Here is a 72,089-nt window from a genome sequence, read left to right as displayed (position 1 = left end):
AAAAGACGGTCCGGAGCTTCGGGCGCGAGTCTGAACTCAGAGTGCACTTATTTAGTGTTCCGGTTCACCTCACGGAGCCCAGTTAGCGCCGCCGAAACAACGTAATAAAGACACAGCGGTTACCGGGATTTGAAGAGAGCATCGATGGTGTGCATGAAGCTACCCCATGACTGCAGGGCGGAGATGACGCCGTTGTCAATCGTAGAGGAGACGAATTCCTGGCGTACCAAATACCAGAAGCGCCGTGCTACCTCCCCGCCTGCAGCCTCGGCATACCCCCGCTCTTCCGGTCCCGTCGCCGTAGAGGGAGCAGCTGATAGCAGCTAACTAACTAGCCCTACTTGCTAGTGGAGCAGGAGAGGAGGCTCGCTGCTAGAACCACCCCCTGGGTGAGTACACCTGAGCCGGGCAGCCCGCCGGCTGCCACTGAACACATCTCTCCACGAGATAACCACAATCGGAATCTGACACGTTTCAGCTCCCCATAATTAGATGCAATCAGCAGAGGACCACTCTCCCCATACGAAACGACGCGAGCTGAAACGACAACTGACAGCAGCAGAGAACAGAACTTTAAAGTGTTACCAACGACTCTGTGATAGGCTTATCCAACTGGGCTGGCTCTAAATGGTTGGTTCATTCATCGGGCCCGCCCTCAATCAGCTAATGGAGTAATCGCTGCAAGACTTGTGAATGAACCAGCTGTACCCACTGTCTTCCTGTCTGAATTTTCGCTAAGCTACATTAGAGAACCTGTCCTTTAATAGAGAACCTATCCTCCAATAGAGAACCATGTCCTTTAATAGAGAACCGTGTCCTTTAACAGAGAACCTGTCCTCCAATAGAGGACCCTGTCCTCCAATAGAGAACCATGTCCTTTAATAGAGAACCTATCCTCTAATAGAGAACCTGTCCTCCAATAGAGAACCTGTCCTTTAATAGAGAACCGGTCTTCCAATAGAGAACCTGTCCTATAATAGAGAACCTGTCCTCCAATAGAGAACCATGTCCTCCAGTAGAGAACCATGTCCTCCAGTAGAAAACCATGTCCTCCAGTAGAGAACCATGTCCTCCAGTAGAGAACCATGTCCTCCAGTAGAGAACCATGTCCTCCAATAGAGAACCTATCCTCCAATAGAGAACCTGTCCTCCAATAGAGAACCATGTCCTCCAATAGAGAACCTATCCTCCAATAGAGAAGCCTGTCCGCCCCCCAAAAAAAGGTAAAAACTGACTTTTTTTAAAGGTGAATTTAAGAAATTGTGTGAAAGGGAGAAAATGGGCCCAGATCCCACAGGGTTACAACCATCCCTATTGTTTTACAGTGTAAACAGTGATTGAGCCTTTAGGAGTATGAAGACCTTGGAGGTCTGACCTCCACCGGCTCAACTCTCTCCTTCTGGACAATAAAAGTCCATCAGAAATATGGATAACATTAAACTGCCACCACGACTTTAAAGCTCACAAACAGCTGGAGCGGTTTAATGTGGCGTGTTGTCGCGGTTTGAGTGCTATTGACGTGTTGGCAGGGAGAGAAACACTCCATCGACCCCCCCCCCACAGCGTGGTGCCCCACAAGGGGAAAGACTCTGAGAGGGGACTTCCTGTCCACTCAGCAGAGAGCTGATTGGACCATTTTAATGTCAGAACAAGGGTCATCCCTCACTGTCCATTAGCATCCCGAGGGGGCATTGGAGCGTCAACACAACAAGGGCCTCCTGCTGGTTCGGTAGTAGGCGGTCTAATCGATTGACATGGTGGGGTATGAATGTTAGTTTATTCTTTATTACTTTTAAACCGGCCTGATGGAAGCACTGTTACCCTGTGTTTTCGTTTCTATCCATCATACAATATCAGAAGAAAATATAATTTCTTACGACGGGCGGCAACACTCGTTACATGCATACAGTCTTTTCACAATGAACTTCTGTTTCCAAGGAAACTCTGTAAGTTTTAGGTATCAAAAGCACTTGTTTCAAACAACCACCGAAGTTGTGGACAAAAACATCAACATGGACTTCTCATTTCATATGGGAAATGTCTGAAACATCAATGTTGGTTGGTCCCATCCGCCTGGTGTGTGTGTTTTAGTATTAATTATACTTCCTTTGTCAAGTCCATGGACCGTCTCATTGGAAAAGGGAAAACTCCAATGGACAACTCCTCTGGGAGATGAATATAGGAGGGATCCCTCTCCCTGGATGAACAGGAGTGCAATAGATGTCCTTTTTACAGAATACAACATCAAAAAATGATGTCAGACTTGATACATATTTTGAGACGAGTAAAAGACCACGGTCCATTTAAACCTGTGAGGCAAGAAGGCACAAAGACTCCGGGGAAGGAGAGTTTCTAATGTGGATTAATGGGATATTAAATCATCTATAAGGAGAGAGAGAAGAGGAGAGAGGTGCTCAGTGTATCCTAAACATTCATAAGGGGAGAGGAGAGAGGAGCTCAGTGTATCCTAAACGTCCATAAGGAGAGAGAGAAGAGGAGAGAGGTGCTCAGTGTATCCTAAACGTCCATAAGGAGAGAGAGAAGAGGAGAGAGGTGCTCAGTGTATCCTAAACGTTCATAAGGGGAGAGGAGAGGAGAGAGGAGCTCAGTGTATCCTAAATGTCCATAAGGGGAGAGGAGAGGAGAGAGGAGCTCAGTGTATCCTAAACGTCCATAAGGAGAGAGGAGAGGAGAGAGGAGCTCAGTGTATCCTAAACGTCCATAAGGAGAGAGAGGAGAGGAGAGAGGTGCTCAGTGTATCCTAAGCGTCCATAAGGGGAGAGGAGAGAGGAGCTCAGTGTATCCTAAGCGTCCATAAGGAGAGAGGAGAGAGAGGAGCTCAGTGTATCCTAAGCGTCCATAAGGAGAGAGGAGAGGAGAGAGGAGCTCAGTGTATCTTAAACGTCCATAAGGAGAGAGAGGAGAGAGGAGCTCAGTGTATCCTAAACGTCCATAAGGAGAGAGGAGAGAGGAGAGGAGAGAGGAGCTCAGTGTATCCTAAGCGTCCATAAGGAGAGAGGAGCTCAGTGTATCCTAAACGTCCATAAGGAGAGGAGAGGAGAGAGGTGCTCAGTGTATCCTAAACGTCCATAAGGAAAGAGGAGAGGAGAAAGGAGCTCAGTGTATCCTAAACGTCCATAAGGAGAGGAGAGGAGAGAGGTGCTCAGTGTATCCTAAACGTCCATCAGGAGAGAGGAGAGGAGAAAGGAGCTCAGTGTATCCTAAACGTCCATAAGGAGAGGAGAGGAGAGAGGTGCTCAGTGTATCCTAAGCGTCCATCAGGAGAGAGTAGAGGAGAGAGGAGCTCAGTGTATCCTAAACGTCCATCAGGAGAGAGGAGAGGAGAAAGGAGCTCAGTGTATCCTAAACGTCCATAAGGAGAGAGGAGCTCAGTGTATCCTAAGCGTCCATAAGGAGAGAGGAGAGAGGAGCTCAGTGTATCCTAAGCGTCCATCGGGAGAGAGGAGAGGAGAGAGGAGCTCAGTGTATCCTAAACGTCCATAAGGAGAGAGGAGAGAGGAGCTCAGTGTATCCTAAACGTCCATAAGGAGAGAGGAGAGGAGAGAGGAGCTCAGTGTATCCTAAGTGTCCATAAGGAGAGAGGAGCTCAGTGTATCCTAAACGTCCATAAGGAGAGGAGAGGAGAGAGGTGCTCAGTGTATCCTAAACGTCCATAAGGAAAGAGGAGAGGAGAAAGGAGCTCAGTGTATCCTAAACGTCCATAAGGAGAGGAGAGGAGAGAGGTGCTCAGTGTATCCTAAACGTCCATCAGGAGAGAGGAGAGGAGAAAGGAGCTCAGTGTATCCTAAACGTCCATAAGGAGAGGAGAGGAGAGAGGTGCTCAGTGTATCCTAAGCGTCCATCAGGAGAGAGGAGAGGAGAGAGGAGCTCAGTGTATCCTAAACGTCCATCAGGAGAGAGGAGAGGAGAAAGGAGCTCAGTGTATCCTAAGCGTCCATAAGGAGAGGAGAGGAGAGAGGTGCTCAGTGTATCCTAAACGTCCATCAGGAGAGAGGAGAGGAGAGAGGAGCTCAGTGTATCCTAAACGTCCATCAGGAGAGAGGAGAGGAGAAAGGAGCTCAGTGTATCCTAAGCGTCCATAAGGAGAGGAGAGGAGAGAGGTGCTCAGTGTATCCTAAGCGTCCATCAGGAGAGAGGAGAGAGGAGCTCAGTGTATCCTAAACGTCCATTAGGAGAGAGGAGAGAGGAGCTCAGTGTATCCTAAACGTCCATCAGGAGAGAGGAGAGGAGAGAGGAGCTCAGTGTATCCTAAACGTCCATAAGGAGAGAGGAGAGGTGCTCAGTGTATCCTAAACGTCCATCAGGAGAGAGAGAGAGAAAGGAGCTCAGTGTATCCTAAACGTCCATAAGGAGAGGAGAGGAGAGAGGAGCTCAGTGTATCCTAAGCGTCCATAAGGAGAGAGGAGCTCAGTGTATCCTAAACGTCCATCAGGAGAGAGGAGAGGAGAGAGGAGCTCAGTGTATCCTAAACGTCCATAAGGAGAGAGGAGCTCAGTGTATCCTAAGCGTCCATAAGGAGAGAGGAGAGGAGAGAGGAGCTCAGTGTATCCTAAGCGTCCATAAGGAGAGAGGAGAGGAGAGAGGAGCTCAGTGTATCCTAAACGTCCATAAGGAGAGAGGAGAGAGGAGCTCAGTGTATCCTAAACGTCCATAAGGAGAGAGGAGAGAGGAGAGAGGAGCTCAGTGTATCCTAAGTGTCCATAAGGAGAGAGGAGCTCAGTGTATCCTAAACGTCCATAAGGAGAGAGGAGAGAGGTGCTCAGTGTATCCTAAACGTCCATAAGGAGAGAGGAGAGGAGAGAGGAGCTCAGTGTATCCTAAACGTCCATAAGGAGAGGAGAGGAGAGAGGTGCTCAGTGTATCCTAAACGTCCATCAGGAGAGAGGAGAGGAGAAAGGAGCTCAGTGTATCCTAAACGTCCATAAGGAGAGAGGAGAGAGGAGGTCAGTGTATCCTAAGCGTCCATAAGGAGAGAGGAGAGGTGCTCAGTGTATCCTAAGCGTCCATCAGGAGAGAGGAGAGAGGAGCTCAGTGTATCCTAAACGTCCATCAGGAGAGAGGAGAGGAGAAAGGAGCTCAGTGTATCCTAAACGTCCATAAGGAGAGGAGAGGAGAGAGGTGCTCAGTGTATCCTAAGCGTCCATCGGGAGAGAGGAGAGGAGAGAGGAGCTCAGTGTATCCTAAATGTCCATAAGGAGAGAGGAGCTCAGTGTATCCTAAGCGTCCATAAGGAGAGAGGAGAGAGGAGCTCAGTGTATCCTAAGCGTCCATCAGGAGAGAGGAGAGAGGAGCTCAGTGTATCCTAAATGTCCATAAGGAGAGAGGAGAGGAAAGAGGTGCTCAGTGTATCCTAATCGTCCATAAGGAGAGAGGAGAGGAGAGAGGAGCTCAGTGTATCCTAAGCGTCCATCAGGAGAGAGGAGAGGAGAGAGGTGCTCAGTGTATCCTAAATGTCCATAAGGAGAGAGGAGCTCAGTGTATCCTAAGCGTCCATAAGGAGAGAGGAGAGAGGAGCTCAGTGTATCCTAAGCGTCCATAAGGAGAGAGGAGAGGAGAGAGGTGCTCAGTGTATCCTAAGTGTCCATAAGGAGAGAGGAGAGAGGAGCTCAGTGTATCCTAAGCGTCCATAAGGAGAGAGGAGAGAGGAGCTCAGTGTATCCTAAGTGTCCATAAGGAGAGAGGAGCTCAGTGTATCCTAAGCGTCCATAAGGAGAGAGGAGAGGAGAGAGGAGCTCAGTGTATCCTAAGCGTCCATCAGGAGAGAGGAGAGGAGAGAGGAGCTCAGTGTATCCTAAATGTCCATAAGGAGAGAGGAGCTCAGTGTATCCTAAGCATCCATAAGGAGAGAGGAGAGGAGAGAGGTGCTCAGTGTATCCTAAGCGTCCATAAGGAGAGAGGAGAGAGGAGCTCAGTGTATCCTAAGCGTCCTTAAGGAGAGAGGAGAGAGGAGCTCAGTGTATCCTAGCGTCCCCCTCAGCCTCTCAGCCTCTAGCAGCATCTCTAGGTCTCTCCAGGTGAACCTAGTTCAGGTCTAACTATCAGACCATCAAGAGGAAAGTCTTCAGTCTCCATGAGGGGGCGGAGTCTCCTCCAGGACTGAAGGTGGAGCTTGTTCATAAAAGAGGAGGAGCTTGATAACTGAAGGCTCTGGTCCCCTTTCTACTTTGTGAGACTCCAGGAACTACAAGTGGGACAATCTGGTTCTTTTAGATGTGCTGCTGCCCATTTACAGCTTTAGATGATGCCATCCTGGATACACTGGATTGGATTCAATCTATTGTCATTGCACAGAGTACAGAGGCAACACAATGTATCCTCTGCATTGAACCCCTCCTTAGTTATTAAGGAGCAGTGGGCTGCAGTGAAGCGCCCGGGGAGCAACTGGGGGTTCAGTGCCTTGCTCAAGGACACTTCGACTTGCAACTAATGGGGAGAGCGGGGATCGAACCGACGACCTTGGGGTTGCAGGATGACCCCCTGACCCCATTGAGCTACAGCCGCCCCCATCACTGTCGAGACTTCTCTGTTTGCGGTTGCCTTTAATTGAACCATATTCAAGGATATTAATCAATTTCTGCAACGCACTCCTGCATTTGATATTTTTATGTATGTTCTTACTTGTTTTTAAATCTTGTTTTCATTTGCATGATGTTCTGATTATTCTTTTCATGGTTTGTAGGGGAAACACTTATGCTATAAGATAGTTATTAGAGCAACCTGAAGATAATGAATTGCAATAATCTCGTCTATAAGTAATGAAAGCATGGACACATTGTTCTGCATCATTTTGAGACAGAATGTGTCACGTCGCTATTAGAGTGGACCCAATAGCACGACTCGGAGAGGAGTAACAAAGATTACTGTCTTTGGTTGGAAACAGGCTGGGTCAAAACCGGGAGATCAGGAATATACTCTAACGCTAGCACTGCAAAAATTCTGCCTCAAAAAACAAGAACAAAAAATTAATAAAATGAGGGAATATTGCTTGAAATAAGCCGAATTATCTGCCAACAGAACAGGAAAATTTGACTTGCCAAGATGTCTTAAAACTAGTGAAATGCTCTAACCCTGCATTGTAATAAGAAATATATTGTCAGTCAAAAGACAAGCATAGATTGCCTTAATTTGAGATATTTCATCTTACTTAGATTTTAGGAGAACTTGGCACGAAAACACAAGACAATCTGGCAGAGGACAAGTGGAAGTGAGGGAGCTAAATAGTGAGGGACTAATGAGGGGAGGGGCTGCAGGTGAGAAGGGCGTGAGGACCAGGTGAAGGGAATGAGGGACTAACGAGGTGATCAGAGGCAGGTGAGGGGAGTTGGACTGACGAGATGGTGTGACAGGATGAAAACAACTATGACAAAAAGGAAGGCGTGGAGCTAAACTGTTCCAGAATGTTCCTGAACATTACGTGAGTGAACAAACTCATTGAAGTTTGTTTGCTTAATAAATCCGGTGTTTGCCGTTCTACAATTAGCTCCTTTGTGAACTCAACACAGCACATAGTGTTTGCATTGCACACCCACAATGGCATCAATGGGCTCTGAGACATGGTGTGTCCGTTGGTGGGAAGCAGATCCTGATAAGATGGACATGTTGCTCAAAGCAAACTGATGCCCACATCCCTCATTCAGGAAATCAAGGAGGAGCAGCTCTCCTGACACATTCACAGTGAAGCCCCAGGCACTTTGTATGGAACCCAGACAACAACCCTTTCCTGCATCACTCTCCTTTTTAAATGGCTGTATCGTCTGAACTGAACACATTTCTATTCCATTTCCCTTTATTGCGTCTTTAACAGGGAGAAGGCCATACCAGCCGTCCCCACGGTGTTCTGCATGATAGATATATATATATATACGGGGGATGCAAAGAGGCGTTTTGAGGAACACTTGTTCACACACTTGTGTGGCTTCAATGGATGCTTTAAGCCACATAGTGTACGCCTCAAAATAAAAGAAGAGTATAGCATTGAGAGATATAAAATATTGAGCGAGAGAAAGGCTCTGAGAGAAAGTCCAGAGTGTGGAAATGAGATGCTGATGCTGCTCATTTGTCACGGTTCCCCTTCACAGGGAATGTAAAGTATTGATGGGCTGTCTTTGACTTTATGTTTTCCTCTCTGCATTAGATCACTGTTGACTCTCGCTGAGCTCTCCACAGCAAAGAGTCTTTGAGATGATGTGCCAATGTGAGGCATACCAACAACTCCCTCACCGGTTAAACACGGTTGTTAGATACAAGTGGGAAACAAGGTGGAATGTATATAGATGTGATTATAAATGAGGTCCGGAACAGATTTATACCATAAATAATGCAACAGATGAAGCTCAGATTGAACATGACTAAAGAAAGGATTGCGTGTTGGTTTTGTTCATCGGGTGGTGACGGATGATCGTTCCTTCTCTCTTGAAATGAGCCAGTTGAGGTTGTTTGAAGCGATTGGATCAGGACTGATTTGAGTCATACAACTTGCCCATTTGTAACACATTCCTGAATATCTCCCTCCATGTTTCCCTCATAGATGGTTCAAAAACAACTTCCCAGTTCACCATCTCTACTTCCTGTTCCCTGTTTCCTGGTCGATCAGTCTTTTGTCGTAGCGCCAATTTCTGACCAAACGAACTAAAAATCCATCCCTACCTGAGCCCAACACACAGCAGCAGTTTTAGACCCACGTCCAATTATATATCCACATATTTTAACACGCTGTTAAAAATCATAACAAATATATGGAAAATGTTTTACAAGCTAAAGTCAACAAAAGTTATTTCAATGCGGGAACAGACATCTGTGACACTATCTGACTAAGTTCTACTTGTCAGCACATTTGTCATGTATTGAATAGTCTATATGTATCCTCATGAAGAGAGAGAAGTCAGGAATGTAAAATAATAAGATTATCTTAGAGTATCCTAAAATGTCTTCCAGCAGCTTATAAGTCGATAGCATCATCTCAAGGGGCGGAACCAGGGCCATGGTAAGAGGAGAGAGGTGCTCAGTGTATCCTAAAACGTCCTCCAGCAGCCTATAAGCCATAGCAGCATCTCTAGGGGCTGGACCAGGGCAAACCTGAGCCATCCCTAACTATACTTTATATGTTTTCTATATGTATACATGTAAATATATTTTGTGGATGAACGCAAGTTGTCTGTGTTGTGAGGCCTCATCACATTCACTGTCATGGTGCAGTGAGTTGTTATGAACAGCGTAGATGATAACTTCATGGCCTCTCTTGTTCACCTCCGAGCTTCTCCTGAAGGTCAGAATGGATTGTAATCGACACACGCTGGTTTCTAAGAGACAGCAGCTGGAAATCAAGATGTTTGACCAAGAGGTGAACACCAAGAGAAGCTGATCAGATCTTCTGGGTGTTTCTTACATTAATCTTCCGCCCAGTTCACGACAATCGATACCTCATGGATGGTTTCCTGTTGTTACAGTGTAACATCAACCGGCACGTCCATGTTCCTCGTTGACCTATTGCATGACTCTCTATTCAGTTAGAAATAGATACCAACACAGTTCAATACGCTTTTATCTTCTATTGACTATGGGTATTCTTATGAGTTACACTACCGTACAAAAGTTTGGCATCACCCAGACCATTTTGCATTTTCCATGAACACTCACACTTTTATTTACCAAATAAATTGCAAAATGAATAGAAAATAAAGTCAAGACATTGACAAGGTTAGAAATAATGATTTTTATTGTAAATATCAATGTTTTTCTTCAATCTTGTGGCTTAATGGAAGGCCAGTTGTATAGCTTCTCTCACCAGCATAACTGTTTTCAGCTGTGCTCACATAAAAAGGATTTCAAGGGTTTTCTACCCCTCCGTTAGTCTTCTAAGGCGATAACACAATGTACCATGAGAGCACTGGAGATGGGCCTCTATACACCTCTGTAGAGACTTCATTAACACCAGAGAATAGTCATGTACCACATTTACTATGTAGTGAGTGTATTTAATTTTATTCAATGTGACCCCAACATTTTGAAAGGTAATGTAAGTTATAGTCTTTAATAATACATCACGGTGTAAACGGACCATCTGCGCGACGAGGACAGAAGACAAAGCTGCGTGGCTCTCTCAAACCAAAGTAGTGGGAATTTGGCATTTGCAGTCTTGATATTTGGAATGATGGTTGTTGGCGGATGAACACACTTGGCAGTGAGAGTCGTGGAACGCCTCCACCGCCACGCCGTCTTTGTCTGAGCTGCCGGGGGATTTGGGATAGCTGGGTATTTATTTTTTGCCATTTGTGGAGCCGTTACATGAGTATTCTCTTTTTCATATTTTAACATTTAAAAAACACAAAGATGAACTGTGTATATATATATACACAGTGTGGAGTTTTGTTGCTATTATTTCCTGATTTTCTTTTTTATATATACAAAAAGAAATTAAACGTAGGCAGAGTGTCATGGATTTTTAACATATTTTACTTGTTTAAGCATTTTTTATTAAAAAAAGGCCTTAACTAAGTTGTGTCTGCAGTGTCTATTAATTGAGGTTCAAATACAAGTATTTTACCTTGTTAACTACTTTCCAACAAATGATATTAGATTGAGATGGACAAACATATAATTTATTTGATGCTATTTTTCTTATATTTGATGAAAATGACTCGGATTAACTCTAATAATTAATATTGCTAAGATGTTCTTAGTATGATTTGGTTTACATTCTATTTTTTGGATGTAAAAGTTGCCCACCGCGTAATTGAGTTCATCCAATGAGTTATTGTCTTGAGTGAAACCCAAATAATATGTGTTGATGTCATTTATTATCATGCTGCAGCACACACACACATACTCATGCACACTCACACACAGACACACACGCACACACACAGACATACACACAGACAGACACACACACACACAGCCACACACAAAGACACGTGCACACACACACACACACACACACACACACACACAGCCACACACAAAGACACGCACACACACACAGACACACACAAAGACACATACACACACACACACACAGACACACACACACACGGGGGACAGGAGGTCTGTAATCTTCGTTCTTCATAAACTCAGAAGTAATATTTTTTTCATTCACATTTAACTTGCTGCTCTAGAAACAATATTTAGATATATTTTAAATATCAATTTCTAATCCTTCTGAATTCTTTTTTAAAATTCCGTTCATATTTTTTTAAATATTGATTATTGAGTCATGTAGAAAGTAGAATATTGAGAAGAGCAGCTCTAAGTTAAAATACAAACCTAAAGATATAACCCTCTTTGAGAAGGCCACCGTCGTTCAGGGGTCTTTGGTTGCAATCTGCAACTCACCACTAGAGGCCACCACTGCCCACCGCCAGTTTAACTCTTATTCTGAATCTGAAGAGTTCCGTTAGTTATCGTGATTTGATGGTAACAGACATTATACAGACTATAAATTGTGTGTTTTTGTTTTGTTAAACAGGAAATTTGGAGCGAACCCAACATGGCTGAAGCCCGGAGGATTGTTCAGAAACCCAGACCGGACCCGGTTAGGGTTGGGCCAGACTCCCAGCTCCACTAATGAGCCGGGACACATCCCACGCGTCTGATTGGTTCCCTCCTCATCGCTTTAACTGGAAGTGGTTTCTGTGTCTCAAAGCTCTTATTTCTGCTTTGAGGAGCGAGGAGGATCTCTGAGGAGCCACGAGGACAGGAAGTGATTTACTGATCGACACGCCCCCTTATTGTCCATCAGGTATGTGATTGGACGGGGGAAGACGGATCACAGATAAGACTCAAGTTATATTTGATTTGTTTTCTCGTTAAAATGTATGTTCATTGTCGGTCTGAAAAACAAAAGGGACACAAACAACTTTATTTATAAAAATAATTGTCTTTTCTTGTTCTGTTATTTACCTCAATAACTTTTGTCATGGATATAATTTAAGCCAAAGTGAGCTTGAGACACTTTTCACATAGTTTATCATAATTTCCATTCTTGAGTGTCGTGTTTGATGGGTTATATCGTCTAACATTCAGCCTAATATATGAATTCCAGTGTTCAAGAGAAACCCTCATCATATGTGGGTTATTTTATAATGACGGTACAATCAGAAATGCATTACATACAAATACAAATAATTCCTAAATAAGACAAACGTATAGAAATTGTCTCAGAACACAGTAGCCCACTGTGGTCAATACATCATGTCGACACTGTGTCACAACTCATTCTTCCTTCATTAAACACGTGCATCATACACATCGATCCAAGACGTCTTCCTGCCTCTAAAAAAAATGTTTTGAACACGACAATCCCGGGTGGGAGGGGCTAAGATGCAAGGAGAAGACGCAAGTGAGGGAATAGGGATGCCTTAAGTCTCTTAAGGGATGGATTAAGGTATGCCTTAAGTCTCTTTAGCCTCTTAAGTCTCTTAAGGGATCCCTGAAGAGTCTCTTATGGTATCAATTGAGTCTCTAAGTCTCTTAAGGGATGCCTTAAGTCTCTTTAGTATCTTAAGTATTTTAAGAGATGCCTTAAGTCTCTTAAGGCATCATTTAAGTCTTTAAAAGGATGCCTTAAGTCTCTTTAGTCTCTTAAGTCTCCTAATGGCTACCTTAAGTCTCTTAAGTGGATGCATTTTCATCTCTCAATCACACATTACTAACTCTGCTTTCTGCCCGAAATTCTTTTGACTTCATGTCTCATAGGGTCCGATGACCCAATGAGACGGCATAGATCCTATCTGCCTGATGGATCATCGACGTTTGGATCGTGGAATGCCTGCTACCAACTACTACACCACTGCCCTGTTGAAACTCCGCCCACTCCTCCTCTCTACCTCTATCTGCCTGATGGATCGTGGAGGTCTCCATCGTGGAATATGCCTACTATGAACTATTCATACACTCATGTCATATTCATTGAATGTATTTTAACTCTAAATCTGTCCTTCTGGTCACATGACATCTATTGTTCATCTGGTCACATGACATCTATTGTTCTGTCCATCCTGGAGAGGGATCCTCCTCTGTTCTCTCCTGAAGGTTTCTTCACTTTTTTCCCCCTGAAGGGTTATTTGGGAGTTGTTCCTGATGCGATGTGAGGTCAAAAGTCAGGGATGTCTATGTGTACAGATTGTAAAGCACTCTGAGACAAATTTGTAATTTGTGAAATTGAGCGATACAAATAAACTGAATTGCATTGAATTGAAAATTACGTCTCTAAATGGATGCATTTAGTCTCTTAAGTCTCCTAATGGATGCACTAAGTCTCTTAAGTCTCCTACGGGATGCTTCAAGTCTCTAAAGTCTCCTAAGGGATGCTTTAAGTCTCTTAAGTCTCCTACGGGATGCTTCAAGTCTCTAAAGTCTCCTACGGGATGCCTTAAGACTCCTCCGGGATGACTTAAGTCTCTTAAGTCTCCTCCGGGATGCCTTAAGTCTCCTACGGGATTCCTTATGTCTCTTCCAGAATGCCTTAAGTCATCTTCGGGATGCTATAAGTCTCTTAAGTCTCCTACGGGATGCTTTAAGTCTCTTAAGGGATGCCTTACATCTCTTTAGTCTCCTAATGGATGCCTTAAGTCACTTAATTCACTTAAGGGATGCTCTAAGTCTCTTAAGTCTCCTACAGGATGCCTTAAGTCTCTTAAGTCTCCTACGGGATGCCTTAAGTCTCCTACAGGATGCCTTAAGTCTCTTAAGTCTCCTACGGGATGCCTTTAGTCTCTTAAGTCTCCTACGGGATGCCTTAAGTCTCTTAAGTCTCCTACGGGATGCCTTTAGTCTCTTAACGACCAAGATGGCGGCGCGTGAACAACGCGAGGCCCGGCGTCTCTCCAGATTGTGCAATTTTGGAGTATTCTTCCTGCTTATCTCGGGTCTGTTTGTTCAAAACAGTTGTGCCTTCAGTACGTACACCCGACAAGAACTTTTTGACATTGGATTACGTTTGTCGGACAATTTAATTACCAGTATTCCACTCATCCCTGAGATCTCCAAAACACCGGAGACTACGGACTCTTCCCGTCCGGGCGGAAGTGCTCGCCGGCGGCGTCGAGATCGCAAACAAAGACGGGGTAAGCGTGGAGGGCTGAGAGCTAAGCTACGGCTAACACCACATCGGCTGTCTCTACCCAGCATTTTCCTCGCTAACGTGCGATCACTGGTGAATAAAATGGACGAGTTACGTCTCCGCCTCACTCACAGTAAAACTCTTTTGGACTGTAATGTCATGATACTCACCGAAACATGGCTACATGACGGCGTACCGGATAGCGCTATCGAGCTAGCCGGACGCTACACGCATCGAGCGGACAGATCAGCGGACGACTCCGGGAAGACTAGAGGTGGAGGTCTGTGCATCTATGTGAACAAGGCTTGGTGTACGGACTCTGTTACTCTTGGGAGACACTGCTCACCCAACCTAGAGTTCATCACGGTGAAGTGCAGACCATTCTACCTGCCACGGGAGTTCACTTCCACCATCATAACAGCTGCCTATATCCCACCGGATGCGAATGCTAAGCTAGCAATGAAAGAACTTCATGGGACCATTAACAAACAGCAAACTCAATACCCGGAGGCTGCTTTTATTGTTGCGGGTGATTTCAATCACTCAAACCTGAAGACGGTACTCCCAAAATTCCACCAGCATGTCTTCTGCCATACCAGAGGAAACAAAACTCTTGACCATGTTTACACTAACATGGCTGCTGCCTACACAGCGACCGCCCTACCCCATCTTGGACAGTCGGATCATCTTTCTGTGTTCCTCAAACCCAAATATGTACCTCTCATCAACCGGGTTAGACCAACTGTGAGGACCATCAAGGTGTGGCCAGCGGGGACAGACTCAACACTCCAGGAAAAGTTTCTACACACGGACTGGTGTAGGTTTGCCTCTCAAGCCACCTGTGGCTCAGATTGATATTGACCGCTATGCTTCCTCTGTCTTAAACTGCATTACCACCACCATTGACGGCGTCACTACAGGGAAGCAGATCACCACGTACTCCAACCAGAAGCCTTGGATGAACAAGGATGTGCGGCTCCTGCTGAAGGCCCGTAACATTGCCTTCAGATTGGGGGATGCACAGGCCTACAGCACATCCAGAGCAAACCTGAGAAGGGGCATCATAAAGGCCAAGCACTGCCACAAGCTGAAGATAGAGGGTCACTTCTCCAACACTGACCCCAGGCGCATGTGGCAGGGCATCCAGGCCATCACCGACTACAGACCAAGCAACGCCTACTCCACCGCTTCAGACATCTCCTTCCTGAACGAGCTGAATGACTTTGATGCTCGCTTCGAGAGGGACAACAGGGACACTGCCGCCAAGATGCCACTCTCAGCAGACCACCTGCCTCTCACACTCTCCACCACTGAAGTATTCACAGCACTCAGCAGGATCAATGGACGCAAGGCTGCTGGTCCTGACGGTATTCCTGGCCGTGTGCTCAGGGGATGTGCGGAGCAGCTCGCTGGGCCATTTACTGACATGTTCAACCTGTCCCTGGCCCAAGCTGCTGTGCCTACATGTTTCAAGACCTCGTCCATCGTACTGGTGCCAAAACACTCCAAGCCGACGTGCCTCAATGACTACCGCCCTGTTGCACTCACTTCCATTGTCATGAAGTGCTTTGAGCGGCTGGTTCTGGCACACATGAAGGTTTCCTTCCCACCCACCCTGGACCCACACCAGTTTGCCTACCGCAGCAATAGGAGCATAGACGATGCAGTCTCCACAGTACTGCACTCTGTGCTCACACATCTGGAAAATAACAACAGTTATGCACGACTGCTATTTGTGGACTTCAGTTCAGCATTCAACACCGTCATCCCCTCCAAGCTAATCACTAAACTTGGAGAGCTGGGCACCAACACCTCCCTCTGCAACTGGATTATGGACTTCCTGACAAACAGACACAGTATGTAAGGTCAGGCAACATCTGCTCCGCCACTGCCACACTCAACACCGGTGTGCCACAGGGCTGTGTGCTAAGCCCATTCCTGTATTCTCTCTTCACCCATGACTGCCGGCCTGTATGTGGATCCAACTCCATCATCAAATTTGCAGACGACACTACAGTGATTGGTCTCATCAGCAACAACAATGAAACAGCATACAGGGAAGAGGTACAGCACCTGGCCATGTGGTGCGCCGACAATAACCAGCTCCTTAACACAAGCAAAACCAAGGAGCTCATCGTGGACTTCAGGAAGAAGAACAAGAGCACGACCCCATCCACATCAACGGGATGGCCGTCGAGCGCGTTTCCAGCTTCAAGTTCCTGGGGACCCATATCTCGGAGGACCTGTCCTGGAACACCAACACCTCCAGCCTCGTCAAGAAAGCTCACCAGCGCCTCTTCTTTCTGAGGACACTGAAGAAGAATCACCTGTCTTCAGCCATCCTGGTGAATTTCTACCGCTGTGTGATCGAGAGCATCCTTACCAACTGTGTCACAGTCTGGTACGGCAGCTGCTCTGTCGCGGAGCGCAAGAGACTGCAACGGGTGGTGAGAACCGCCCAACGTATCACAGGTACTCCACTCCCAAGCATCGAGGAGGTCCAGAAGAAACGCTGTCTGCATCGAGCTCGCGGCATCCTGAAGGACTCTTCTCACCCTGCTCACGAACTGTTCTCCCTCCTGCCCTCAGGCGCTTCAGGAGCTTACAGTCAAGCACCAGCCGTCTGAGGAACAGCTTCTTCCACAGAGCTGTTACTCTTTTGAACTCTACCCCCCTCTGATCATCATACACCACTCTATCTGCACTGTAGACACTTTATGCCATTTGTTGCACAATTGAGTTAATATACACTGAATATTTGCACTAGTTTAGCAACCCCAGAAATATATATTTATATCTCCGCATAACCTGTACATCATGTATTTATTATGATACTTTTGTTGCACTTCTGGTTAGATGCCAAACTGCATTTCGTTGCTCTGTACTTGTACATGTGTAATGACAATAAAGTTGAATCTAATCTAATCTAATCTTAAATCTCCTACGGGATGCCTTACATCTCTTAAGTCTCCTAAGGGATGCCCTAAGTCTCTTAAGTCTCCTAAGGGATGCCTTAAGTCTCTTAAGGGGTGTACCCACAGTGTCTGTCCATGTGGCTTCAGTAGCTGCCAATGAGACAGTCAGGGTCGCACCCCTCCGCCGGCTGAGACAAAAAGGAGCATTTCTCAAATATTTTGTATTTATTTATTTAATTACAAACACAAGTCACTTATAAAATACGCATTTATATTATTTCTGACCGCAAAAGTGATGGCTTTATTTACGAGGACCGAGGACATGGTGGGGTGCAATACATCCTCCCGGTGAGGCTCTGGCCCAATCGGTGAAGAGGATTCTCTTTCTACAGCATGCACATATCCCAGTGTTATATATATATATATATATATATATATATATATATATATATATATTTATATATAAAATATATATAATATTTTTGTATTTTTATATATAGACCATTATTTAAATTAAATATATATATTTATATACATTTTATTTATCTACAGGATTATATATATATATAGTATATATATATATATATTTATATATATAATTATATATAATATGTTAAAAAAAAGATATATATATACCATTTTTTAAATTAAATATACATATACATTTGATATATTATAGGATTAAATATATATATAAGATTACAGTGTTCAGGGGGGGCGGGCCGCCACCCTGATAGAATGGTGGGGGAAACACTGGGATTATATATATATATGTATATATATATACATACATATACATACAGTATATATATGTCTGTACAAATATGGGTGCAGATACATCCCTGCTTCAAGTCCCATAAATTTGTTTCACCTCATGATTATTTTCCAGTCAACTAAAATCTAGATCCAAAACAAAAGAACCTTCATCAATCCTAATTATTGAATGATATTATACTCCCAAGACTCCAAAAGACAACATTAGAAGTTAGAATTTAATTCCACAAAGTGTTGTTGCCCAACACATTAATCTGATATGGCGTGGCCTTAATCGTGCATTACAGGTCTGTGTGCGTCCTCAGACCTGCCCCCCCCCCCACATCGGCCCTCCATCACCGGCTCCCATAATCACATGTATTTTCTCATCACTGCACGCTGAATAAAACATGAGGTCTATTTGCATCTCTGAGGAGGCATGGCGTCTCTCTGGAGGATGTCCTTCTCTCTGCCATGTCTCCAGCTCCATGAAATCCTCCTGGTTCAATTGGAGGTTGCCGGTGAACCGCTCCGATTGGCTCTCGGAGGGCAGCAGCTTTTTGCTCTTTCGAGGTCTCAAGAATAGAGAAATCTACCTCGAGTTATTTGTTTTTTGAAACTCTTAACCGTTTAAAAAACAGCCTATTTTTGAGGATTCTGCTCGAAATAACAAACGCAAACAAAACAGGGTGAGTATCTCTGCACGCACAACGGCTGTTTGAATAATGTTGGTGTTATAGTAAAGGCAACACATTGAGCTTTTGTTCAGATGTGTACATATTCAGATACATGTTACTGGTTAAGAGTAAATAAAAGATGAAACACAGCAAAAATAGAAGTTGTCAGGTTTGCCTAGAAAATCACAGCCACTAAGAGCCTATCGGTGGTGAGCACAGCCACTAGGAGCCTATCGGTGGTGAGCACAGCCACAAGGAGCCTATCGGTGGTGAGCACAGGCACTAGGAGCCTATCGGTGGTGAGCACAGCCACTAGGAGCCTATCGGTGGTGAGCACAGCCACAAGGAGCCTATCGGTGGTGAGCACAGCCACTAGGAGCCTATCGGTGGTGAGCACAGCCACAAGGAGCCTATCGGTGGTGAGCACAGCCACTAGGAGCCTATCGGTGGTGAGCACAGCCACAAGGAGCCTATCGGTGGTGAGCACAGCCACAAGGAGCCTATCGGTGGTAAGCACAGCCACTAGGAGCCTATCGGTGGTGAGCACAGCCACAAGGAGCCTATCGGTGGTGAGCACAGCCACAAGGAGCCTATCGGTGGTGAGCACAGCCACTAGGAGCCTATCGGTGGTGAGCACAGACAAAGATAGGAGCCGAGGAAACATGACAGGAAGCTATGGCCACTCCCCTTTTCTGTCACGGGAAGAAGTCAAGGCAAACTCTCTCCTCTTCTCTCTCTCCTTATGGATGAATGTTCATCTCTCCATCACACATGACCAACTCTGCTTCCTCCCCGGAGTCCTTGTGACTTCACGTCTCATAGGGTCTATTGGACCTGCTGGGTCTGATGCCATGGCGCTGCTGATGCCCCGCCCACTCCTCCTCTCTACCTCCATCTGCCTGATGGATCATGGAGGTCTGGATCGTGGTCCATGACTACTACCAACTATCATACACTCTGTCATATTCATTGAATGTGTTGTTACTCTGTAATGATTCCTTCTGGTCACATGACATCTATTGTTCCTCTGGTCACATGACATCTATTGTTCCTCTGGTCACATGACATCTATTGTTCATCTGGTCACATGACATCTCTTGTTCATCTGGTCACATGACATCTATTGTTCATCTGGTCACATGACATCTATTGTTCTATCCATCCTGGAGAGGGAACCTCCTCTGTTGCTCTCCTGAAGGTGTCTTACCTTTTTTCCCTGTGAAACGTTTTTTTCTATTTCTGATCCGATGTGAGGTCAAAGGTCAGGGATGTCTACGTGTACAGATTGTAAAGCCCTCTGAGGCAAATTTGTAATTTGTGATAATGAGCTATTCAAAATAAACTGAACTGAATACATATATATATATATATATATATATATATACACATGAGCAGGGGTCCCCAAACTTTTTCCTGTGAGGGCCACATAACGTTTGCCTTGTCTGATGGAGGGCCAGCCGGGGGGGGTGCTAGTGAGAAGTGAGTGTGCTCACCTGTGCGCGCGCATCACGGCTGAGTGCGTCATGCGCATCACCACGTGCTGTGAGCGCTGCAGACAGCATTTAACGGAGCAGCGCGCTCTGATCGCTCTTTTAATGTAGTATCGATACTAAAAATATGGGGGAATTACAGTGACGGTGGAGATTTCACCCTGTTATAATAGTAGGGATAACAATGGAGTTGATAAGCGTGTCTTCTTGTCTGATCAATACGCAACTGTGAGGTGCGAATGGACGACGACCGAGCGGCCAGCTGCTGATCACTCACCAACAGCCCGACTTGCACGAGGCAAAAATTATTTGAGAGCACCAAGACTCATTTTGACCCAGGAAAATCCTGGATGCGCGCCACTTGTGCTGCGGCGTGCAGACAGCATTTAACGGAGAAGCAGCGCTCTGATCGCTCTTTAATTAAGTATCGATTCTAAAATATGCTAAATCACATCGTTTTTAACGTACGGGTACTTTGTTAGTATCGCTACACCGTGCAGCGTGACGGCAGCAGATGTAGTGGGCTAACATCCAAGCTAACCTAACCTAACGCTGTGGACATCTAAACGCTGATTGGCCGAGACGCGACACGTCCCATCAAAGATGTTCTATTGCGAAGAGCAACACTCCACATTTTCTCCGCGTCTCACTGCAATCTCAACGGCAGCGGGCCAGGTGAAAAAAATAATAATATCGGGCCGTAGTTTGGGGACCACTGCACATGAGTATAAAGATATGGGAAACAATACAGAATAGGTGGAGCCTTATGGAGTTTATGCATGGTTGACCCACTATACAGCCAGAAGGCCAGAAGGCCAGAAGGTCTGGAGATAGCAGTTTTAAGTATGACAAAATAAGCCAGGCTTTCGTTTCTTTACCCCCGAGCTGGAAACCATCCTCTTGAAATGAGTCATAGAAATGCACAAATGAGATGAAATATGCTTCTGAAGCTGGATTTCAATTTCAAAGAAAGACACCAGTGTTGTAGAGTGTTGTGCAGTCAGATCCTAGAGAGCATGTTGGAACTGGAGTGAGCGTGACCATAACTCTGAGTCGGACTGGCTCGCATTCTCATAGCCTTTATTTTATACATGCAGTGTTTAGATGTGGCGAGCTAGCAGCATGTACGCTAACCATCCGTCACCAGGGGCCGGTATTTCAAAACTTGTAATCCAGATCAGAATGATCCGGATAACCAGATCCCCCTGTCCTCAGCCACGGATCAACCTGATCTATCCCGGTATTTCAAAACTTCGCCGAATTGGCACGAATCCTTTTCAAACTCCGCGACGATAGCTGGCGCTAAGGAGCGCATCTGTAAACCTGTTCGCTGCATAGACATCCTATTTACCCCAAAGAGTCCCGGAGTTAGCAACAGAAGATTTTCAAACACACACAACGAGCAGAGACTACGGTGTGTTAATGCAGGGCTCTCAAGTGTCACGCATTGAGAGTGACAGTCACGCATGTCGGTCTTACGTCACGCACTCCCGCCACACATCGTATTTCTCACGCTGAAAAAAACTCTCGTCTATTTAATGTTTTAATGTGCCGCGCTGCGCCAACATGAGCTGGCCGCGCTGCCCTCACCGTGGAGGAATCAAGCGCTCCCCTGGAGTTCTGCTGTGAGGAGCCACTTATCAGCCAATCAAAAAAAGGAAATGGGCTACACAATAGCCAATCAGAAAAAAATCTATCTGTTGTATCTGGGTAAGATTTAATCCAGCAACCAATGAAAATAAAGCATCCTGGATAGATATGTCCCTCTTGCCTGTCTTCAAAACTTGAGAGCCCTGTTAATGACATGTGGTTTAACTAAGTACTCACTCTCTTAAACTTTAAATCTTGAAATAAATAATGTGTTGTGTTTGTGCGTGTGATTTTGTGTGGTGATGTAAACTCAGCTGTCATAAGGAGCAGCAGGAGAGCACCTTGTTAACCTCTTGGTATACTGCACGCTCAAAACATCAGAGCATTGTTTGTTAAGGCTGCCCACATAGCATTTATCACTTTATTTGCAGGCCTAGGAAAAGGACCCTCTCAAAAAATGTTCCAAACAGTTCTTTGAACAAGTAAGATGTATAATATAGAATTTAACATAAAGACAGGACATTTGTGCAATATAATTAGGCATGTTTTTGTAAATGAGAGTAGAGTTATTAAAAAACATTTTAATTCTTTAAGGTAGCAAAGATGTCTCGTAAAAGACCTTTGCCAGGCCAGAGTGTACAACATGGATACAACGCCAAATTAAATCAAATTTCCTGATATTTGAGCCACCAACGTTCCCACTGAAGTTTTGAAATACTCAACAGCCGTGTTCAATCCGAATGAAAGGCAGGATTGGATTACCAAATCACAATCTGAATCTTCAGGATCAGATTTGCTTTGAAATAAATGTGAATGGGATCTGATCAGGATTTAATCCAATCCAAGAGGATTAATCCTGGTGGATCATTTTGAAACACCGGCCCCAGGACCTCAGCTTCTTTCTTATAGTTTCTGGATGTTCAAACTAACACAGGACCTGAACCCCAGAGACCTCTGTTCTTGTCCCCTTTGAAGTGAATATTGATTTATGTTATCGTAGTTGTGTTACGTTAGTATCCGTTACCGGTTAGGTAACAAACAAGTCCTATTTATTTGATATATATAACGGACAGTTATTGGACTTATCTCAATGTTATTTGAACTCTCACCAAGTAGTTAGAGGAGACCATGAACCCTTTAGAAGTCATCATAAACATGTTCATATCTGTGGATACAGCTTTAATCTCAAATTGTATTTACCACAAATCCTTTTGGACACAGATGGAATAAGAACCTCAGGTTATTTCTCTTTCATCTCACCCTTTTCTGTCAAATCAGGGTCTTTGATATAGAGCCGTAGAGGCCACTTACATCCCATAATACCGAGCGCACCCCAGCTCTACATGAAAATGTGAAGGAATAAAATAACCCAGAGCCTACTTCGATTTAAAATCAAAATCAAGATGAAAATGAATAATTTGTTTAAAAAAATGCAGAATTATTCCACTCTGGGTTTGTGTTCTGGATTTCTTTATTTTGATCATAAAAGATGATGTCACAGCGTGTGGATGAAGGAAAAAGTCATACACTTTAAAACTACGATCACGATGTGGTCAGACTGAAAGGCAAATAAACCCTGGAGAGGGGGAATGGAACTACACAGGAGGGTGTGGGGGGGGGGGGCTAAAGAGACTACCCCGTCATTGAGAATGAAAGGCCAGGAGGCCGGGGAGGGGAAGTGGAATGGGAGTGCAGTGAAATCCTATTCCACAGCCTGATGAGTCCCAGGCTCCTCCAGCCTGGAGAGAGGACGGGGGTGGGGGGTAGACACTGAGTGTTAAAACATGAGCGCAGATGAAAGGGGGAGGGCGGGATTACATGAGGAGAGTCTTTGGCTTTCAATAAGACCACTCCAACACAATGTGGGACAAAGACAGCCTGAGACAGTGGAAGAGCTTCCTGCTCTGACCACATGTCTCTTGATTGACATCCAACACACAACAATTCATTTTTGCTACTTAGATTAGAAATTGTTCTGAAACCAGTTCTATAGTTAAATATATATAATATATATACATTACATTATTTATATATATATAGATTATATATAATATATTTTATATATATATACATTACATGTATTATAAATTATATTTATATTATGATAAATATATATATATATATAATATATATTATTAATATACATTATATATATATATATTATAAAATTCATAAATATAATACATGTATTATATATATATTATACAACATATATTATTTATATATATATATTATATAATGCATGTAATTTATATATAAAATATATTATATATCTATTATACATAATATATATTATATGTATATTATATAATATATATTATTTATATCTAGATTATATAATATATATATATTAACTATAGAATTGGTCTCCACAGACAGAGACAGAGGTGGATGTGGCTCAGTCGTGTCCAGATGGATGTGGCTCAGTCGAAGGCTGGCAGGCCAAACAGCTGTGGCTCAAAGGCCTCCATGCTCCTGAGCCTCAGTGTGGCCTCCTGGGTGAGGCCGGGGGCCAGGTGGTCGTCGGGGACCATCACCACCTGCATCCCGGCAGCCAGCGCCCCCTTCACGCCGTTGGGAGCGTCTTCAAACACCAAGCACTGAGGACAGAGGAGAAGAGAAGGAGATGAGTGTCTCCTATATGCCTTTTAACCCCTTCAGCTGGGTTTCTCTAGTGGGGTAATATGGTACTACAAGCTCTCTAGTGGGGTAATATGGTACTACAAGCTCTCTAGTGGGGTAACATGGTACTACAAGCTCTCTAGTGGGGCACTATGGTACTACAAGCTCTCTAGTGGGGTACTATGGTACTACAAGGTCTCTAGTGGGGTAATATGGTACTACAAGCTCTCTAGTGGGGTAATATGGTACTACAAGCTCTCTAGTGGGGTAATATGATACTACAAGCTCTCTAGTGGGGCACTATGGTACTACGAGCTCTCTAGTGGGGTAATATGGTACTATGAGCTCTCTAGTGGGGTACTATGGTACTACAAGCTCTCTAGTGGGGTAATATGGTACTACAAGGTCTCTAGTGGGGTAATATGGTACTACAAGCTCTCTAGTGGGGCACTATGGTATTACAAGCTCTCTAGTGGGGCACTATGGTACTACAAGCTCTCTAGTGGGGCACTATGGTACTACAAGCTCTCTAGTGGGGTAATATGGTACTACAAGCTATCTAGTGGGGTAATATGGTACTATGAGTTCTCTAGTGGGGTACTATGGTACTATAAGCTCTCTAGTGGGGTAATATGGTACTACAAGCTCTCTAGTGGGGTAATATGGTACTACAAGCTCTCTAGTGGGGTAATATGGTACTATGAGCTCTCGAGTGGGGCAACACAATAACATATATTATATATTATAATGTTATGACCACTATAACATATATTATATATTATAATGTTATGACCACGATAACATAAATTATAATGTTATGACCACAATAACATATATTATAAATTAGAATGTTATGACCACTATAACAGCGTTTAGACGTTCCACTCTCGTAGTGCTGGAAGCGGAAGTCTTTCAGACGTAACAAATAACTTCATCCGTGAAAGTCACCGAGCTGTGTGAGCCTACGGGTGATGTCATGTATAAATATATAAAGATATATGATATTAATATTATGAACCCAAACACGACGACGTTAGATGTTCCGACGTGTGTGGGATGTCCTCAACAAGTATAAAGCAGAACTAGTGGTTAGTTATTCCGTGGTGGATGAAGAAAATCTGAATGTATTTTACGGAGGCAAGCCACAGAGATAAGCCCCGCCCCTCGCGGAGCGTCGTAACGCTTATGGTGTCAACCCGGCAAATGGTCGAGCGAGTAAACTCACGCGTTTTGGTGTGAACTTAGCTTTAGACATTTCATTTGAAATTACCACAAGATTTTTCAGACAACCCCAACATTATTTATTAAATATATTCCACTATTTCATAATGCAGGACAATGAATATCTGGTAATTTATTGACTACATAGTAGTAGCACAAGTATGAGGACAAAGTATTACGAAATGTATCAATAGATAAAAATGCGGTAGTCTAAAATAGATGATCATGTGCAGTACACTAAATTAAGAAATGGCAATCAAAGGAGGAAAATCTTTTACAATCAATATGTAATACCAAACATAATTGACCTTTGCAGAAGAGCAGTCACACTACAGTTCATTCCACTGGTGTGATCGGCCCTTCAGTCCTCTGGATTCTAGCAGTGAAGAGGACTGACTCAGCGTAAAGACCGTAATGATTCAAGACTCAGAATTCATCGCGCAACCAGCGAGGGAAATATTCATTATTAATCCTGGTGTCACTGTCTGAAGTCCTTCAGTGTGGATTAACTACATTCTACATCTTACCATGACAACCAGAACACAACTGGGAGCATCGGACTCCCCCGTGGCTCAAGAGGGGAGATACACCAGGGCACAAGCAGCTTGAGAAGGCATTACGAGCATCATGAGCGTTACTTCATTTACAGATTGAAAAGGTATCATCACACTACCATTTGTCTCCAGTCGGTTTATGACTAATAGTGCAGTGAGTAACGTTCACTAGTGCGCTCAAAAAAACTCAACAAAACATCTCCTGTGTGGAACATTTATTTAAATATGCTCTTTTCCCTCCACTAGGTCCATACAATATAAATACACACCAAAAACAATCCCTTTCTCAGAACAGAAAAACGTTCTGAAAGGGCCCAGCAGGTTTTCAACCAACGCAGATTAATGCCAGGAATACCCAAACATACGGGAATATGGTGATTATGAATGTGAAGTTACATCATCCTCTAAGAAGTCAAAGGAAACCGTCTTTCTGCGAATGAATTATTGGATTGGATTCAATCTTTTGTCACAGGCAATGAAATGTATCCTCTGCATTGAACCCCTCCTTAGTTATTAAGGAGCAGTGGGCTGCAGTGATGCGCCCGGGGAGCAACAGGGGGTTCAGTGCCTTGCTCATGGACACTTCGACTTGCAACTAATGGGGAGAGCGGGGATCGAACCGACGACCTTGGGGTTGCAGGACGACCCCCTGACCCCACTGGGCTACAGCCGCCCCGAATTATCTTAAACAAGTCACAGCGACATGCCCAGCCAAGTGGAAATATGGAGGAGAAAAAAGGCGACTAATTGCCATTTGAAATACTTATCGGTGGACATATCCGACAAGGACGTTCCAACAGCTGCTGTGAATTATTACCAGGAGGTTAATAATTTGTCAGTGTCCAATAATCACGTAGAGCATGTCAGGAAGCGGGGAGGAGTCGAGGGTCAGGAGGAATATGTAATACTCGACCGTGAGCAGGAGAGAGGATGCAGAGGACTCGGTTGCTTTCATATTTCATATTGTAAGTGTGGTTTTACGGTTAAAAACTGTTGAATCCATAGACGGCCGCTTCTCCTTTTTTTGGGCCTTCTCGGCTTCTGGGCTCCAGTCCCTCATCTTTGAAGTCTCCAGTCTCGCTGACTGAATGGAGTCAAAATTATGAAGAAATATTGCCATCTAAATTTGCCCTGGCATCGTCACGGGGTTGTTTGACGACTACTTTAATATGACTGAGGAAATGTGTTTCTGTTGCGGAATCATTCAATTTTATTGAAGAATACTTTTACTTGGATTTCACGGGGATCCTTAATTTGCAATTAGAGCAGCCCGGATTATTAAAGCATTTTGATTAAAATAGCAGGTTTTTACACTCTACTCCTCGACTAGAACAGAAATAGGTTGTAAGGAAGTTAATGCTAAATTATTTTCTGAACTATGTTATGCAACATTAAAATATTAACAGACAATTCTTGACGGCGAGAATAATGTTTTCCCCGGGCATCTGGAGTGTTTTCTCTAAATGATGTGCAGCTTTTCAGGCATTCTATTTCAGAAGTAAAAGAATATTGCATACAGCTTCCAGAAATGGGAAACAATGAAGGTCATCGGCGTCTTTGAGGGAGGAGCCAATGAAAACGACTGTTCTGGAGGACAATGCCTTCACTGCAGGAGGAAAAGAACACGACATCCGACGTGTGGATGATGAAGGTGTATCGGGTAGTTTATATTATTATTATAACACAAAGACGTTTGAACAGATGTCCGCCGGGTGTGTCTCCACCGCGCCTCCTAAACCGAGAAGAGTTGAATCTCACTCAGGTGTCCCCTCCCAGCTCCCTGAGGGTCAAGATGGCCATGAAGAAACAGAAAAGCTCATTTATTGAATAACTTGTGGATCGACAGCGTTTGGGGGGTCAGGTTAGCTTGAATGTTAGCCCGCTACATCTACTGCTGTCACGCTGCATCGATACTAACAAGTTATCCCTACGTTAAAAACGATATGGAACAGACTCAAGGAACAGACTCATGGAACAGACTCATGGAACAGACTCATGGAACAGACTCATGGAACAGACTCATGGAACAGACTCAAAGAACACACTCAAGGAACAGACTCAAGGAACAGACTCATGGAACAGACTCAAGGAACAGACTCATGGAACAGACTCAAGGAACAGACTCATGGAACAGACTCAAGGAACAGACTCATGGAACAGACTCAAGGAACAGAGTCATGGAACAGACTCAAGGAACAGACTCATGGAACAGACTCATGGAACAGACTCATGGAACAGACTCAAGGAACAGAGTCATGGAACAGAGTCATGGAACAGACTCAAGGAACAGACTCATGGAACAGACTCATGGAACAGACTCATGGAACAGACTCATGGAACAGACTCATGGAACAGACTCAGACTCATGGAACAGACTCATGGAACAGACTCAAGGAACAGACTCATGGAACACACTCAAGGAACAGACTCATGGAACAGACTCATGGAACAGACTCATGGAACAGACTCATGGAACAGACTCATGGAACAGACTCAAGGAACAGACTCAAGGAACAGACTCAAGGAACAGACTCATGGAACAGAGTCATGGAACAGACTCATGGAACAGACTCATGGAACAGACTCATGGAACAGAGTCATGGAACAGAGTCATAGAACAGACTCAAGGAACAGACTCAAAGAACACACTCAAGGAACAGACTCATGGAACAGACTCATGGAACAGACTCATGGAACAGACTCATGGAACAGAGTCATGGAACAGACTCAAGGAACAGACTCATGGAACAGACTCAAGGAACAGAGTCATGGAACAGACTCATGGAACAGACTCATGGAACAGACTCATGGAACAGACTCATGGAACAGACTCATGGAACAGACTCATGGAACAGACTCAAGGAACAGACTCATGGAACACACTCAAGGAACAGACTCAAGGAACAGACTCAAGGAACAGACTCATGGAACAGACTCATGGAACAGACTCAAGGAACAGACTCAAGGAACAGACTCATGGAACAGACTCATGGAACAGACTCAAGGAACAGACTCAAGGAACAGACTCATGGAACAGACTCATGGAACAGACTCATGGAACAGACTCAAGGAACAGAGTCATGGAACAGAGTCATAGAACAGACTCAAGGAACAGACTCAAAGAACACACTCAAGGAACAGACTCATGGAACAGACTCATGGAACAGACTCATGGAACAGACTCAAGGAACAGACTCATGGAACAGACTCATGGAACAGACTCATGGAACAGACTCATGGAACAGACTCATGGAACAGACTCAAGGAACAGAGTCATGGAACAGACTCAAGGAACAGACTCATGGAACAGACTCATGGAACAGACTCAAGGAACAGACTCATGGAACAGACTCATGGAACAGACTCAAGGAACAGACTCGTGGAACAGACTCATGGAACAGACTCATGGAACAGACTCAAGGAACAGACTCATGGAACAGACTCAAGGAACAGAGTCATGGCTCAGCAGAGCACACGAGTCTTTGAAGACTTGTTCAGGCCCAAAAAAAGGAAGTTCATGAATGGCTTTAACCATATTATATATAATGACAATGTATATTTGTTATTACGATTATTATAGGGCTTAGTCAGAGCGGAGGACCTTTTGTTCCTGAACCCCCCCTCCCCCCCATGTCACCTTTTTCACCCCTCATGAGTTTGCAGGTATGCACAAAGCTCTTCAGAAAATAGTCGACTACATTTATTGATGAATAACTTTGAAAAATTCTAAGCAAGTTTTTAAACACTTAAAGAATAACCTCAGTCTTCAAAGGTGCAGTGATTCATGGGTAAATTCAATAATACAAGACAGTAAGTGTGGGATTCTGTTACCATGACTACACTCCACTCGGTTTATGGATATGATATTCCTTTATTTGTTCCACAGTGGGGAAATTTCAAAAATCACAGCAGTGGTGCACATCAGAGCATCAATGAAAATAAATATAAAACACAAAACACAATCCTAAAAGACTAAATACTAAATATGCAGGGAGAAAATAAAGTAAAGTGCAGAGTTTACCAGGATCTCCAGCAGTGTGTTGTGCAGCCTGACAGCAGCTGAAGGACTTGTGGTTCCTCTCCCTCAGACACCGCGGATAAATCAGCCGGTGGCTGAAGGAGCTGCAGAGCTGCTAGACCAAGGGTCGGGAACCTATGGCTCTCGGGCCATATATGGCTCTTCCGGTGACAGCATATGGATCCCAGACAATTTTGAGTTAAAAAAAATAAAAATCTCCGCCCGCCCCCCTGTAATTTTCTCTATCGCGCCAGTTTACAGCAGAAGTAATTTAAGGTCCTTTTCTTAAAGACGTCTTTTTTGTTGTATAAAACTAAATGTCTGTTATTGATCGTCTGCACAGCAGCATTTCACTCTGTCTCTAGTGTCGCGCCGCAGAGCTCCGATGCCGGCGTGTGCGCGCATCAGGGCGGAGCAAAGAAAAAGTCACCTGCACAGAAGTCGCATTAAAAGCAAGACATATTTAATCTATTATACGTAAAAAATACTATATGGCTCTCAATGAAATATATTTAGAAATATTTGGCTTTTATGGCTCTCCCAGTCAAAAAGGTTCCTGACCCCTGTGCTAGAGCGTCCTGCATGGGGTGGGAGGTTCATCAGGGACGAGAGCTTTGCCATCATCCTCCCGTCCCCCACCCCCTCCACAGTATCCAGAGAACACCCCAGCACGCTGCTGGCCTTCTTTATAGTAATATTACTGCTCTATATGAAAACTGCCCTGAGAGAACATCGCAATACAAACTGAAACGAATGATTTTAATTCTTCCAATAAGCACCAACACTTTCCACTAACCGTAACAAAGACGGAAAACTATTCAAATAGGAATCTTTAAAGCCAATTTGGTTGCCTACAAATGATTTATTTAGTTGCTTATGTATCGTGGACATATGAGTATATGTCAGATGTCAGTCCATCGATGAGATGCACGAGATGAATTATTGGACTAATATTCACCTCCAGCGACTGGCAGAAAACTGAGAAGCAACTCTCACTTCAAAGAAATATCAGATGGCTTCTTATTTGTATCTTTAATAAAGACAGCAGATGTGTTACATCCTTCTGAAAATATACATGAAACATGGAAGCAGTATACTCAACAAAAAATCTTGTTCACGGAACTTTATCATTTCAAGCCTTACTATGCCTATACTATTCCTATAATGGTGACTATAAAAGCTGGATTTATTGGTAGTTTATCCTTTGAATTATAAATAAAGCCGATTGAGAGAGGCGGGGCTTCAGCCTCGGCCCGGTTGATTGACAGCTGTCATCCCAGGTCTGCAGTGGTACCAGCGAGTCCCTTTGAAACCAGGACCACCGTGATGAATCATTGAACAGTGTGACATGGAGGTAAAGCCCTCATCCCGCCACAGTTATTCTTTTATTCCTCACAAGTGCTTTATTCTATCATTCATATTTCATGACTTCAGATCAATGATACAAAAATAAAAAGGGGGGATGCAGGTTAAACATTTAATTTTGCCAAAGCAACTTTAATTCATGGAATATTTATTGAGTTCATGTTTGTCATGAATCCTTAATATTAAGGTACCACATGCTATCAGGTAGGGGGCATCAGTTTATATATATTTCTACTCAGGTTGCAACAACCTTAAAATGCCAAAAATATGTATAAATATGTATCAGTCAATGTAGAGCACGAGGGGCTGCGTCCACCAATTCTAAAGGTTTCCATGACGACATCGCAGCAAATATTGTGGCGGTGTAGTTGTGAACTTTTAAAGAGAAATCAGAACTAAATTTCCAGCTTGTGAAGAGATGAATAAACATTAATGTCTTCATACCTCACACGGCGTCTCTCACCTGCCCCTAAAGATAAAAGCCGCCTGTTGCTAGGCAGCGGCCGACGTTATGTCACTCGCCAAAGAAATAAATGTGAGGTTGTCCTTTTTTATTTGTATGAAAACAGAATGGAAAGGTTTTTCTTCACAAGCCATTCGCTCCGTTTCCGTGGTAACGCGAAAGTTGGATGACGTCTGGATCAATAATTTCCATCCCTAAAGTTTCTGTTGCACTGCTCCAGGAAATAGGACAGACCCGATATATACAACAGAAAATATTTCAGCTTATAGAACCTTATGGAACCCTTTGTGGATGTGATGCTATGACTCAATGATATTAGGTATGGTTGGCAAACGGTAAGTTATGCGTTCGACATCATTGACCATGACATCCTATTACAGAGACTGGAGCAGTCGATTGGCATTTCAGGCACGGCACTAAGTTGGTTTAAATCCTATTTGTCAGATGGATCTCAGTTTGTATTTATAAACGATGACGCCTCGATAACCACCAACGTTAGTCACGGAGTTCCACAAGATTCTGTGCTTGTGCCAATTTTATTTACCTTATACATGCTTCCTTTGGGCAATATTATCAGGAAACACTCCATAAACTTTCATTGTTATGCAGATGATACTCAACTATATTTATCGATCAAACCAGAGGAGACCAACCAACTCAGTAAAATTCAAGTATGTCTTAAAGACATAAAAACATGGATGACCTGCAACTTCTTGATGTTAAACTCAGACAAAACCAAAGTAATTTTACTCTGAGCACCTCAGAGATCAATTATCTGGTGATGTGGTTTCTGTAGACGGCATTGCCCTAGCATCCAACACCACTTTAAAGAATCTTGGCGTTATCTTTGATCGGGACTTGTCCTTTAACTCCCATGTAAAGCAAATCTCAAGGACTGCATTCTTTCATCGACGTAATATTTCAAAAATCAGGCACATCTTGTCTCAAAAAGATGCAGAAAAATTGGTTCACACGTGCGTTACTTCGAGACTGGATTACTGCAACTCCTTATTATCAGGCTGCTCTAATAAGTCTCTGAGGTCCCTCCAGTTGATCCAGAATGCTGCAGCTCGTGTTCTCACTAAAACTAAGAAAATAGATCACATCACTCCTGCACTAGCTGCTCTGCACTGGCTCCCCATAAAATCAAAAATCACTTTTAAAATTCTTCTCTTAACCTACAAAGCCTTGATTGGTGATGCACCATCATATCTTAAGGAGCTTGTAGTACCATATTGCCCCACTAGAGAGCTGCGCTCACTAAATGCGGGGCTACTTGTAGTTCCGAGAGCAGGGGTCGGGAACCTATGGCTCGCGAGCCATATATGGCTCTTCCGGTGACGGCATATGGCTCTTTTGAGTTTGAGTTAAAAAAATTTAAAAAATCTCCGCCCGCTATTCTGTAATTTTCTCTATCGCGCCAGATTACAGCAGAAGTAATTTAACCCTTGTGTTGCCTTAGGGTCATTTTGACCCGAATCAATATTACACCCTCCCCCCGCTTTAGGATTAATTTGACCCCATTCAATGTTTAATGTCGGTGTTCTTTCGGTAGTCAACAAACAAACATAAAGTGCCTCACACTTAAACTTGGAAAACAATATTAATTCTAATAATTTTCTGGAGGTTTTAATTGCTGGCGTCAAATTGAACCCAAAGGGTAAAATATGTTAGTAAATATAAAGGTAACAGGAGGGTGAAACATTGAATCGGGTCAAAATGACCCAAAGGCGGGGGGAGGGTGTAATATTGATTCGGGTCAAAATGACCCTAAGGCAACACAAGGGTTAAGGTCCCTTTCTTAAAGACGTCTTTGTTCTTTTATTAAACTAAACGTCTGTTATTGATCGTCTCTAAAGCAGCATGTCGTTCTGTCTCTACGTGTCGCGTTAACACTTCTCCGCTCGCCGTCTCGCGCGCCGCAGAGCTCGGGCGGAGCAAATAAAAAGTCACCTGCACCCCCCCCCCCCCCCGTGGCTCTCAATGAAATATATAGAAATATTTGGTGTTCATGGCTCTCCCAGTCAAAAAGGAAAAAGGTTCCTGACCCCTGTCCTAGAGTCTGAAAAAGTAGGAGGAGCCAGAGCCTTCAGTTATCAAGCTCCTCTTTTATGGAACCAGCTCCCACCTTCAGTCCGGGAGGCAGACACTCTAAGATAATCTGATTATTTTACACTCCTATCTCCTCTTGTCTCCCTCCTTGTGGATGAATTTTCATCTCTCAATCACACGTTACTAACTCTGCGTTCTCCCCGGAGTCCTTTTGACTTCACGTCTCATAGGGTCATCGGACCCTATGAGACGGCATAGATCCTATCTGCTGATGGATCATCGAGATCTGGAATCGTGGAATGCCTGCTAACAACTACGCCACTGCCCTGTTGAGACTCCGCCCACTGTTGAGACTCCGCCCACTCCTCCTCTCTACCTCCATCTGCCTGATGGATCGTGGAGGTCTCCATCGTGGAATATGCCTACTATGAACTATTCATACACTGTCATAGTCATTGAATGTATTTAAACTCTAAATCTGTCCTTCTGGTCACATGACATCTATTGTTCTCTCCATCCTGGAGAGGGATCCTCCTCTGTTGCTCTCCTGAAGGGTTCTTCCCTTTTTCCCCCTGAAGGGTTGATGGGAGTTTTTCCTGATCCGATGTGAGGTTTTGGGGCAGGGATGTCTATGGGTACAGATTGTAAAGCACTCTGAGACTAATTTGTAATTTGTGAAATTGGGCTATACAAATGAAGTGAATTGAATTAAGTTTTAAAAACAAGATGAGCTTAGTTATCCGTCTATGTCATGGTCCCAAATCAATATTGTTGCAGGTGACTTTTTTTTTTTGCTCCGTTTATCGTGCGGCCTTAAATTTACATTGTGTACAAACAAATTGTTTTTGAAATAAACCCTCACCATGCAAATGAACAGAATCCATAAAAAAAAAAAAAGATTCCCACACTTGTTATAACTCAGGAAATCAAAGGATGCGGATATTTCATTTATCTTGAGATGCCAATACTATATTAGTTAAATTAAATACGGAGCTTTTATATCAAATGAGCAATAATATATATGCCACACATTGTTCATTCACCCTCTTTGCTTCCTTTTTCTCTGACTATGGATCGTGAATTCAACATTGGAGTTAGAATAGAGCTGAATAGAGGAAGCAGCCAATAGAAAGCCTCGTCTCAGAAAGCCTCGCAGACCTTTGTGTTAGTCTCCACTCTCAGGTAGAACAAAGAGTCTCCGCGAGTCTCTTTCAACCCTAATTGACTTCTCTGATGTCACTAAGCCTGAAACGGGAGGATGTTGAACAATGAAGGCGGAAACACAGTGTGCACAATAGAGAGGCCCTTCGCTAATTCCCTTGATTTGCTCGCAATTAAAACTGGTAATTACTCAATAAGCTGGTGAAATTACCCTTTAAACAGCTTCCAATGTGCTCGAAATAGATGAAAACATACGCAGATGTATGGCAGCTCAGTGGTGTGATGGCTCGAGTGGACACAAGTTACAAAAATGAGAATTTCTGGAACTGGAGCTAGCCGGTCGGCGGCTCCAAAGAGTCAAGTGCATCAAACCACTTTCAGTTGTTCCACTGTATTTGAGTCCTTATGCTCTATAATCTGGTTTCATCTTCCCACGGTATCGTTTGGCTGTGTCCTATCTAGGGATGGGTATCGTTTGGGTTTTTTCCGATACCGGTGCTAAACCGGTACTTTTAAAACGATACCGGTGCCTAAACGGTGCCTGAACCGATACTTTTTTTTTTAAACGCACAATGAGGACATTAAAAACCTCTTTGGCCATATTCCCTGTAGAAGCCATTATCATGGAGCACTGACAAACAACGGATATCAGACTGTTAACATACACAATATATGTTCTCCGTTATATGATGCGTGTGCAGACTTTATAGGGTTAATCCTGTCACTGTGTTGATGGGCAAAGAGAACAACCAATCAGAGGTACTGAAGATGACATGTGACAAATAAAGTTTTGCTTCTGATAGCGAGAGTTACACTGAAACTAAGTGATGCCCCACGGTCTTTATTCCTCCGTCATTATATTCCCGGTAACACCGGGTATACAGCCGGGATCGCTGGACATCAACACATCTGCTAGCAGACTGTCACACTCGTAGCTCGTAGCTCGTAGCTAGCGCTAGCTACGAGCTAGCTTGAACATGGTTATAATGGCCAATTTATTAATCTTGGCCTACTTTTATGAATTCAAGACTTGCAATAAACGTTCCGGTACTAATCTGAGTTCAGGCTGCTCGTCATCATCGGTCTCCACGTGTTCAGGGGGACCGGTGACGGTCTCCCCATCACCCAGCCTGACGCTGGTGTGCTCCACACGGGTTCACTAGTCACACACGGCCACGCCTCCGCTGTCAGAGTTCAATGAGAGGCTCGTAACCTGCTGACAGGGCGGAGTCACCAGAGAAGTTCAAAACAATCGTTTTTTTCAATCTCAATCGGCTCAGGCACCGGAAGGAAGCACCGGAATGTGCGTTGCGTTTCGGTCCGGGTAGCACCGGTTGTATTGAAACCGGTGCTACATTGTCACCGGTTTCCGGGACCCAACCCTAGTCCTATCCCAGGTTCTTCAGTTCATCTTTATCTTAGTGATAGTGTCCAAATGAGCATAAAATATCACTATGACCCTGAAATTCAGTCTCAAACAATGGATATCCGGGGCCCCCCAAAAGAATTTCCCCAAAAGCATAATTGGACATACCGCTCCCCTGGGGGCTTAGCCCCCCCTTTCTTTGAATCTTACAAACACCTCTGGTGGCAGCCATCTTTGTTGAAATGGGATGTCACATCCGTTAACGAGTCACAAGCAACCTTGAATATACCTGGAACTCAGTTCGTATCGCTTCTTATGCATTGGCCAATTGTAGTTCCAGCAACTCGTTGCCATGGTTGACGTACACCAGTGGAATGTTGATTAATGAGGTCAACTGTGGTAAAAAACAAACTTGGCCATTTGGTAGACAAACATCTCCAATGGTTTCGGTCAAAAAATAAGTAGTGAGGTGTAACTAGAGTACCGTATTTTTTGCACTATAGGGCGCACTTAAAAGCCTTTAATTTTCTCAAAAAACGACAGTGCGCCTTATAATCCGAAGCGCCGTATATATGGATTAATTCTGGTTTTGCTTACTGACCTCTAAGCGATTTTGTGTGGTACAAGGCGCTCACGGCGCTAAGTCAAAATGTTTTAGTACGACTTTGGTAAACTACAAAGCCGCACCGCTTGCAGCATTACGGCTACCGTAGCCAGGAGCGTCGCGGAGTAATACACATTCACCAAGACAGGGAGACAGCGCTGGGCGATTTACGCCACTATATGCCAATGGATCGTGGATGCCTGGGCTAAGGTATCAGTCTCAACTGTGGTCCGAGCTTTCACAAAGGCCGGAATCATCACTGAACTGCCAGCTAACAGCAACGACACTGACTCGGATAATGACGAGGGGAATTCGGGCATGTTGGATGCCGTAATCGCCCAACTGTTAAACTCGGACACTGAAGATGAAGAATTTGAAGGATTTGTGGACGAGGAATAAACTGAAAAAGTGAGTGTATTGTGTTGTATTTTACGTGTTACAACTGAATAAGGTTGGTAGTTATTGTGAATACGCTCATTAACGTTTGAATAATGTTGAGAATTATTGTGAACGCGTTTAATAAAGTTTGATCGACTGACTTATCTGACTGTTTTTTTTCCGCTTAATGCGCCTTATAGTCCGGTGAGCTTCATATATGAAAAAAGATCGAAAATAGACCATTCATTGACAGTGCGCCTTATAATCTAGTGCGCCCTATAGTGCAAAAAATACGGTAATAGCAGAGGGAAACCACATCCATCTGCCCATGGTGGCTGACCCACAAAGACGGAGCAACAAGGCCTCATACAAGTGGAACAAGGTAAATCCCCTGAAACTCACTTTATCAGCCTTTTAGATCGGGAAGAAGAGTTCAACCAGCCGATCATGCCAACATAAATCAACTGAAACTCACATTTAAGAGTAGACTGAAGACTTTCCTCTTTAGTCTGATAGTGAGACCTGAACCAGGTTCACCTGGTCCAGACCTAGAGATGCTGCTAGAGGCTGAGAGGCTGAGGGGGACGCTAGGATACACTGAGCTCCTCTCTCCTCTCTCCTTATGGACGCTTAGGATACACTGAGCTCCTCTCTCCCCTCCTCTCTCCTTATGGACGTTTAGGATACACTGAGCTCCTCTCTCCTCTCCCCTTATGGATGTTTAGGATACACTGAGCTCCTCTCTCCTCTCTCCTTATGGACGCTTAGGATACACTGAGCACCTCTCTCCTCTCCTCTCTCCTTATGGACGTTTAGGATACACTGAGCTCCTCTCTCCTCTCCTCTCTCCTTATGGATGTTTAGGATACACTGAGCTCCTCTCTCCTCTCCTCTCTCCTTATGGACGTTTAGGATACACTGAGCTCCTCTCTCCTCTCTCCTTATGGACGTTTAGGATACACTGAGCACCTCTCTCCTCTCTCCTTATGGACGTTTAGGATACACTGAGCACCTCTCTCCTCTCCTCCTTATGGACGTTTAGGATACACTGAGCACCTCTCTCCTTAATAATTCTCATGAGAATCTCTCTCATGAGCATCGAATATGTTGTAACTCTATGTTGTTCATGATGTACACAGACTGTTGTACTTCTGTGTACAATAGAATACTTTTTCCCGTACCAATGTGAGGTTCCGTACAGAAGATGTTGATTGTGTACAGATTTTGTAATTTATAATTTCGGGCTATAAAAAATAAATGTAATCCAATATAACTTTGAAAATGTATCATACGAATACAACATCTAAGCTATTTACGGACAGACAAACAACTCTGCTGCTCTGATAAAAGTATGTAAGTAAAACAAACTAATTGAATTAGCCTTCCGTGAAAGTTTTTATATATATCGTCATCTGCGATTAGAGCCAAAATAACGACTGCGAACAACCGACTACTTTATTTAAAGGAACACATTATTTAAACAGCATTTGTATAAAAATGATTCTGTCCTAAGCTTTGTAATCCCCGCTTCTCTTTTCAGCTTTACTGCCATTCCCCTACCTGTCCACCAGGTGCCCTCAGACTCATCCTGGTCCCCTGACTCCTACGTCTTCTTGCTCACGTCTCATTTGACCAATGAGCCTGGCAGTACGTTCATTTCCATTGAAGTGTAACAATAGGCCCACAGAAAGCACAGTGGGTGCTGCATCACCCTCAACACCCCAACTTAATTTCAGTTGCGTGAGCCTTTAAAGACCACTCTTTAATAAAGTGCTTCTCTTTAATAAAGTACTTCTTTGCTGGGTTAGAAAGAATACAGAGCCGTGATTGGTAGCGACTCAGCAGCTGGTTCACACTCATTCTGAAGGGAGGGCGCACCGTACGTCAGTGTCACCCAACCAAGTTTGGGATAAAGCGTTCTACATCGGCTCCAAGCAGCCGGACTCACGGCATCCCCCGGCCCCTCTGGCTGCCACTGTGAAGAGACCCCTCCCTTCTTCTAAAGGTGCCAGGGAAGATTTACAAGCCGTCCCCGGGCCTCCACCAGAACGCATGCAAGATTCATCAGAGCCAAGTGGATTCACTGTGTACCCGGGACAAGACAGAGGGGGTGGGGGTGGGCCAGAGCTGTAAACGGGGCTTCAGAGGTGAGCACAGAACAGTATGGACGCCTCTACATTGACCCTGGTTCTGATCTTTACCTTGTGGGGTCAGATACAGAGAGATGAGCCAACGTTCCAATGAAGGTAGACTATCACAGCTTTATCGGTATAGCTGAAGCTCTGAGCAGTCCCAGGGACGTCTCACATCATTCCACTAACAAGCTTTCATAGCATCACTGAGAACATTAACTGCTAATTGCTCCTTTTGGCATTCTTTTTAAATGGTGCTAATTTGAAAATATGTCAAATACAGGCCAACAAATAGGCCTCAGAAGAGTATTACCTACATAGTAGTACGAGTACCTTTGTATCAGCTGACACTACAACAGCTTATTTTACATTGTGTACAAGGTCTAGCTCTCCTGATGGCTATATTTTCGAATCGATATGTTGGTTAAACATTTGTGACATAATTCCTTTCCAATTTAACACAGTCAGCAAAAAAAGAAAATTATATATTATGAGGACGAGCAGCTCTTTCCAAACAGAGACATCTCGGAGATATAAAAAAGGTATTACTTTATAATACAAGGACATCGCTCCACACAGGATTTAAATAACCAAGCGGGAGCAACGAGTGCATAAATGTAACATCGAAATGAATGTTCAAATCAATCCATCTCCACTTACGGAATTCAAACCAATAAAAGTATATTATTGTGCGAATATATATATATATATATACACTACCGTTCAAAAGTTTGGGGTCATCCAGACAATTTCGTGTCTTCCATGAAAACTCACTTTTATTTTTCAAATGAATTGAAAATTGAATAGAAAATATAGTCAATACATTGACAAGGTTAGAAATAATGATTAATATTTAAAGTATTAATTTTGTTCTACAAACTTCAAGCTCAAAGGAAGGCCAGTTGTATAGCTTATATCACCAGCATAACTGTTTTCAGCTGTGCTAACATAATTGCACAAGGGTTTTCTAATCAGATATTAGTCTTCTAAGGCGATGATCAAACACAATGTACCATTAGAACACTGGAGTGATAGTTGATGGAAATGGGCCTCTATACACCTATGGAGATATTTCATTAGAAACCAGACACTTCCACCTTGAATATTAATTTACCACATTAACAATGTATAGTGTGTATTTTTGATTAATGTTATCTTTATTGAAAAAACAGTGCTTTTCTTTGAAAAATAAAGACATTTCTAAGTGACCCCAAATTTTGAACGGTAGTGTATATATATATCTTTTTTTTTAACGGCCCACAACAGAAGCATTTCTTATATATTATATCATCAAAAGACTGCTCTGCCCTGGTTGGCTAAGAGACGTTGCCATGATGTGACACCGGGGTGAAGGCAATGTGTTCAACTTCAAATCTGGCAACCTCACAAGACTCAAAGAAGCCCAGAATTCATACTTGTCTGCACGTCCACAGTGTGGAAGAAGATCCAGTTCTCTCTTCCACCGTATTTGAGTGTGGATGACATCACCTGACGTTATTAGTGCTGAAGACGCACACATTCCGTTGTTGCAATGGAACAAGCCATCGTCAGTTCAATCCGTGACTTGTTTGCAGTCGATTAGGATGACGCTCGTTTCAAAAGGCTCTTTGTGGAACACAGCTGGACGTGTTTACGAGCCGACACAAACCGAGGCAGCCATCGCCGAGCGCGTTTTCATTAGGAGATAAGTTACCGCTGTGCTGAGTGGCGAGAGATTGCGATTGGCTCAAAGAAAAGCCTGCGGGCGGCCCAAGGACTTAATCACACTCATCACCATCCAGCCAAAACCAGAGTCTGCAAACCTCACAGCTCTTTGTGGTCTGCGGTGGACCTGCAGCGGGCTTTGCCCCCGCATGTAGAAGTCTGGGGATTAAGTAACCAGCTAGGACAATACAAACAGGGGAGAGGGGCCGAGCTGTGGATCTACATGGCAGTTAAGGAAGTGGTATGCTGAACCAGATAGCAGGAATCAGAGGGCTGCAGAGTGTGGGTTTAAATCAACTTTAAACCATTCACGGAGCCAGGATATGTTGCCAGAGTTTATTCCAAAAGCTTCCCGTCTTGAACCTTTGGGAGAAGATAAAGAGGGAGCCTCTCAGGGCTGTTTGTGAGCTCCACTGTCACACCAGATGCATCTGTTCTACAAGTGACACAATCACACATCACAGTGGGGGGAAATTAAAAATGAATGTCTATATCTGTGTAAACCCCTGAGAGTTTCTGTGCTATGAAACCCAATAACAGTGCGGAGGTGGGGAGGCAGGTCCTGTATCATGGTTGCCGTTATCATTATTTGCAAATCTCCCGTGGCCAAAAGGGAATCCATTGACTTTTATATATATATACACACACAATATATATAGACTTTCTTTGGGCTCTAAATTGTTGCAATAAGGCATGGGGGGGGGGGGGGGGCTGACTCCATTATGGCATAACGTTCCATTTTGAAAGAAATGCATGTCACTAGTTGCGTTAATTATTATTCAGGGGGCTGTGTGACTGGCTGTAATTTAAACAAGAGAAGAAAATCCAAGTCTCCAGTTTTATATTTGACCAGTTGAGGAATGGAAAGTGAACTGTACAGAGATCCTAGAGTGATTAGAGAATGTTATAAAAACAGCGTTGTTGGCGCAGTCGGTTTTCCTGAGATCACCCCTTGACCTCTCCTGGGTTACTCCTACACCTGGACACATTACCCTCCTATAAGGTTCCTATGCATTGGAACCATTGAACATTAGATGGCCCTTCGATACGACTGGGCAATGGAAGATATGTCTCGTCTCAGGAAGCCGACATAAGAAAGAGGTCTTTGCAGGCAATACATCAGAGAATAATCGGTGTACGTTTGGTTGATGTTTCCTGAGAAACAGAGTGTAATTCATTTGTGTTTGATATGAACTGAAGAAGATTGGGCGAGTTGAGAGGAGAAATGAATACAGTTGGTGCTTGTACAGAAGTCTTTACTCACTGATGATTTATTTTGCGACATTAGTCAAGCTGGGATGAAGGACTGAAGTAAGAGAAAACAGACATAACATATTTCTAGGGTAGAAAAACAAAGAGCCATTAGAAATGACCATGGGTGGACGTGCAAAGTGCTTTACACTTGATGTCATCATACACCAAGCAGCATTTGGAGCAAGAGCTATGAAAAATAATGGGCTGCAGTGCTCCCCCTACCATTATAACAGGGTGGCGGCCCACCCCCCTGAAATCATTAACGAGGAATTATAAAGAGCGCTAAAGCACACATGGGGCGTGGATGGAACGGTGATTCCTCAACTTGAAGTATTTGAAGATCTATTCTTAAAACCTAACTAAGTAGGTCATTGCCTAAATCCGAGTTTTGTGAAGACGGAGGTTTATTTTGAAAAGACCGCATCCATGTAACAAGCAGAAATGTGCACATGTTGCTGGCTTTCGTAAGAAAAATGCAAAAAAATAATACTAACTTTTCGTAAGATATCTTACAAACCCTTGTATGAGGATACGTTGCGTTCATATACATTCAAACTAAACAAAAATCACATTCACATCCATTCAAACACTGATAGTTGAGGGTCATTCAAACCCTGATAGTTGAGGGTCATTCACTCCCTGATAGTTGAGGGTCATTCACTCCCTGATAGTTATGGGTCATTCAATCCCTGATAGTTGAGGGTCATTCACTCCCTGATAGTTGAGGGTCATTCACTCCCTGATAGTTGAGGGTCATTCACTCCCTGATAGTTGAGGGTCATTCACTCCCTGATAGTTATGGGTCATTCAAACCCTGATAGTTGAGGGTCATTCAAACCCTGATAGTTGAGGGTCATTCACTCCCTGATAGTTGAGGGTCATTCACTCCCTGATAGTTGAGGGTCATTCACTCCCTGATAGTTATGGGTCATTCAAACCCTGATAGTTGAGGGTCATTCAAACCCTGATAGTTGAGGGTCATTCACTCCCTGATAGTTGAGGGTCATTCACTCCCTGATAGTTGAGGGTCATTCACTCCCTGATAGTTGAGGGTCATTCACTCCCTGATAGTTATGGGTCATTCAATCCCTGATAGTTGAGGGTCATTCAAACCCTGATAGTTATGGGTCATTCAATTCAATTCAGTTTATTTGTATAGCCCAATTTCACAAATTACAAATTTGTCTCGGAGTGCTTTACAATCTGTACACATAGACATCCCTGCCCCAAAACCTCACATCGGACCAGGAAAAACTCCCAAATAACCCTTCAGGGGGAAAAAAAGGGAAGAAACCTGGAGGAGAGCAACAGAGGAGGATCCCTCTCCTAGGATGGACAGATGCAATAGATGTAATGTGTACAGAAGGACAGATTTAGAGTTAAAATACATTCAATGAATATGACAGAGTGTATGAATAGTTCATAGTAGGCATATTCCACGATGGAGACCTCCACGATCCATCAGGCAGATGGCGGTGGGGAGGAGGAGTGGGCGGAGTCTCAACAGGACAGTGGGCGTAGTCATGAGCAGGAATTCCGACCCAGACGATCCATCAGGCAGATAGGATCTATGCCGTCTCATAGGGTCCGATGACCCCATGAGACGTAAAGTCAAGGACTTCGGGAGAAAGCAGAGTTAGTAACGTGTGATTGAGAGATGAAATTCATCCTTAAGGAGAGAAAAAGAGGAGATAGGTACTCAGTGCATCCTAAACGTCCCCGGCAGCTATAAGCCTATAGCAGCATATCAAGGGGCTGGACCAGGGCAAACCTGATTCAGCCCTAACTATAAGCTCTGTCAAAGAGGAAGGTCTTAAGTCTACTCTTAAACGAGGTGACTGTGTCTGCCTCCCGGACTGAAATTGGAAGCTGGTTCCATAAAGAGGAGCTTGATAACTAAAGGCTCTGGCTCCCATTCTACTTTTTAAGACTCTAGGAACTACAAGTAGTCCGCATTTAGTGAGCGTAGCTCTCTAGTGGGGCAATATGGTACGACAAGCTCCTTAAGATATGATGGAGCATCACCAATCAAGGCTTTGTAGGTTAAGAGAAGAATTTTAAAAGTGATTCTTGATTTTACTGGGAGCCAGTGCAGAGCAGCTAGTGCAGGAGTGATGTGATCTCTTTTCTTAGTTTTAGTGAGAACACGAGCTGCAGCATTCTGGATCAACTGGAGGGACCTAAGAGATTTATTAGAGCAGCCTGCTAATAAGGAGTTGCAGTAATCCAGTCTCGAAAGTGACGCGTGAACCAATTTTCTGCATCTTTTGAGACAAGATGTGCCTGATTTTTGAAATATTACGTAGATGAAAGAATGCAGTCCTTGAGATTTGCTTTACGTGGGAGTTAAAGGACAAGTCCCGATCAAAGATAACGCCAAGATTCTTTACAGTGGTGTTGGATGCCAGGGCAATGCCGTCTACAGAATCCACATCACCAGATAATTGATCTCTGAGGTGCTCAGGGCCGATTAAAATTACTTGGTTTTGTCTGAGTTTAACATCAAGAAGTTGCAGGTCATCCATGTTTTTATGTCTTTAAGACATGCTTGAATTTTACAGAGTTGGTTGCTCTCCTCTGGTTTTATCGATAAATATAGTTGAGTGTCATCTGCATAACAATGAAAGTTTATGGAGTGTTTCCTGATAATATTGCCCAAAGGAAGCATGTATAAGGTAAATAAAATTGGTCCAAGCACAGAACCTTGTGGAACTCCGTGATTAACGTTGGTGGTTATCGGCGTCATCGTTTACAAATACAAACTGAGATCGATCTGATAAATAGGATTTAAACCAAATTAGTGCCGTGCCTGAAATGCCAATCGACTGCTCCAGTCTCTGTAACAGGATGTCATGGTCAATGGTGTCGAATGCAGCACTAAGGTCTAACAAGACCAGGACAGAGAGGAGTCCTTTATCTGCTGCCATTAAGAGGTCATTTGTAATTTTCACCAGTGCCGTCTCGGTGCTGTGGTGTTTTCTAAATCCTGATTGAAATTTCTCAAATAAACTATTATGATGTAGAAAGTCGCACAACTGATTTGCGACCACTTTCTCAAGGATCTTGGAGAGGAAGGGAGGTTAGAGATCGGTCTGTAGTTATACCTCTGGATCCAGAGTGGGCTTCTTCAGGAGAGGTTTAATAACAGCCACCTTGAAGGAGTGTGGCACGTGGCCTGTTAGCAGAGACACATTGATAATATCTAATACAGAGTTGTCAATTAAAGTCAAAACGTCTTTAGGCAGCCTCGTCGGGATGGGGTCCAAGAGACAGGTAGGCGTGTTCAAGTAGAAACCGTTGAAAATAATTGGTCACGGTTGATAGGAGAAAATCCTCCAAATATACACCAGGGCATACAGCGGTTTCCAAGGCCATTCCACTTGAGAACAGATTGGCACTGGTTATGGGCAAGAGATTATTAATCTTGTCCCTAATAGTTAAAATCTTTTCATTAAAGAAGTTCATAAAGTCATTACCACTAAGGTTTATAGGAATGCTCGGCTCCACAGAGCTGTGACTCTCTGTCAGCCTGGCTACAGTGCTGAAGAGAAACCTGGGGTTGTTTTATTTTTCTATTATTGATGAGTAATAGGCTGCTCTGGCATTACGGAGGCCTTCTTATATGTTTTAAGACTATCTCGCCAAACTAAGCGGGATTCTTGAGATTAGTTGAACGCCATATGCGTTCAAGCTTCGTGACGTTTGCTTCAGTTTGCGGGTCTGAGGGTTATACCAGGCAGCAAACCTCCTCTTCCTCACTGTCTTCTTCTTCAGAGGGGCTATCGAGTCCAGTGTCATTCTCAGAGAGCCTATGGCACTGTCAACAAGATGATCAATCTGGGACGGACTAAAGTTAGACCAGGAGTCCTCTGTTATATTGAGACGTGGTATCGAATCAAATACAGAAGGAATCGCTTCTTTAAATTTAGCTAGAGCACTATCAGTTAGACATCTAGTGTAGAAACTTTTGACTAACGGAGTACACTCCGGTAGTATAAATTCAAAAGTTATGAGGTTGTGGTCTGACAGAAGAGGATTCTGTGGGAAGGCGTTCAAATGCTCAATGTCAACGCCATAAGTAAGAACAAGATCAAGCGTGTGGCCAAAGCTGTGAGTGGGTTTCTGTACTCTCTGACAGAAGCCAATCGAGTCCAACAAGGAGATGAATGCAGCACTAAGGCAATCATTATCAACATCCACATGGATATTAAAATCTCCAACAATAATAACTTTATCGGTTTTAAGAACCAAACTTGATATAAATTCTGAGAATTCAGATATAAACTCTGAATATGGACCTGGTGGCTGGTACAGAATCACAAATCGAATTGGCTGTAGTGTTTTCCAGGTTGGATGTGAAAGACTAAGAACAAGGCTTTCAAATGAGGTGTAGTGTAATTTTGGTTGAGGATTAATTAATAGGCTCGATTCAAAGATGGCTGCTACTCCACCTCCTCGACCGGTGCCTCGAGGAATGTGAGTATTAATATGACTTGGAGGAGTCGATTCATTCAGGCAGACATATTCTTCATGGCTCAGCCAGGTTTCAGTTAGGCAACATAAATCAATGTGATTATCTGATATTAAATCATTCAGTAACACAGCTTTAGATGACAGAGATCAAATATTTAGGAGACCACATTTAATAGACCTATTTTGTTGCACTGCTGAAATAATTGTGTTAACTTGTATAAGGTTATTGTGTACGACTCCTCTTCTGCTTACTTTTGATTTATTTAATTGAAGTGGCCGTGGGACAGACACAGTCTCTACTCTAAAGTCAAGGGTGGGTAACTGCTCGAATGGAAGAGCAGAGAAGGGTGTTAAACTACAACTCTGCTCCGGTTCCTGATCTGAACCCTGGGTTGTCATAGATTAAGTCCGTGATCAACTTGGTCATATTCGCAGAAATGAGACGCTCCGTCCAACGTGGGATGAATGCCGCTCTCCTCATCAGATCAGGTTTTCCCCAGAAAGTCTTCCAGTTGTCTACGTAGCCACATTATTCGCTGGGCACCACCTCGACAGCCAGCGGTTGAAAGACGACATTCGGCTATACAATTCGTCTGTCTGCAAATTTGGGAGAGGGCCAGAGAAAATTACGGTGTCCGACAACGTCTTGGCATAAGCACACACCGATTCCACATTAATTTTAGTGAGTTCCGAGCGGCGGGCTCGGGCATCATTACCACCGGCGTGTATTACAATCTGACTGTATCTCCGCTTATCCTTAGCCAGCAAACCCTGATAGTTATGGGTCATTCAATCCCTGATAGTTGAGGGTCATTCAAACCCTGATAGTTATGGGTCATTCAATCCCTGATAGTTGAGGGTCATTCAATCCCTGATAGTTGAGGGTCATTCAAACCCTGATAGTTAAGGGTCATTCAAACCCTGATAGTTAAGGGTCAAGTGTCTTGCCTAAGAACCCGTCAACATGGACGGAGATCCAACTGTCGGTATTAAGTCCAGACTGAAGCTCACACAGGATGAGACTACTGGGATCCACTGGTAATTGCCTCATTGAGGAAGCATTGGCAGCCAGTGTGATTCTCGGTAAAAAGCGGTGTAGAGGACAACTACCAAAGCTCCACTGTGTCTCAGATGTTGAAAGACCCCTTTCACACCAGTGCCACCAAAACCTGCTAGCATGGAAGGTACCAAGATGAAGGACCCTTTGCTTTCTCAGACACATCGGACAGAATATATAATCTTCTATCTCAAATAATCCAGCTGTCTACCAGACTAACTACCACAAAGGAATGAAGTGAGAGGACTCTCGTCACGGCTGTCTCGACTCAACATTGGCAGCAACGGTACGGATAGAGTGGCATCTCGGTGTAGTGCGGCGTAGAAAGCGATCAATGAGACCCTTTAGCATTTAAAGTGACTTCAACCATTAAGATTTACTTCAGTTTGAAGATAAGCGTTTAAGAATCTTTGGGCTGGTGTGTATTTGATGAAGGTATGGGGTGAATGTGGTGAGCTCTCAGTGCAGAAATGGGCCAATTTAATGTTCCGATGGAAAGGTTCATGCCCTAATCGTTCCCGATTTGAATATCTGGATTATAGAGCCTGCCCCAGGTGTAATGCCTTGCATGATTAATGGCAGAGGAAGAACTAGTTATCTCTCCCTCCCTATCACTGTGGGCATGAACTAGCTCACTTTCATGTTTTATTAATCTTATTCAAGCCGTTGAGCACATCTTTGGTAAGAACCTCCTGTCTCATCAACACTGTTACTGTGGACTCCTTTTCTCTCCCTGGAAAAGAGAACAGCGCTTTTCATTTCACTTTAGGTCTGCTCAGACAGCAGCATGGAAACCAGATTACTCACCGTGAGGCCACTGAACTGCAGAGATACAGTATATATATATATTTATATATATGTATATCTGGACTTTGAGCAGGAATTTTCCAACCAGAGTTGCCCCCTGATGGCCAGTAGAGAGAATGCAGGTTTAAGAAACGGAGACCAGGCTTTGTCACATAGCAAACATATGATTGAAAATTTAGTTTTTCTGTCAAATGTGCACATACAGGTTACTTTTTGTAAATGTGTTATACTGTATATTATATATATATTATATACACACACATATATAATACAAACATATATAATACATGCATATATTATATATATACACACATATATATACACATATATAATATATACACATATATATATATATATATATATATACATATATACACATATATAACTGATTCTTGAGATAAGGGACAAAACTACTTTGGAAACCTAAAAAACTCAGATGGGCAGCACATTCATTTGGAATAGATTTTCTCATAAACACAGGTCTGACCGAACAAACCATGTATATGAACAAGTTTTTTATTAAATCACTTTTTATAAAAAATTACATTTATCCAATTTGTGTGTTGACATTTGTCAACCCCATCAGATGCATTAGAAATCATTTTATTTTAATTTAAATGATTCAGTGACACTTTTAAGTATTTAAATATCTAATAATAGTGTGCCTACTCCTAGTTAAGTGATAAAAAAAACATTGTATTCCCTTTTTTATTATTTCACACAGTTGAGGAAAAACGGCGTTGGAAAAAAACCTAATTTTTTTTAAATTTAATTTTATTTTACATATTTAATCTGTGGTTATATGCAGTTAAGACACCACTGCATGTAGTCCATGCAATGTTTTAGTGAATTAACTCTATAAAATAAACAGAAGTAAAAGGCTTTTTTTTTTTTTTTAAGACAAAAACCCACATCTTAGGGTGGGACAAAACTGACAGTGTTGACGGACTGATGTAACATCACTAGAGATGCACCGATCAGGTTTTTTGGTGCCGATCACCGATCACTGAAATCAGTATCTGCCGATCCGATAATACCGATCACCGATCACGGTGTCGATTGAAGCATTCTATTCATTGTGTAGCATTATTGCCGAGGACTATGAGGAAATACATATATAAAGCACCTCAAACATTAAAGAAATTACCGATTTCTTTAAACATTTAGGAATTATAATTTGAAAAATCTCTTAATTGCGACAGTAAATATGTTTGATTGCCAGGCTAGGGGAAGTCAGGGACGTCCTGAACACATCTGCATAAGTCGTTGCCTGGGACTCTGAGGGAAAACATATCTAGAGCACCTCAAACATTAAAAAAATTACAGATTTCTTTAAACATTTAGGACTTTTACTTTGAAAAATGTCCTAATTGACACATTAAAATTGTTTGATTGCCATTGTAGGGGATTTCAGATATGTATGGAACACATCTGCATCATTCATTTCCTGGAACTCTTGGGGAAATCTATATACACTTTTTTTAACATACAAAAGTCTGACTTATTTTTATAAACTCTTCCTTGGTACAGTAAAAATGTTTTAATGTTAGCATAATTTAAGCTAAATCTCAGAAACGATCTATAAAGATACAAAATCAGTTCATTGTTTACTTTTATATGTTAGTGTATGATTTGTCGACATCTTATTTTGAAAAACGGATGTTGTTTCACGTGGTTCTTTCCGCTAACTTTGCAAAACCGGATGTTTCACGTAAATCCTTCCGCTAACTTTATCAAAACCTCGCGCTCGATCGAATGCGTTTACCGTGAGCATCAGTCTCTAGGGGCTCAGACATGTGAGAGTCGCCTGAGTCGACCCAGAGATTCAACTCGGGGGACGGGGATGCTGCTCGGTGGTGAGGATCCCCTCTGACCTCTGCCGGCCCTCGCCGGGCGCATCGTCTCCGTTGCGGTGCGCTGCGATTGAAACGTCTCTGATAGTTCTCGCAGATGTTACGTCATCTGATCGGCCAAGTTTGATCGGCCGTTTTGAGAACGCCGATCAAAACCGAGAATGGGAATATCGGCCGATATGGATCGGCGCCGATCAGATCGGTGCATCCCTAAACCTCACAGCAAACAAGGTTTGTTAACAAGGCCGTAAAGCTCACATGAGACATTCATGTGTGTTCAGTCCCTCTATGCTTGGACTATAAGTACATTTAACTGTTTCAGGACAAACTTAAAACTTATTAGCAAAGTCAATGAACGATGCAGGATCCAGAATCCTCTGTGTGTTACGAGACCATCAATTTAGAGAAATGGCACACATAACATAAACAGGCCAAGAAAATGGGGACGGTGAAAGGTAAAGATCTTAAATGACCAAGAATTAACTCAATACACCACCAGCTCTATACTATAAATAAAGTAAAAGGTTAACTTGAAACTAAACCCATCCTGGTTCGGTTGAGCACGTCTACTGGAAGTTGGCTCCTCCATACTCTGCTCTAGTGGACTATCTGGAGGGGTGTCTACTTCTTGCCTAAAAGCAATAAATATAAATTAACATTTGTGTGGATCATTTATTTTTTGCCAGTCAGTCAGTTTTGTATAAGTATTATGCCAATATTAAATCATAAACACAATCTGTGTTTATTATGCATCGATTAATTATGTTTTGGAGCATTTGTCAACTCCGTCAGCTTGAACGTCAACAGTCAGACGGCCATTCTGACGGAGTTGACGCCTGACGGAGTTGACGAAATTAAACTTTTTATTGTCTGAATCGTATCCCGTACACTGGAGCCATTTAGATTTTTCCCAGTTGCTAGCTGCCTACATAAACTCACCAAAAACACCTCCATTTATTTCACAATTCTCATTTAAAATAATCATTCTTGGATGACAAAGTTCACATAATAAACCTGTGACGACAGTTATATCAACTTAGTTTGCTAAACATATATATAAATGTTAAACTTCCGAGACCATGTGCTGTACTGCTGCATCCATCAAGAGAAGAAGCATGTACGAGGGGTCCTCAGGGTTATAGTATAACATTCTGACGGAGTTGACATGAACTGAGGACACTACTTTGAGCGGCAATTTTTAATGTATAATTTAATGGGTATTTTGCTTTATGTATTCGGTTACATTCTATAAAGCCATGCAATTCATTTCATATTGATATTTATGTATTTATTACATATTTAATGACTTTTCTTTGCAATTAGAACCTGTGAAGACATGTTAATTTGCATGTACTTTCTAGGGCAATGCTTGCTCTTGGTCAAATTGCTATGAAAATATATAAATATAGACAAAACTAAGTACATTGGGGTAGTTAAGTCTTTCATGTTGAGCTTTTAAAGTCCATTTCAATTAATTTATATCTGGATTCTTAAGCCAAGCTTTGCATTTCAGTGGAGGACATGTATTGTCCCTTATCTCAAGAATCAGTGATATATAGATATATACAGGACTGTCTCAGAAAATTAGAATATTGTGATGAAGTTCTTTATTTTCTGTAATGCAATTAAAAAAACAAAAATGTCATGCATTCTGGATTCATTACAAATCAACTGAAATATTGCAAGCCTTTTATTCTGATTTATTGCTGATTACTAAGAAAACTCAAATATCCTATCTCTAAATATTAGAATATCATGAAAAAGTATACTAGTAGGGTATTAAACAAATCACTTGAATTGTCTAATTTACTCGAAACACCTGCAAGGGTTTCCTGAGCCTTGACAAACACTCAGCTGTTATAAATCTTTTTTTTTACTTGGTCTGAGGAAATATTAAAATTTTATGAGATAGGATTTTAGAGTTTTCTTAAGCTGTAAGCCATAATCAGCAATATTAAAGAATAAAGGCAATATTTCAGTTCAGTGTAATATAATCAGAATGCATGACATTTTTTTTTTAATTGCATATATATATATAATATCATACTTATTTTTGCAACCAGAGTTGACCCCTGATGGCCAGTAGAGAGAATGCAGGTTTAAGAAACGGAGGTTGGCTTGTGCCTTAAAGAGGTATTATCTGGTAGTAAAAAGTGAAGCAGTTGGTGAAGCTGCAGAAACAGATGAATTAGTGTCCAGAGTTTTCTGATAACTATTCATTGTTTTTGCACCCATTGAAAAGTGTAAATATTGTAAAAACATTGTATGTGTATTCTAATGTTTTTAGGTTTCTTTTGTGACTATCTGCCTCTCGGGAAGAGAGGCGATAAATAGAGTGTTGGCTAATAAACTCGTTTACAGAAATGTTTCATTAATGTGCTATCCCTAACCCTAACCCTTATCAAATAAAGCAAAGAAACAAAAAAAAGAAGGAAAACAAAGTAGATACTACACTTAATTGAAGCATTTGGTACTGACAGTCAACATTTGTATTACACACATGTCATATATATATATATATAAAGGGTAAATTAACTGTCCTTGTAAAGCGCTTTCCTGGTCTACCAACCACTCAAAGTACTTCTTCACTGCATGACGTCATTCCCCCGTTTACACCCATTCATACACTGATGGGCAGGTGGCACCATGCAAGGTGCCACCTGCCCATCAGGACTAATTATTCATGTCCATTCATACCCCGTAGGACCGCCACAGGAGCAATGGGAGGTGTCTGGCCCAAAGACACATGGACATGGCCCGGTGGAGCCGGGGATCGAACCACCGAGCCACATGTGTGACCTGCAGTTTGGATTCTTTTGTAAATGCATAATGACAATAGCCTTGCAGAGGAGGCAACATTTACAAACGTTGCATACATCTTGAAAACGTTATGTTTTAGTTGCACTGTTGGATGTGAGCTATTACATACGGCTGCTTCTGCTCTTTACCTCCTCCTCCCCATCCCCCCCTCCTCCTCCCCCTCCTCCTCCTCATGTAGTGACGCATCATCATTCCTTATTCCACTGAACACTCCGTCGACCCCCCCCCCCCCCCGCCCTCCAGTGTCTCGCTCTCATATCTCATCAAGAAAAATGACAGCCCTGACCGTGGCTGGCTCCAGATTAAAAACAATCAGGTGTGTATGTGGAAGAGAGGGGAGAGGAGAGGAGTTAGAGAGGATAGATCAACTAAAGTAGGATGTGAATATCAAAACGCAGTCTGAGGGAAATGACACGATTGCTCACTTTATGAAAGATTTCTCCTTGATTTTTATATCACCCAGAAGCCATTTGTGCAGGCAGAGATTTAGAGTTGAAATGTGTCACTTCTGAGACCTACTGAAAGATGAACATCTGAATGACCACTTATAGCGTTGCTCTAGTTATACAGAAGGCAGGTTACTAAAACATATTGTGTCTACATCACATGGTTGTGTAAATACCATTAGTGTCACATTAAATTGAATTAAAATGTGTTTTACACAAAATAAATGTAGCTATCGTGTAATGTATTATTTTGGACACGGGGTTAAAACATGATTGAAAAAATAAAAAATAAAATAATATGTTACCCAGTCTGAGGTTAATATGAAACCGAATTAAAAACGGAACGGGTTATAAACGAGTAGTAACGTGGAGTAGTGAGTAACGGTTCTACTGGAGGTACTTTAGAAGTTACAAAGTGAGGCCTCCTCTCTCCCCCCAAAGCCCTCTGCGCCCTGTAGCACTTCATCAGCTCCCTGACATGTCGGTCCCAGTGCAACAACCTCAGCAGGAGTAAGGGCTCGATCACACCAGATGCGCCTCTCAAAAACGCGTCGCCCGCAAAACCATTGATTCCCTATGGTACGGCGCTTCAGATGCGCCTTTTAAATGCCACGCCGGGCGGTCTTTTAAGTTCCACAGGCGCTGTTTTGCCCGGCATATTTTTGCCAAGGTGTTTTTGGTGCGGATGCCTTTTTATAGAGTCGCGTCTGGTGTGATTGTGCCCTAAGGACATCATTGTTGACTACAGGACACACACACACACACACACACACACACACACCCCCCCCCCCTGTGGGTGGTCAGCAGCTTCAGGGTCCTCAGGGTTCACATCAATGTCGACCTGATCGGGGTCCAATCACAACCTCCACACGCCAGGACTTTGAGATGCGCTCCTGCAATGTCTACGAGTGTGTAGGGTGGTCTGGCTTCACCGGAGGGAATTACCCACAATGCACAGCATTAACACATGGTTACAAGGCAGAGGACAGCCCAGACACATGACTTATACACGACTCGTACTCAAGTAATTACGCTCACTTATTGCGTGACCACATGACTACTTTTGCTGAATACATCAAGTGTATGGATTTGCAATCAGTGTCCATTGATAATGTATGCTAATGTGTTTTGGACTATTCTATGTCTCAGATTCTCAGTTTCTATTTCTGCATATTTAATGAGCATCGTTGAAGGCGGAGCCTAAGTCCCTATGGCTGCATCTCTGTCACTTTTGAGCATGTGACATGAAAGAACTTGGAACTAACGTTGAATGCCATGAGTCATTTCAGTGGGCAGCTGTTAATAAGCAGCGTACATACTTTGGTTTTATTGAGAAACATGGCATTCATCTCTTTTCTTATTGGACTGGTGTTCCAATACAAGGCCATGTTTCCAATTCCATGGCGTAAGGGTGTGAAAGATAATAATAATAATACATTCTATTTGGAGTCGCCTTTCACATCACCCAAGATCACCTTACAATAAAACCAAACAGGATAAAAGATAAAAGCATGAAAGATAGAAACAACATTAAAACAGAACATCAACATAAAAACAAGTGAAGTGCACAGGATCCAGTTATAGAGAGTATGCCAGTTTGAACAGGTGAGTTTTGAGTTGAGACTTGAATGATGTGATGGAGTCTGATTGTCTTGTGTGTGGGGGGAGTGAGTTCCAGAGCCTGGGTGCTGAGCAACTGAAGGCTCAAGGTTCTGGTTCAAAGTCCTCTGAATAAGTCAATTTCAAAAGAAAAGAACGGTTTCCATTTATAACCTTGTCGTCATACAAATGTACCTCGATGCTCTGGAGAGGACGAGTGCTCACAAACAGCACCAGAGCTCTTGGATGAGAAGAAAGGATAGTTGTCATGGTTTCTTCCTGAACATGGAGGAACGTGTCCCAAAGTGTTACGCTGTGATACTGCAGAGCATCATGGCTACCCATGCAGACCTCAGTGCTGATAGAGGACTCCTCTCTGTACTGGTCTTGTTAGACCTTAGTCCTGATAGAGGACTCATCTCTGTACTGGTCTTGTTAGACCTTTGTCCTGATAAAGGACTCATCTCTGTACTGGTTTTGTTAGACCTTAGTCCTGATAGAGGACTCATCTCTGTACTGGTCTTGTTAGACCTTAGTGCTGATAGAGGACTCATCTCTGTACTGGTCTTGTTAGATCTTAGTGCTGATAGAGGACTCATCTCTGTACTGGTCTTGTTAGACCTTAGTGCTGATAGAGGACTCCTCTCTGTACTGGTCTTGGTAGACCTTAGTCCTGATAGAGGACTCATCTCTGTACTGGTCTTGTTAGACCTTAGTCCTGATAGAGGACTCATCTTTGTACTGGTCTTGTTAGACCTTAGTGCTGATAGAGGACTCATCTCTGTACTGGTCTTGTTAGACCTTAGTGCTGATAGAGGACTCATCTCTGTACTGGTCTTGTTAGACCTTAGTCCTGATAGAGGACTCATCTCTGGACTGGTCTTGTTAGACCTTAGTGCTGATAGAGGACTCATCTCTGTACTGGTCTTGAACGCTGCGTTGTGAGAGCCAATCAGCGCTGAGCTGCTCCTCTGTTGATGAATCTAATTGGCTGCTGCTGCTCACGTGGCGCTGGAAGCGGAAGTCCTTCACGACGTCGGAGACATTCACGGAGCTAAGTGCGCTGACGGGTGATGTTATGAACCCCGACACCAGGGCGCTACATGTGGATGTACATTGCGGATGGCGAAAAATATTTTTCCACGGAGATAAGCCCCGCCCCCTCACCGACACGTATGACGCGGTTAACCCACAACGAGTCGGCTGAGTAAACTCTTCTCTTCTCTTCAGTTCTGTTTGTGACAGGGTTCATCCACATGCTGACCAGTGGATCTCCAGGACCTTTCCATAACTTTAAACCAAATTTCCATGATTCAACATTTTGTGAAGACTCGGTGTATGAACAAGTGAGAAGATGTACTATTTAAACTAACAATGAGAATTAAAAGGCATTCAGTATATATTCCGTGTAAATTAACATTTGAATATAACAAATTTGCATTACTTTTCCAAAAATTGTGGGATTTTATTTTTGTCAATTACTTTTCTAGGCCTGCTAATAGCCATTTAAAAACTCCATGACTTCTCCAGGTTTTCCATGACCGTACAAACACTGTTTTGAATAAAGGTTTGAAAATTATAATTTTATTGTTTTTTTATCCATTTAATTGATTATCAAAATAATTGTTAGTTGCAGCCCTAGACTCATCTCTTTACTGGTCTTGTTAGACCTTAGTGCTGATAGAGGACTCATCTCTGTACTGGTCTTGTTAGACCTTAGTGCTGATAGAGGACTCATCTCTGTACTGGTCTTGTTAGACCTTAGTGCTGATAGAGGACTCATCTCTGTACTGGTCTTGTTAGACCTTAGTGCTGATAGAGGACTCCTCTCTGTACTGGTCTAGTTAGACCTTAGTGCTGATAGAGGACTCCTCTCTGTACTGGTCTTGTTAGACCTTAGTCCTGATAGAGGACTCATCTCTGGACTGGTCTTGTTAGACCTTAGTGCTGATAGAGGACTCATCTCTGTACTGGTCTTGTTAGACCTTAGTGCTGATAGAGGACTGGTCTTGTTAGACCTTAGTGCTGATAGAGGACTCATCTCTGGACTGGTCTTGTTAGACCTTAGTGCTGATAGAGGACTCCTCTCTGTACTGGTCTTGTTAGACCTTAGTGCTGATAGAGGACTCATCTCTGTACTGGTCTTGTTAGACCTTAGTGCTGCATTCGACACCATTGACCATGACATCCTATTACAGAGAATGGAGCAGTCGATTGGCATTTCAGGCACCGCACTAAGTTGGTTTAAATCCTATTTATCAGATCGATCTCAGTTTGTATTTGTAAACGATGACGCCTCGATAACCACCAACGTTAATCACGGAGTTCCACAAGGTTCTGTGCTTGGACCAATTTTATTTACCTTATACATGCTTCCTTTGGGCAATATGATCAGGAAACACCACATGAACTTTTATTGTTATGCTCAATTATATCTATCGATCAAACCAGAGAAGAGCAACCAGCTCAGTAAAATTCAAGCATGTCTTAAAGACATAAAAACATGGATGACCTGCAACTTCTTGATGTTAAACTCAGACACAACCGAAGTAATTTTACTCGGCCCTGAGCACCTCAGAGATCCATTATCTGGTGATGTGGTTTCTGTAGATGGCATTGCCCTGGCATCCAACACCACTGTAAAGAATATTGGTGTTATCTTTGATCGGGACTTGTCCTTTAACTCCACGTGAAGAACATCTCAAGGACTGCATTCTTTCATCTACGTCATATTTAAAAAATCAGGCACATCTTGTCTCAAAAAGATGCAGAACAATTGGTTCACGCGTTCGTTACTTCAAGACTGGATTACTGCAACTCCTTATTATCAGGCTGCTCTATAAGTCTCTTAGGTCAACTCCTTATTATCAGGCTGCTCTATAAGTCTTTTAGGTCAACTCCTTATTATCAGGCTGCTCTATAAGTCTCTTAGGTCCCTCCAGTTGATCCAGAATGCTGCAGCTCGTATTCTCACTAAAACTAAGAAAAGAGATCACATCACTCCTGCACTAGCTGCTCTGCACTGGCTCCCCGTAAAATCAAGAATCATTTTTAAAATTCTTCTCTTAACCTACAAATCCTTGATTGGTGATGCTCCATCATATCTTAAGGAGCTTGTCGTACCATATTGCCCCACTAGAGTGAGCTTCGATAGCGCTTATAGTTTGGGCTAAATCAGGTTCATCTGGTCCAGACCTAGAGATGCTGCTACAGGCTGATAGCTGCTGGGGGACGCTTAGGATGCACTGAGCACCTCTCTCCTCTTTTCTCTCTCCTTCTGGATGAATTTTCATCTCTCTATTGCACATTATTAACTCTCCTTCCTCCCCGGAGTCCTTGTGACTTCACGTCTCATAGGGTCCATTGGACCTGGCTGGGTCTGATGCCATGGCCCTGTTGATGCTCCGCCCACTCCTCCTCTCTACCTCCATCTGCCTGATGGATCATGGAGGTCTGGATCGTGGTCCATGACTACTACCAACTATTCATACACTCTGTCATATTCATTGAATGTGTTGTTACTCTGTCATGATTCCTTCTGGTCACATGACATCTATTGTTCATCTAGTCACATGACATCTATTGTTCATCTGGTCACATGACATCTATTCATCTGTACATCCTGGAGAGGGATCCTCCTCTGTTGCTCTCCTGGTTTCTTCCCTTTTTTCTCCTGAAAGGGTTTTTTCTATTTCTTGGGAGTTGTTCCTGATCCGATGTGAGGTTCTGGGACAGGGATGTCTATGTGTACAGATTGTAAAGCCCTCTGAGGCAAATTTCTCATTTGTGATATCATCAATCTATGATCCTTTCATCAATCTATGATTGTTATGCAGTCTGTGAAATACCCTCTGGATCGGAGCCAGAGGACATTAATAAAAACAATGCAGACACGTCATCAGGTAGTTAAACTGAATTCAGCCCGTTTATTCATATTAATACCTGAGAGGTATTAATGTCAGCGTCGGAAATACACGAGGGCAAAGGGCAAAAATGCCCCTAAGAAATATAATGTTGCCCCCGATATCACTCAGAGAGGGGCAAGAAAAAATTGCCCCCAATAATTTCCTCTGATAATTATGATAATTTAATGAACTTGTCAAAACATCATTGGGTCCGGGTCAATATGACCCGCTCCAATTGCCATTCCGTGTTTTGGATTTTCGCCGAGAAGTTGCTTTCTATCCATCGCTTGTCAATCTGGAGAAGCGGCATGGAGTTGATTTGGAAGCTGCCTACATTAACCCCAAACAAGCAAGGGTTTTTACCCAGTACCTGGCAGAGCAAATACAGCTGGAGGTTAGCAAGCAAGTATTGGCTTCCAGATACATCAGTGTCCTTGTTGATGGGCGCACAGACAGGTCAACAGCGGAGAAGGAGGTCCTAAAGTGTGACCCTCGCATGGCATTTCTAGGGTAATTATCTATGATTAATTATTCATTATCAATTATCTATTACTCAAGTTTATTGTTTATCAATTAATATATAGGTTACTTACGCACATACAGTACAATAATTTATCTGAAGTGGCTCACTTTGTGTTTATTTTGTTTATCAATGGTTTCTCAATGCCTGGTTTTATGTTTTTCTTTACATTTTTCAGATTGATGGGTTCCTGTCTTTTTATACCTCTTTCTATCGAGGATCAGGTAAAAGACGACAGGAGCTGGACCAGCTGGCTGAACTATTAGACGAGTCTGTCCTGACACGAGTAGAACAAGAAGAGCCCTTAAAGCACTTGAAACAAACATCCCTGCATCGCTCATCGAAGTGAGGTGGGAAGTGATCAGCGGCCAGATATAAAGAAAGCAGATGCTGCAAGAGTGAGAGGATGGCTCAAGAAAGTGAGGACCAATGAATTCCTCTTCCATATGGGTCTTTACATGGAGGTTTTGGGTGAGTTGACCCATCTATCTCTCCAATTCTAAAAGGAAAGCATCTCTCTTCCCACAGCTGTGGAGGCTATTGAGACTTCCAAAGAGGTGCTGAAAGACATGGCAAAAGGTGATGGCCCAAAGCCGAGCGCAGTGAAGGTAGAGTGTCGGTGTGGGAGCTACAGACGTGGAGAGCTTTCTGACACAAAGATTGAAAAGTTCCAGAGAGACGCTCATTCATGATATTGTGGCCTGCCTTGAAGAAAGGTATCAAACAGACAAAATCCTTTTGTCCATGTGTAGCCTGGACACTAAGCACTGGCCGGAAGATCTGACCGAGTATGGCAACGAGGAGGAAAGAAAATATGATTGTATGTTGGTTTTTTGTTCAAAAAAATCTAAAAACCTTTTGAATCTGTAGACTAGTGCCTAATAATCTTATTATTGCCATTTGATGACAATTGCTCATATACTGTAAGCCTAAATATGTATATTTATTATTTTGAACAAAGGTTAAATATTATTTCACAAGTTTAAAAAAGTGCCCCCAATTTATTAAGAAATGCCCCTAGATTTCTGCCGGTGGGAGCAGAAGTTGCCCCCAACATGACAGGTTGAAAACACAATACCAGTCACTGTGACCTCAGACATAAACAGGTCAATGAACAACTGTCACAAAAACTGGCAATTAAAGATGAAGACATAAAGATGAAGCGCTTTTTATTGTCATATCATTTGATGGCCTACATGAGAAGCCTCTGAAAGATACAATATGTGGTTGAGCTTAAATTACATTGAATAGCACCACAACATTGGACCAAACACAACTAAATATGTATGTGTTACCAGTGGCGTTTCTACATAGGGGCAGGTGTGGCACTGCCCCACCAGATCCACCAGATGACGCTGTTGTGCAGAGAGCTCAAAACATTCGCACTTCGCGGAAAAATATATATATTATTTTTTTATTTTTAATGCAAAGTAGCATGAATATGTGTGTTAATAAACTTGACTCGTAAGCATTATAGTCTAGTTTTGGAGTAATTTGATTCCTGTGTGTTTCTGTCTGTGTGCTTGCTCTGTTAAATGATGTCATGTGCTCCGCTGTCATGTGTCCGCTGTCCCTTCCTTTCCGGTGGGGCTACGGCCCACGCTGCCCTACCGTTACCATGGAAACACCAATGAGCATGAACCACACAGGCCAAAGTTAACATTGAGCGGAGGGGCACTTTTCAAATCTGCCCCATGAAATCTGCCTGGCAACTAGACTGGAATAATGCGAAAACCGCGAGACCTGTACCCCGTGAGTAAGAAAAAATAGAGTCAGATCAAAGCCAACTACGGGTTAGTTAGCTATCGATAGATTTCGACAACTGTGGAAGAGTTTTTTAAGTAATATGAATAACGTTATAACAGAATGACTGCTGGATTTTAACAGCAAAGTCATCGAGAGGGTTGCTCAAGCAAAGAACCGCCACGCCAACTTCCTTTTTAACTGATCGGCATTGGAGAGTCAAAACTTTTTCTTCTTCATTTGTTTTGGCGCTGAAGGACATCGTCTTTTTTACAAAGTTTTGTTGAATAAATTATGCAAGTTATTTAAGCTATGTGTCAGTCTAATCTTTTTACTTTGTTGCAATCATTTCACTTTAACGCTGTATTATAGTGCGTACTATGTTGGCATGACTCTTTGTAATGAAGAGTGTGTTCAAAATATAATGCAGTATTATTTTTATTTTAGGCAACATCTTTGTGTCGTGCTGAGCGCTTAAGCTTGTGAAATGTATTTGAAATAGGATTTCTGCTCCTTGCTGGCACTCAAAATGCAGCCCATAGTATATCTGACTGGTCAGAGGTCTCCTGTTATAATAATCAGCTACCACGATTTTTATGACGGTGACATGACGTCATACGAAATTGCCCAACCAGAAATGTCAGGCTAAAATCGCCACTGTGTGTAACGTAACATACCCGATTGGACAGAATGAGAAACTGTTTAGTTTCTCATTCTGTCCAATCAGGAACCAGAATGACTTTTGTTGTGTGTTTGTTTTCCTAAATGTTGCCGTATTGTATTTAATGCCCTTGTGTGACTTGAAATGTGTTTGTGTTGTGAAATGTTGTTTCTATAAGGTTGCAGTATTTTTTTTTAACTATTGAGTTACGTAAGCTGTTGTTTTTTTCTAAAATGTTGCAGTATGTTGTCAAATTAAGTGTTTTGTGAAGTATTGTTTAATATCAAATGATGTGCGTCTTGTTTGTGTTGTATGGAATGTTGCTTTGTGTGAAATGAATTAGTTTGTAAAATGAAAAACGAAGGTTAGGTGAAAACATTAGAAGTGGGATTGTTTTGCCGTTGATCGACAGCTGACTCCTCCCTCTTTTATCTGACAGTGCTCACATACTGGGAATCTAAACGTCACTTTATTCAAACTTAATAAAGTGACATTTACAGAATGTATCTATGCGTCTCCCACACCAGAGAAAACAATCCAACAATGTTTTGTTAAATGGACTGCACTTGTTTAGTCTTCCAGCCAATCAAAACGCTTCTACACTGCATGCCATCATTCAGCCATTCACATGCTGATGGGAGGAGCTAAGGTTCACCTGTCCATCATCACTAACTAACATTCACACACTGATGGGAGGGGCTTAGGTTACACCTGTCCTCGGCAGTAGCAAACATTCACACACTGATGGGAGGGGCTTAGGTTCCACCTGTTCTCATCAGTATCTAGCATTCACACACTGATGGGAGGAGCTAAGGTTCACCTGTCCATCAGGAGTAACTAACATTCACACACTGGTGGGAGGAGCTAAGGTTCACCTGTCCATCATCAGTAACTAACATTCATACACTGATGGGAGGAGCTAAGGTTCACCTGTCCATCAGGAGTAACAAACATTCACACACTGATGGGAGGAGCTAAGGTTCACCTGTCCATCATCAGTAACTAACATTCACACACTGATGGGAGGAGCTAAGGTTCACCTGTCCATCATCAGTAACTAACATTCACACACTGATGGGAGGAGCTAAGGTTCACCTGTCCATCAGTAACTAACATTCACACACTGATGGGAGGAGCTAAGGTTCACCTGTCCATCAGTAACTAACATTCACACACTGATAGGAGGAGCTAATGTTCACCTGTCCATCAGTAACTAACATTCACACACTGATGGGAGGAGCTAAGGTTCACCTGTCCATCATCAGTAACTAACATTCACACACTGGTGGGAGGAGCTAAGGTTCACCTGTCCATCAGTAACTAACATTCACACACTGATGGGAGGAGCTAAGGTTCACCTGTCCATCAGTAACTAACATTCACACACTGATGGGAGGAGCTAAGGTTCACCTGTCCATCAGTAACTAACATTCATGGGAGAAATGTTGGGGTTAAGCGTCTTGCCCAAGGACACCTCTGATTGAAGGACGACCCCCTGCTGTGATCTGACCATCCATGATGTACTGCAGGTTGTTCTTAACACTTATTCCAGCTGACACGACACAACCAGAAAGATAAATGGAGAATATTGATGGAGCTAAAAGTATGTTCACATACATATATATATATATATATATATATTGTGATGTGTTTACAGAGCAGTATGAAATGTAAAAAGTTAAATATTCCTTCACTCTAATTCTCTCCGACAGTCAACTCTAAAACAGTATCTCTTTCGTAGTGGATGATGGAAATGATAACCGTTTCCATGGAGGAAAGCCTCAGATAAGCCCCGCCCCCTATGAAAGTCACACGAGTAAAGCGTTGAGAATATTCACAACTCTTTTGTTGTGAACATAAAGATGAGATAAAAAGACGACGTCACCTTCTCTGGAGCGGCCGGGGGGCTGAACCTGCGGGCGCAGACCAGGAAGGAGTCGGGCTCCGGTTTGCTGTTCTTGACCTCGGGGTCGTCGCCCAGGACGATGTGGTCGAAGCGGCCGAAGAAGTCTCCGTGTCGGCTCGTCTTCATTGTGAAGGTGGCGCCGGCCGAGCTGGTGGCCACGGCGACGGGGATGCTGTGCTTCTGGAGGTGGAGCACCAGCTTCTCCACACCTGACGCACACGGAAAATAAATGAGCTAAAACTACATTTATGGAAATTACAAAATCCTATATCTCTCCTCTAATTGATTAACTGGTTCCCCTTATGGATCATTAGTTTTGCTGAATGTCATACAGTATTCAATTAAGTTAATAAAATGTATTAATTTACCTGAAGGAAGAATGAATATCTCCGCTAGTTCAATCAAATTTAGTCCTGAAGGAAAAAATGATTGGGCCATAAATCAGATAAAAATGTGTTCGGCTTCAGAGAAAAAGTTTCAAAGATATTAAAATAATATTTCTTGGGGAATTTAATAAGTCAAAATATTATCTTTTAAAAAATTTATTCCTTCTCTGAAGCTATTTTGTGGAGCTCTTTGGACTCACTGTGTATGCAGGACTAATAACTTGTAGATGTGACAGAAATATTAATATGAGTCTAAATTTGGTTGCAAGAAAGTGAAAAGATATTCAATTTGAAAACTGAAGATTCTTTGTTTACATAACCATCTATTTAATTACTGTAAAACATTGAGCAAAACATATTTACACCAATAAGCAATTGGTGAGGCGTGACACACTTACAATATTTAAAAAAATCATAACTAAAGAATTATTTAAGGTAGAGCTGTAGAATTCACATGAATTACATTTTTGTTTTCACAGAACATCCCGGGCATGAACTTGGTGAGTTATTGAATATGTCTTTATCTTAAATTCCGTGGGAACCAAAGAGCAGAGATCATTTTTATCTCCGGCTTCAAGGACGACAGCATATAAAAATGTAATAAAAAAACTAATTTCCCTTATGTGCGACATTTATACAACTCAACATTAACACGGACGACGAGAACACATCTCCTCCAGCACCGGTCTACATATTGCAACATGACTTTGGAAAATCCTGTGCATTATAACTTTTAGTTGCTTTTCAAAATTCATTGACAATAATAAAATATGACTTTTCTATTGTAGTTTCCATACGGCACTGGGGTCAGTATTAGTACGTCCACACATTACACATGTTAGCTGAATATTCTAGTGTTCATAGTAGAATACAACGGGTAACATAGGCAACTGTATTAAAAGAAACTTAGTTATTAGTCATTCATTTGGACTTTCTCAAGAACATTATTAACTGCAGCTTCAGCCGAATTAAAGATAAGACTTTATCTAGTCCAGCTCTCTTCTTTTTAAAAGTTTTGAATTCACAGACAGAGACCTGGAAACGGTCACGCTGGATCCAAATACAAAAATATATTCAAGTTTATAATGTTCTCTTCTTAAAGCCCCATAATGGAGTTTTTCCCTTGGAGCGCCCCCTTCAGTATTTAACGTTTACTTCAGTGTCGTAAATACCCCCTTCAGTATTTAACGTTTACTTCAGTGTCGTAAATACCCAGTTACGATAGATGCAGCCTCGCATACACTTGTATTGATGACCAGACGAAGTCAGAAACCAAGAAATGATGTCAACCGATAAGGTAAGAATATTCAAAGATTTTACATAAATATGACTGCATAGTTTTATTCATTGTGATATCGGAGATGAATGCTAACATAACCAAGAGAATGACAACATTTAGTTTAGATGAAATACCGATCGCGTTTTCAGCCTATATACGTTGTTTTCTAAATGTTTGAATGTGGAGTACGTGTGATCGAATACAATATTGTTGACAACACCAAAAAGCTACATACAAAAGCTCCCCTTATACTGTAGCTGCGAGCGTGGAGTGGCACTATATGACATTGCGTAATCACTGCCAGAAAGCAGGTCGAAGTACATCCGCCCCGGACCGGGCGGCTCCAGAATCCTACATAGCGGAGTTATTTCCCCACAGACCCCCGATAGCAATAGCGGAGGCGCAAATCGCCATATTAAAAGTCATTGTAGCGGCACAATTTTTTTCAAGCTGTTATTTTAAGGTACAATTGTTGCATAGTGTTACTTTAAGTAGCAAAATGCGACGACAACGACATTCCAGTGTTTTGCAGTGACAATAAATGAAACCTGGAGCACAGAACCTGGATCAGGTCTCAATCCTGCAGCCCGGTTGCACGAGTACAGGCATGTCCAAAGTCCGGATTGCATACGGCCCACAGCTTCAGTCATATAATGTGTTATTTCTGGCCCGCCAGATCTGTCAGAATGAATAAATCATAAAAACTTGAAAGACGTAATTCCTCCTTTCTAATCTATCTGGCTCTGCATCCGTGGCGTGAACCCTTCTCGAAACATTCATGCCATGGCGACGGCAACAAAAAAAGAGAAATGTTGACGGTGAGGGCCGCTGCTTTCAGGAGCGGTGGGAATTACTAGTTTTTCCCCTACCATGAGAACAGGGTGGGGGTCCGCCCCACTGACATGTTCTCTATAGCCCCAGATTACAACAGAAGTAATGTCAGGTTGTTTTATTCAACTAAACGGTCAAATGTTATTGATCGTATCGACACAGCGGCATGTCATTTCTGTCTCTACGTGGTGGCGTTCACACTTCTCCTGGCTGTCGGTATCGCGGCGGAGCTCCGCCCCCATGCGCACAGACAGGTGAGCACGCTCCAACCAGCCGGCAGAGAGCGTCCAATATGTCGCGGGAACAGCAAACCGACACCTCTCCCACGGTGGTGAAGACAAGTCGTCTCGGAGTAGCTCTCTGCTCTGGGTTCAAGAGCAGAGACGAGGTGGGGCGCGAGGGGAAATGCAGATTCTTTTATTTCAAGACCGTTATTGAGAACGTCACACATTACAAAGTACACTAAGATAAAACTTTTTTTATTTTTATTTAAAAAGTCATTAATAAATAAAGAGCGAAATGCCTGTCGCCTACTTTCGTGTAAATGTGTACGTTACGGCGTTAACATATTACGCTGGGCAACAGACTAGATTATTGGCGACTTTGTGAGTTCAGCGTCCAGCTGTTGCCCTTCAAAATAAGAGCTCAACATTGAGCTTTATTGAGAGTGGCCGTATCAAGCCTGCAACCCTGTTTTAAAAAGAGGTGTAGTGGAAAGCTAATTTGATCAGACATAGAATAAAACGTGATGACTCAAACATATCTGCACTCGTTTTTTGTTTTGCAAAGGTTGCATGTTGTTGTTAATTTGAAAAGATATGCAGTGTAAAATTCAGTAAAAGTCTTTATTGCCAAATATTTGAGCTTATTTTGTTAATTTTGTAACCCTTTTTTTACAGGTTGCACTTTATTGTTTTGATTGATTGATTGATATATTTATTTGTCGTTTGCAAACAGTTAAAAGCACAAATTACAAGAAAAAGTGGATGAAAGATTACAAGCATAACATGAGAGAAAAAGAAAAACCCCCCGACTATGTTATTATCTTGAAAAGGTATTCAGTGCAAAACAGTTTAATTGCAGCCACAATAAGCTAAATGTGAAGTGTGTTGAACGGTAACATATGTCATTAACAGGGAAAAACCTGTAGATGTGACTAACTATTGCTTTTCTGAAAAGATCTAGTAAAAGATAAGGGCAAAATTAATTAGTTTTAAAGTGTAATGATAACAGACCACTTTGCATGACTTCTAACTCCCGTTTAAAATGTTCATTAAGCAACGTTATGTAACTCATATAAATGTAAGGTATTCTATATACAGTTTGTTCATCGTTATCTGACTGAATGAAAGGCAGACTTGGTTATATTATATTATATGTGGTTACATTGTCATTTAAAAAATAAAAGTAATCGTGACAGTAAAAATAAATTGTTTTATAACAGTGTATTTTCATGTAACTTTTGTGGTTAAAAAAATGTCTGAAGGAACTATTGGCCCCTGGGCATCTTTACTTTATCACTTTTGGCCCTCGTTGAGAAACGGTTGGACACCCCTGCACGAGTAGGAATAGAGGTGACACCCTGCACAGCAGCAGCACGTCCCTGTGATGCAGGTCAGTAGTGTGAGTGCTCATGGCCCGAGGTGTTCGTGGTGAGGAGGCACACCTGGCAGGAGGTTGGCCGAGGGGAAGATCCGGTCCTGGATGAGTCTGGTTTCAGCCAGCAGGTCCTCGGCCGTCATGGGGAGCTCCAGAGCGTCCCGGATCATCCGGGCTCCGTCCAGAGCCTTCGTGCCCATGACGGAGGCCTTCAGGTCCCAGGTGTACTGCTTTCCGAAGCGATCACAGACCTCCTGGAAGGACACGGTGTACAGTCGCTCGGTGTCTGGAAGGAGAAAACACACAAAGAACATTGTAAGTGTACATTGAAATTATATTTAGCATTTTAGAACAAATACACTTTATGTTCTAAAATACTAATTCATTTTACCAGAGGCTATACAAGTTATCTGTGAAACAAACTGCAGGAAACACATGGAGCCTTTTAAACATTAAGTTGTTTCCTAACTTGCCACCTGTCTGTGTTTTACGTTTTATTTTTTAAATGTCTTGTTTTAAATGAGAAATGTCCTGTCTTAATGTTTTTAAAACATGTTTTGAGCTGTTGCTGCCGTACTGACTGATGAGTCGCCAACATCATTTCGTTGTATATTTTTACAATGACAATAAACGTGCCCGTGTTACGGTTAAAGACGCCACCGTGCAAACAGGTGAGCCAATGCGCCCGTTGTTGCCAATAAGAAGAGAAGACGTAGCAGCCCTCGTGAATGCCGCATTGTTTAATGTGTATAGCATATATATTCACTTGCGTGTCTCATTTCGCGGCATTCGCGAGGACAGCTATACGTGAAAACTCGCCAGTTAACATGGTCGCCTGTTAAACCGTAACACCCCCTGCCTACTGGAAAAGTTTAGTACGTAACACTTTTTGAACCACATATTAAATAATAGCCTGAGCCAAATTCACGCGAAAGTTATTTAAAAGTCCCATTAATTCATAATGTCCGTTGTTTTTGGCCGTGTGCAAAGACATCCTGAACATAGTGTATTTCTATGCAGGCAGCTGCGCGCGACGACGGACCCGAATACATTGATATGTGCTGTCTATAAACAACAGCACAAGATAACACACTGAGTTTCATCACCTAATAATAGTCCATCCATGTCGAAGATGACATGGCTCACGGGTTTGTAGGAGCAGCCAGGCGCAGACATGATGACTCGTGAAGTTACTTCCGCGTTGAAGATGAGAGGAGGGGGGTCGATGAAAAAGACTGCGGTCAGGCCAGCCGCCACTTCGAAAAACAGTCAAGCCAGCCCGCCCGATTCTTTTCAGGACACGTATATACCAGGCATTACGGTACGAGCGTGTGAAAACTGTCTTCAAAATAAGAGCGAACTTCCGGTGAACGTGATATGAGGAAACACGCCTTTTAAATACAGATATAGTGAAAGATTAAACTAAATGAAGAGTTGAAAAATCATGAATTGTATGAATGATGAATACAATACATAAAAGAAGGTAATTATTCCAATATTGGATGTTCTGATTTAGAATTTCAAAATAAAAGCTATAGAAAATCACATTCATGCGCAAATGTGTGTCTAATTTCAGAATAGATTTAGAACACAATGGTGCGTAGTTACAAAATACTTTCACTTCTAATTCATGGTAGAGTACCTCAAGGTGTCACCCATAGATAATCAAGACATTCTGATGTTTGATTTCTAAATGAAAGCACTTCATAAAGAAAATAATAATATATTTCCAATATTTGATATTTCTTTAAAGCAGATCATTACAAGTCTTGACAAAAACGACACTGCATTCTTGTTATTGGTGACGTCTGCTAGGCCCATTAATATTTTCATCGGATATTACTGTACAAATTGTGAGGAAATTCAACTTAAAGTTAGCGAGAAATAAATATGATTAATATTATGCCAATATTTGAATTGTATTTAAAGCAGAACCTTACAAGTCTTGGCAAAATTGACACTGCATTCTTGTTATTTGTGACCTCTGCTAGGTCCATAATTATTTTCATGAGATATTACTGTACGAATTGTGAGGAAATTCAACTTAAATTTAGCGAAAAATAAATATTATTAATATTATGCCAATATTTGAATTTTATTAAAAGCAGATCCTTACAAGTCTTGAAAGAAATCACACTGTATTATAGTTATTGGTGATCTCTGCTAGCCCCATGACTATTTTCATGAGATATTACTGTGTGGATTGTGAGAAAATTCAATTTAAAATTAGCAAAAAATTAACATTATTAATATTATGCCAATATTTGAATTTTATTTAAAGCAGATCCTTACAATTCCTGACAGAAATTACACTGCAGTCTTGTTATTGGTGATATCTGCTAGGCCCATGATTATTTTCAAGAGATATTACTGTGCGGATTGTGAGAAAATTCAATTAAAAGTTAGCAAAAAATAAATATTAATATTATGCCAATATTTGAATTTTATTTAAAGCAGATCCTTACAATTCTTGAAAGAAATTACACTGTATTATAGTTAGTGGTGACCTCTGCTAGGCCCATGATTATTTTCATGAGATATTACTGTGCGGATTGTGAGAAAATTCAATTTAAAGTTAGCGAAAGATATACTTATTTTACCGAGGAATTTACCAATAAATTCATTAAAAATCCTACAATGTGATTTTCTGAATTTTATTTTTCTCATCGTGTCTCTCATAGTTGAGGTCTACCTATGATGAAAATTACAGGCCTCTCTCATCTTTTTAAGTGGGAGAACTTGCACAATTGGTGGCTGACTAAATACTTTTTTGCCCCACTGTATATATACACATATATACATACACATATATATATATATATACACATAAACATATATATATATTCATTTATATACACACACATATATATATTCATACACATATATATTTACATACATATATATATGTATATATATATATGGATATATTAGTACAATTCCGTGTACCTCTAACATCTCCATCCTCCAGTGTGTCAGAAATGCACATTTCTGCCAAAAGGCTGTTCACTGCATTGTTCGTGGCATATTTCTCTGAATAATTGGAAGCTCCAAGTTAACAGAGTTTGTCTTGTTAGTGTGAATTGTCAGGGGGACGAGAGAACCTGGACCATCTAATGAGTTTATGGATTCCAGGGCTAAATGCGGGGGGGGGGGGGGATTGGAGGCGTTGCCTAGTTTAGGGTATTGCTCAGACCGAGTGGGACCACGAACCATGCGTCTGCAATGTTACCATGAAAAATCGTTTTCTTTAAATATGATACAACAAGAGTATTTGTATTTTTTTTCAGCATGATCATGAGTGCAAAGGAATGACGATTCTTCCAATGCCACAAATCAGCACAATAAAAAAGATGACAGTGTTGAGGAAGGAGCAGCCCGGAGCGACTCTTTGCCTGTCGGTAGATATAAATAGTGGAGCGGTAAAAACCCAGGAACACGGTCAGTGTTCACATGTCCCTACAGAGACACTACAATTACACAGAGATGCTCGTATCCAAAAGGTTTGCTGCCTGATTACTCATCAGATAACAGTCAGTGTCGTCCATCTTTGATATGATAAGACACAGTTTACTTGATTTACTGTAGAACTCATCAAAACTTATTAACCTCTTAAACCCAAAGTTCCTTTTTCATATTTCCCATGTAGCTTTGTTCACAATGATGTGACACGTTCATGCGTTCCATCAGGGTTCATACCCCACTGGATTTCCAGGACCTTAAACCACATTTCCATGACCAAACATTATGTGAAATCTCGGTGTATACATTACATTACATCACATGTCATTTAGCAGACGCTTTTATC

At 42.5% G+C, this 72,089-nt stretch overlaps 1 protein-coding gene across 1 annotated transcript; it reads right to left on the bottom strand.

Moving 5' to 3' along the window:
- Positions 1-23,808: 23,808 nt before the first annotated feature.
- Positions 23,809-69,552, bottom strand: pudp (pseudouridine 5'-phosphatase). Its single transcript, XM_056431659.1, has 4 exons — positions 69,391-69,552; positions 68,352-68,570; positions 64,169-64,398; positions 23,809-24,105 (listed from the first exon to the last, which is right to left on the bottom strand). The coding sequence occupies exons 1-4, from the start codon at positions 69,458-69,460 to the stop codon at positions 23,929-23,931; spliced, it is 696 nt and encodes a 231-aa protein (XP_056287634.1). The 5' UTR covers positions 69,461-69,552; the 3' UTR covers positions 23,809-23,928.
- Positions 69,553-72,089: the final 2,537 nt, after the last annotated feature.

Source organism: Pseudoliparis swirei, chromosome 14 (genome assembly GCF_029220125.1).
Source record: "Pseudoliparis swirei isolate HS2019 ecotype Mariana Trench chromosome 14, NWPU_hadal_v1, whole genome shotgun sequence".
NCBI classification, from domain to species: Eukaryota; Metazoa; Chordata; class Actinopteri; order Perciformes; family Liparidae; genus Pseudoliparis; species Pseudoliparis swirei.
This window is presented reverse-complemented; position numbering and strand designations above follow the sequence as displayed.

Coding starts and splice junctions, on each gene's coding strand:
- pudp (XM_056431659.1), bottom strand. CDS start 69,460: ATGTCTGCGCCTGGCTGCTCCTACAAACCCGTGAGCCATGTCATCTTC. Junction 68,571..69,390: donor CATGGATGGACTATTATTAG/GTGATGAAACTC, acceptor TTCTCCTTCCAG/ACACCGAGCGACTGTACACC. Junction 64,399..68,351: donor CTCGGCCAACCTCCTGCCAG/GTGTGCCTCCTC, acceptor CGTGTGCGTCAG/GTGTGGAGAAGCTGGTGCTC.